This window comes from Haliotis rufescens, unplaced genomic scaffold (assembly GCF_023055435.1).
Source record: "Haliotis rufescens isolate VD_foot unplaced genomic scaffold, xgHalRufe1.0.p SCAF_18, whole genome shotgun sequence".
NCBI classification, from domain to species: Eukaryota; Metazoa; Mollusca; class Gastropoda; order Lepetellida; family Haliotidae; genus Haliotis; species Haliotis rufescens.
The window spans coordinates 10010111-10076104 of NW_025963868.1; the positions used below are offsets into that span (position 1 = coordinate 10010111).

A 65994-nucleotide genomic window follows, 5' to 3' on the forward strand; every position below is an offset into this window, starting at 1 on the left:
GAAATTTTGATCTAAGGTGTCCTTTCAGAACATAAAATGTCAATGTGTTAAACTCCAGCGGGCACACATTTCCTTTGGGAAAGTCAGCGATTGGACAAAAGTAAGTTTCCAACATCAATCGATATTCGATTATTTATGCATATGCGCGCGTGTATAGCCTGCTTACAGCGATCTACTATCATTTGATCTTACGGTGTGGGGTGCTTACACAAGAACTGATGATGACAGGAGCGTTCCTGATTCTGCTTTTTGCAACCCTTGCCGCTTCTGAAACATGTGTTTCTCTCCATGCAAAGAAAGTTGATGCGTATGATGACAAGAGAGTTACCCAGTCAGTAATGTGGACGTTTAACAATGTGACCAAGGCTGAATGTACGAAGGAGTGTCAAAGGGAAAAGTATTGCGTCAGTTTCCACTTCAGTCCATCGGAACCAGTTTGTGTGGCATTACGGGAACGGTTTGAAGGATCCAGCGTTCCCTCCGTCGAGGCCCTTGGCTATGAACTCTTTCAAACCAATAAACGTAAGTTCACACAACGCGAACGTTTTAAGAACATGGAATATAAGGTGACTTAATTGCAGTTTAAGAGCAGATTGGGAAAAGAATAATGCCGTGACAACTAGGGCTTCCACGAGTCCAATTTTTTGGACTCGAGTACCCGAGGGGTGAAACTCGACTCGTACTCGAGTACCCGAAAATAGGACGTCCTTTAAGAATATTGGTTCATTAGATCAAAATTGCCATCTAAAAGTATTAAAACATGTTATAAGTATAATTGAACTGCACTGAAATGTAAATAGAAAGCGTCCACTGAAATAGCACATATATACCAGCTAATCAGTTGTTAATCTGTGTAAGGGAATACACTTGGCATTTGAGTCGGAGCAAAGAAGCAATAATCTCCTTGATACATTCAATTTCTTAAAGTCGGGAAGGAAAAACATTAATTACATCTATATTATGTGACATTCTCAATTGTTCTAATGTACATCTACTTTCTACAAAGAATACATTATTCAAACAATATTTTTTTGAAGCTTTAATCAATATATTGATGAACAATTGAACATTGAAACAGAGTGATCTCCCTTTATCGAGTACTCGAGTCCTTGATAACGGACTCGAGTCCCACTAAAACCGACCCGGCCTCGAGCACTCGAATAATCGTTGAAGCCCTCATGACAACACGGAGACACATTTGTCGTACAGTTCTAGTCAACCAACACCACTTTGCTGTGTTGTTGTTTCGTTGATCATGATATGTAACATGAAGGGAAATGATATACAGTAAACTACGGTTATAACGAACTCATAGGGACTACTAATTTTCGTTCATTATAACCGTAGTTCGTTATAAGCATATATACAGCATAACTACAGCAAATAGTGGGGACCAAAAAATAAGTTCGTTATATCCGTTAGTTCGTTATAAGCGTGTTCGTTATAACCGTAGTTTACTGTACCGAATGAGGCAGTTCGGATGTGGAACTCTGCTTGTTATCCGTTGTCTGCGTTGGACACACTCTAGGATGCTATATTCTCAGGGCGGTCGGGTAGCCTAGGGGTTAAAGCGTTCGCTCGTCACGCTGAAGACCCGGGTTCGATTCCCGACATGGGTACAATGTGTGAAGCCCATTTCTGGTGTCCCCCGCCGTGATATTGCTGGAATATTGCTAAAAGCGGCGTAAAACCATACTCACTCACTCACTATATTCTCACTTCAACAGAAATACTGGTTAAATCATTGAATTGCTGTTATCCTTTTTAATTTCTTTGTGGTATGAGAGTTAAGATATCCCTATGCTCTTGGCCTTAAATGTCTCGTTATTAAATGTATATTCCTCACCGTCGCGATATGGTAGAAATATTGCCGATGTGACGTCAAACATTAACTCTCTCACTCACTATAGTCCTCTGGTATGTTACAAAATAAACCGATTTAGCATGGACAATTTTCTGAGATTATCCTTCAACTATGAATCTTAGGTTTAACTGTAACCCTTGAATGATTGTGTCCTTATGGCCTGTCGCTTTGAACGTCGATTTTTATAAGCAGCATATTTAATGTTTTAACAATGAGTCAAACACAATATGCCAGATACATTATGTATATGAATGTGTATTGCTTACAATCTCATTTAAATCAGATCTTAGTTCTCGCTTCTGCTAAACATAGATCTGAGGACATCCCATTACGGGTCATGTCAGAACAACCGTTCATCTGACCAATCAGAGCATCGCTTATCAAGTCATGAAAGTGACAGTTTGAATGTGATGTTTTATCCTGCAACCTCGAAAAAAAACAACCCAGGGTATTCCGAACGACAGTTATGGGCTCTATGACTGTATTCATACAATCTAGACCATCTATTAGCCATTCCAGAATGTTCTTTTGTTCAGTTTTTAATTTTTTAATCGAGTGTATGTCAAAATATGTTTCGAAGCGTAGTCGCCAGTTTGAAACTCGTGCCGTGAAGCTCGTTTAAGCTGCGTTCTGATTGGGTATTGTCGACTTCTTGTTAGTCATTCCATTGGTCGGTCAAAATTCGCGAAAGGTCGGTCTGACGTGACCCGTAATGGGATGTCCTCAGATCTTTGTTTAGCGGTAGCCCGAACTAAGATCTGATTTTAATGAGATTGTATTGCTTAAATTTTAGCATTGGCCATAGTAGGGTCAGAATGTGAGCTGGACGTGGACTGTGCCTCCCTCCCTAACTCCCACTGTAACGAGGGGGTCTGCAGGTGTGACGCGGGCTACGGGCCGTACGGAGACATCTGCCGCATCCTCACAGGTACGTGGAATGAAAGGGAGATCTGTTGTTTTATCGCTCCCCTGTACATGTGTATGTAACGTGAAACAGTGTGTGGATGGTTTAGTTAGTAACGTGAATCAGTGTGTGGATGGTTTATTTAGTAACGTGAATCACCGTGTGGATGGTTTAGTTAGTAACGTGAATCAGTGTGTGGATGGTTTAGTAAGTAACGTGAATCAGTGTGTGAATGGTTTAGTTAGTAACGTGAATCAGTGTGTGGATGGTTTAGTTAGTAACGTGAATCAGTGTGTGGATGGTTTAGTTAGTAACGTGAATCAGCGTGTGGATGGTTTAGTTAGTAACGTGAATCAGTGTGTGGATGGTTTAGTTAGTAACGTGAATCAGTGTGTGGATGGTTTAGTTAGTAACGTGAATCAGCTCGTGGATGGTTTAGTTAGTAACGTGAATCAGTGTATGGATGGTTTAGTTAGTAACGTGAATCAGTGTGTGGATGGTTTAGTTAGTAACATGAATCAGTGTGTGGATGGTTTAGTAAGTAACGTGAATCACTGTGTGAATGGTTTAGTTAGTAACGTGAATCAGTGTGTGGATGGTTTAGTTAGTAACGTGAATCAGCGTGTGGATGGTTTAGTTAGTAACGTGAATCAGTGTGTGGATGGTTTAGTTAGTAACGTGAATCAGTGTGTGGATGGTTTAGTTTGTAACGTGAATCAGTGTGTGGATGGTTTAGTAAGTAACGTGAATCAGTGTGTGGATGGTTTAGTAAGTAACGTGAATCAGTTTGTGAATGGTTTAGTTAGTAACGTGAATCAGCGTGTGGATGGTTTAGTTAGTAACGTGAATCAGTGTGTGTATGGTTTAGTTAGTAAAGTGAATCACTGTGTGGATGGTTTAGTTAGTAACGTGAATCAGTGTGTGGATGGTTTAGTTAGTAACGTTAATCATTGTGTGAATGGTTTAGTTAGTAACGTGAATCAATGTGTTGAGAATTTAGTGACGTGACGTGAATCAGTGTGTGGATGGTTTAGTTAGTAACGTGAATCAATGTGTTGAGAATTTAGTTAGTAACGTGAATCAGTGTGTGGATGGTTTAGTTAGTAACGTGAATCAGTGTGTAGATGGTTTAGTTAGTAACGTTAATCATTGTGTGAATGGTTTAGTTAGTAACGTGAATCCATGTGTTGAGAATTTAGTGACGTGACGTGAATCAGTGTGTGAATTGTTTAGTTAGTAACGTGAATCAATGTATTGAGGATTGAGTTACGTGACGTGAATCAGTGTGTGAATGGTTTAGTTAGTAACGTGAATCAGTGTGTGAATGGTTTAGTTAGTAACGTGAATCAGTGTGTGAATGGTTTAGTTAGTAACTTGAATCAGTGGGTTGAGGATTGAGTTTCGTGACGTGAATCAGTGTGTGGATGGTTTAGTTTGTAACGTGAATCAATGTGTTGAGGATTGAGTGACGTGACGTAAATCAGTGTGTGAATGGTTTAGTTAGTAACGTGAATCAGTGTGTGGATGGTTTAGTTAGTAACGTGAATCAGTGTGTGAATGGTTTAGTTAGTAACGTGAATCAATGTGTTGAGGATTGAGTGACGTGACGTGAATCAGTGTGTGGATGGTTTAGTTAGTAACGTGAATCAGTTTGTGGATGGTTTAGTTAGTAACGTGAATCAGCGTGTGGATGGTTTAGTTAGTAACGTGAATCACTGTGTGGATGGTTTAATTAGTAACGTGAATCAGCGTGTGGATGGTTTAGTTAGTAACGTGAATCAGTTTGTGGATGGTTTAGTTTGTAACGTGAATCAATGTGTTGAGGATTGAGTGACGTGACGTGAATCAGTGTGTGGATGGTTTAGTTAGTAACGTGAATCAGCGTGTGGATGGTTTAGTTAGTAACGTGAATCAGTGTGTGTAATGTTTAGTTAGTAAAGTGAATCACTGTGTGGATGGTTTAGTTAGTAACGTGAATCAGTGTGTGAATGGTTTAGTTAGTAACTTGAATCAATGGGTTGAGGATTGAGTTTCGTGACGTGAATCAGTGTGTGGATGGTTTAGTTTGTAACGTGAATCAGTGGGTTGAGGATTGAGTGACGTGACGTGAATCAGTGTGTGGATGGTTAAGTTAATAACGTGAATCAGTTTGTGGATGGTTTAGTTAGTAACGTGAATCAATGGGTTGAGGATTGAGTGACGTGACGTGAATCAGTGTGTTTTAAGGTTGAGTTAGTAACGTGAATCAGTGGGTTGAGGATTGAGTGACGTGACGTGAATCAGTGTGTGGATGGTTTAGTTAGTAACGTGAATCAGTTTGTGGATGGTTTAGTTAGTAACGTGAATCAGTGTGTGGATGGTTTAGTTAGTAACGTGAATCAGTGTGTGAATGGTTTAGTTAGTAACGTGAATCACTGTGTGGATGGTTTAATTAGTAACGTGAATCAATGGGTTGAGGATTGAGTGACGTGACGTAAATCAGTGTGTGGATGGTTTAGTTAGTAACGTGAATCAGTGTGTGAATGGTTTAGTTAGTAACGTGAATCAATGTGTTGAGGATTGAGTTACGTGACGTTAATCAGTGTGTGAATGGTTTAGTTAGTAACGTGAATCAGTGGCTTGAGGATTGAGTTTCGTGACGTGAATCAGTGTGTGGATTGTTTAGTTTGTAACGTGAATCAGTGGCTTGAGGATTGAGTGACGTGACGTGAATCAGTGTGTGGATGGTTTAGTTAGTAACGTGAATCAGTTTGTGGATGGTTTAGTTAGTAACGTGAATCAATGTGTTGGGGATTGAGTGACGTGACGTGAATCAGTGTGTGGATGGTTTAGTTAGTAACGTGAATCAGCGTGTGGATGGTTTAGTTAGTAACGTGAATCAGTGTGTGGATGGTTTGGTTAGTAACGTGAATCAGCGTGTGGATGGTTTAGTTAGTAACGTGAATCAGTGTATGGATGGTTTAGTTAGTAACGTGAATCAGTGTGTGGATGCTTTAGTTAGTAACATGAATCAGTGTGTGGATGGTTTAGTAAGTAACGTGAATCACTGTGTGAATGGTTTAGTTAGTAACGTGAATCAGTGTGTGGATGGTTTAGTTAGTAACGTGAATCAGCGTGTGGATGGTTTAGTTAGTAACGTGAATCAGTGTGTGGATGGTTTAGTTAGTAACGTGAATCAGTGTATGGATGGTTTAGTTAGTAACGTGAATCAGTGTGTTGATGGTTTAGTAAGTAACGTGAATCAGTGTGTGGATGGTTTAGTTAGTAACGTGAATCAGTGTGTGGATGGTTTAGTAAGTAAAGTGAATCACTGTGTGAATGGTTTAGTTAGTAACGTGAATCAGTGTGTGGATGGTTTAGTTAGTAACGTGAATCAGCGTGTGGATGGTTTAGTTAGTAACGTGAATCAGTGTGTGGATGGTTTAGTTAGTAACGTGAATCAGTGTGTGGATGGTTTAGAGAGTAACGTGAATCAGTGTGTTGATGGTTTAGTAAGTAACGTGAATCAGTGTGTGGATGGTTTAGTTAGTAACGTGAATCAGCGTGTGGATGGTTTAGTTAGTAACGTGAATCAGCGTGTGGATGGTTTAGTTAGTAACGTGAATCATTGTGTGAATGGTTTGGTTAGTAACGTGAATCAGCGTGTGGATGGTTTAGTTAGTAACGTGAATCAGTGTATGGATGGTTTAGTTAGTAACGTGAATCAGTGTGTGGATGGTTTAGTTAGTAACATGAATCAGTGTGTGGATGGTTTAGTAAGTAACATGAATCACTGTGTGAATGGTTTAGTTAGTAACGTGAATCAGTGTGTGGATGGTTTAGTTAGTAACGTGAATCAGCGTGTGGATGGTTTAGTTAGTAACGTGAATCAGTGTGTGGATGGTTTAGTTAGTAACGTGAATCAGTGTGTGGATGGTTTAGTTAGTAACGTGAATCAGTGTGTGGATGGTTTAGTAAGTAACGTGAATCAGTGTGTGGATGGTTTAGTAAGTAACGTGAATCAGTTTGTGAATGGTTTAGTTAGTAACGTGAATCAGCGTGTGGATGGTTTAGTTAGTAACGTGAATCAGTGTGTGTATGGTTTAGTTAGTAAAGTGAATCACTGTGTGGATGGTTTAGTTAGTAACGTGAATCAGTGTGTGGATGGTTTAGTTAGTAACGTTAATCATTGTGTGAATGGTTTAGTTAGTAACGTGAATCAATGTGTTGAGAATTTAGTGACGTGACGTGAATCAGTGTGTGGATGGTTTAGTTAGTAACGTGAATCAATGTGTTGAGAATTTAGTTAGTAACGTGAATCAGTGTGTGGATGGTTTAGTTAGTAACGTGAATCAGTGTGTAGATGGTTTAGTTAGTAACGTTAATCATTGTGTGAATGGTTTAGTTAGTAACGTGAATCCATGTGTTGAGAATTTAGTGACGTGACGTGAATCAGTGTGTGAATTGTTTAGTTAGTAACGTGAATCAATGTGTTGAGGATTGAGTTACGTGACGTGAATCAGTGTGTGAATGGTTTAGTTAGTAACGTGAATCAGTGTGTGAATGGTTTAGTTAGTAACGTGAATCAGTGTGTGAATGGTTTAGTTAGTAACTTGAATCAATGGGTTGAGGATTGAGTTTCGTGACGTGAATCAGTGTGTGGATGGTTTAGTTTGTAACGTGAATCAATGTGTTGAGGATTGAGTGACGTGACGTAAATCAGTGTGTGAATGGTTTAGTTAGTAACGTGAATCAGTGTGTGGATGGTTTAGTTAGTAACGTGAATCAGTGTGTGAATGGTTTAGTTAGTAACGTGAATCAATGTGTTGAGGATTGAGTGACGTGACGTGAATCAGTGTGTGGATGGTTTAGTTAGTAACGTGAATCAGTTTGTGGATGGTTTAGTTAGTAACGTGAATCAGCGTGTGGATGGTTTAGTTAGAAACGTGAATCAGTTTGTGGATGGTTTAGTTAGTAACGTGAATCAGCGTGTGGATGGTTTAGTTAGTAACGTGAATCAGTTTGTGGATGGTTTAGTTTGTAACGTGAATCAATGTGTTGAGGATTGAGTGACGTGACGTGAATCAGTGTGTGGATGGTTTAGTTAGTAACGTGAATCAGCGTGTGGATGGTTTAGTTAGTAACGTGAATCAGTGTGTGTATGGTTTAGTTAGTAAAGTGAATTACTGTGTGGATGGTTTAGTTAGTAACGTGAATCAATGTGTGAATGGTTTAGTTAGTAACTTGAATCAATGGGTTGAGGATTGAGTTTCGTGACGTGAATCAGTGTGTGGATGGTTTAGTTTGTAACGTGAATCAGTGGGTTGAGGATTGAGTGACGTGACGTGAATCAGTGTGTGGATGGTTAAGTTAATAACGTGAATCAGTTTGTGGATGGTTTAGTTAGTAACGTGAATCAATGGGTTGAGGATTGAGTGACGTGACGTGAATCAGTGTGTTTTAAGGTTTAGTTAGTAACGTGAATCAGTGGGTTGAGGATTGAGTAACGTGACGTGAATCAGTGTGTGGATGGTTTAGTTAGTAACGTGAATCAGTTTGTGGATGGTTTAGTTAGTAACGTGAATCAGTGTGTGGATGGTTTAGTTAGTAACGTGAATCAGTGTGTGAATGGTTTAGTTAGTAACGTGAATCACTGTGTGGATGGTTTAATTAGTAACGTGAATCAATGGGTTGAGGATTGAGTGACGTGACGTAAATCAGTGTGTGGATGGTTTAGTTAGTAACGTGAATCAGTGTGTGAATGGTTTAGTTAGTAACGTGAATCAGTGGCTTGAGGATTGAGTTTCGTGACGTGAATCAGTGTGTGGATTGTTTAGTTTGTAACGTGAATCAGTGGCTTGAGGATTGAGTGACGTGACGTGAATCAGTGTGTGGATGGTTTAGTTAGTAACGTGAATCAGTTTGTGGATGGTTTAGTTAGTAACGTGAATCAGTTTGTGGATGGTTTAGTTAGTAACGTGAATCAGTGTGTGAATGGTTTAGTTAGTAACGTGAATCAATGTGTTGGGGATTGAGTGACGTGACGTGAATCAGTGTGTGAATGGTTTAGTTAGTAACGTGAATCAGTGTGTGGATGGTTTAGTTAGTAACGTTAATCAGTGTATGGATGGTTTAGTTAGTAACGTGAATCAGTGGGTTGAGGATTGAGTGTCGTGACGTGCATCAGTGTGGTGATGAGAGACAACAATTTCAATGAACCTTAGTTATCAGAATTAAGCTATCTCTTGCTGGGGAACATGTACGATGAGTTGAATGTAGATTGTGTACTCATTCCACACGTCTAAAAATTGCATCACTTCGGGTTTCCCTCCTACATGAAGTGTCAACTCAGCTTTATCCTTACCGTGGATTAAGTGTATTGTGTTTCCTATTTCAGAATGCTCCACCTTCAGCGATAACTTTACCCTGTACAGGTCATTTGTCATCGTTGGCCACGACTTCCTCAGCCAAGGAGCATCTACCTACGAGTCCTGCCCCGCGTACTGTATCAGCGACAACAGGTGTCACTCGGCTGACTTGGACTTTGTTGGTAAAATCTGCTACCTGAATACGCACACGTGGCTGGGAGCGATTCCATCGACGCTTCTTAAGGGCAGCCCAATATTTGATTTCTTCCAGCGAGAGTGCCTTTGGTAACTCACCTGAAGTTCATTAATGAAATACTCCATAGCGGAGTGTTTGAATATGTTAAAAGATGGGATATTATCCCGAAAATAATGTAATTTCCTCAGTGTTTCCAAAAGGTATTGTTCGTTTAAAATACAGGAACTCTTGAAAACGATGTTTTGTGAAATGAAAACGATTGTTCAAAAATGAATTGTCCAAAATAGTCTGAAACAAAACTCCAAAGCAAATGGTCGGTGCTTTGTTCTTCTTCACATAAATATTAAAAATAGAGCTAATTATATTGTGTGAATATGAAAGACAAATACAGTCAAAACCTATTGTTGAAAATTACTCGGGATCAGACACATGGTTTGATTTATCGGGTGTTCGATACATCCGACTAAACTTTTATCGATCCAAGTAATGAAACAACAACTGCAAAACGCAAACTTTCTGAATCTTGCATGTTGGGTGAATGACTGTTGTATAATAAGTAATTAAGGAGAAGAAACTGGCATACCTACACCAATGTGTATACAGTAATCTACGGTTATAACGAACACGCTTATAACGAACTGACGGATATAACGAACTTACTTTTTGGTCCCGACTATTTGTTGTAGTTATGCTGTATATATGCTTATAACGAACTACGGTTATAACGAACTAAAATTAGTAGTCCCTTTGAGTTCGTTATAACCGTAGTTTACTGTATATGCATTTATTCAAATTACACAAATGCTAACTTATCTGAGTAGGTTATGAGAAACTTTTACTCTGGGAACTTTACTTCGATACTTGACACATCTGTGCGGGGAGTTTGTCTTGACGGTGAGGTTTGTTTGTCTAAACCGTTATCCAAAGCCATCGAAATTGGTTCTGGGTAAAGTCTTTTGACGTTGAGGAAGAGACTGAAGTCTAACGGATTTAGATCAGAAATAGAAGTAGTTCAAAGCAACACTCATGGATTGTAGCCATTGAAATGACTGGTTTGTGCACTGGGGCATTGTCCTGGCGGAAGAGCACAACCTTTCGCAGCTTCTTACGTCTATTAATCTTTATTTCATCCTGCAATTGTCTCAAAATTGAAGCATGACATGATTCTTCGAAATACCAGAACACGAAGGCCATACTGTTTCCAGCTGGTGGGACAATCTTTGCCATCTCTGGTAGTGGAGATGTCAAATGCTTCCACTGTGTTGATTTTTCTGTCGTCATCCATTATCCCAAATCGTTGCAATAACCTTTCTGGGTCAGCTTCAAACAGAACTGAATTATCTGCATTGATACATATCTGTTACACTCCTATACATTGATGTATAATCGTTACAACCCAACTACACTGATACGTTGTCTTTACATCCTACTAAAGTGATACTTAAAAGTAATACATATTATTAACAATGGGAAATTGGATAACATTTTACCAACATTTTATCACGTTACATGCTACAAAATACATATTGGAACATGTGAACTAAGGCAATATTACACAACAGTGTACCATTTTCCAGTATCTTAAACTAGCCAATGGTCAAACTGATAACACACATCGGACATAATCCATGACCAGTATCTCTTATTGTGCTGGTCAGATTAAGACAAAACACTTAAGGACTAGACACCATTATCTGTTTGTAAAGCTTTCTTTATCATCCACCCTTATTAAATCAAAGGTATCAGGTACTCAAAGAGTACCATACTAGCTGGGCAGCTATTCTTCTTCATACTAAACTTCATTCATAAACACAGTTATCATTAATGACTTCCTCAAACTAAATTATGTCTTTCCCTCGAGAAAGCATCACCAAAGTTCGCAATAGCAACACTATCGCCATTTTACTCAGAAAATAACATTATCTGTAGCAGCTAAAACAGGTATAAATTACGGACGACAGTCGGTCACACATCACTCTGTGGCTGTCACTGTTTAAAATAAATATTAACTGGTTTTTTTTACTCAAGGAAGAAACGTTGCTAGCTTGTACTATGTTAAATCGTAACTATATTCTATTACCCTTGGCAGTACCTGTAGGTTTGTGGTAATTGGAACATGTCCCACTTTGTATAGTTTAGACAATCTCGTTGCTGTTGCTGTGAGTAGAGTATGTCAATTCTGTTTAACCCTCTTGTGTTGTGTACCTTTGAATATGTATGGAAACATATGTATTGTCTTGTGTGAATGCCCACTCGGGTAATGTGTTAGTTCGAGTGTGTAGGATATATGTTATTCCACCATATGCACATTGTTGTAAATTGAATAATAATGATGCTACTATTTATCAATCATTGTCCATCCTTCAACATCATATTCATCTTGTGTGTAAGTACATGCTTAGTACACTCTTCAAAAAAAGAAACGCACAGGTAAATTTTTAGTAAAGTTAATGTACCTAATAAAGTCGATATATTTAATGTAATATAATAGATAGGAAAAATGAAATTTTGGAGCTCGACAGTCACATGTTGTCGTTGTTCAAAGGCATTTAAAACTGTTCAGGCCATAAGGTAACGCTGAACTAAGTATCTCATGTGACCGCCCCAGGCAGCAATCACGGCCCTGCATCTCCTAGGCACATACTGGATAAGTGTACGAATTCTGTCCTGCGGAATTCTGCGCCATTCTGCCTGCAACGCGTTGGCCAGTTGTGGGAGTGTCTACGGTGTGTTCTGACGTACACGTAGACGTCGATCGAGTTCATTCCACGAGCTGTGTGGAATGGAGCGTTGTCCTGTTGAAACAGCTCCCTCTGGCGGTCAATGATTGGAAGAAGGTGAGGTTGAAGAATTTGATTCATGTAGCGATTTACTGTCAAATTTCCCTAAACCACAACCAAGTCAGATCTCGTGGTGTAGGATATGGCCCCCCAACACCATGATGCTACCGCCACTGAAACTGTCGAATTCATGTACACAATGTGGGGCAAAACGCTCATTTCGACGACGGTATACTCGTTGTCTTCCATCTCTCTGGTGAAGAAGAAATCGTGATTCATCCCTAAACCACACTCGTCTCCAGTTTCCCCTATTCCTAGGCTGTAAGGTATGGCATCAACGTAAGCGTCGCTGTCGATGGATCTGTTGCAAAACAGGGACGATAACTGGTCTTATGGGTCGGATTCCAGCCTCATGAAGATGGTTCCTGACAGTCTGGTCCAATATCCTCATCGAACCAGGGATGCGTTCTGCAGTCTCCGTACCTGTGACATTACGATGACGTAGGTAGAACAGTCGAATGTACCGATTCTGTGCAGGGGTGGTAACTCTTGGTCGGTCGGTTCTCGGACGGTCTGTAGTGGAATTGAACTATGTGTATCGGTCACAAAGACGGCAAACAGTGCTGTGATGGACGTTGAAGTGGCGTGCATCAGAAGAATGTGATTGCCCTCTTTGGATACGTCCTATGGCGATGTTCCTATCGGCAGCGCTGAGTCTATGGTGGACGCTGAAGTTGGGCGATGAGTATGACATTTTCGAACTTGGCTTATGCTTGGATTTTTATAGCCAATATCAGTCCACCAATATCATCCAATAACATATATCCAATTTATCCAAACTACATTCTACCCGTGCCTTTCTTTTTTTGAAGAAACCAGTCATTGATTATATCTTATCTAATCATTTATATGACTCTGTGTCTGACTAATAAACTCACTGTTTAGTCACTCAGGTTTCATGATCATGTGTGGGTTGGTCGTGTGCAGCGGTACTGTAAGGCGGCTTAATCCCCGACTGGCGTGTGAGTAATGTTACGAGTGACCGTCCCCACTCTATATGATCCATGGCTGCCAAAAAGTTGCTCGTGGTGAGCATTCCTATTTACAAAATATACGAACCCAGAGAACAATCCCGACCTGCAATTGTGTTCAACATGGTCCCGATGATGTACTCGTGGACATGAGTCTACTAGAACGACCATTGCCAACGGAAACACCCTAAAGTATGGCGATCAACATTGCAAACACTGTTCATTTTTGTGACCGATGGTTATGTGGCCTGACACAGTGGTTAGAGTGAGTGAATTTGGTTTAACGCCGCCTTTAACAGTATTCCAGTTATATCACGGCGTGTCAGCTTAATGTGGGAGGATAGCCCGAAGTGATGCAGGTCTCAGACGTTTACCACTTCGGTGAAACCCACGAGCACGGGTATGGTGCTGACAAACCTAGAAACATAATCGGGGCGAACCGGGATTCGAACCCACAATCAAAGGTTGCTGGCGTGCCCAAGGGACGCAACTCTGCACAGCGAATCGCGGCGCCTTAGACGACTGGGCCACCCGTGCCCCCCACAATGGTTAGAAGGGTTTTACTTGTGTGTGTTCTGCAATGTTTGATCAGCTGTTGTTTTGGTGTCTACCGTACACAATTTTTCAGTGGATAATAGGCAGCCATTGTTAAAAAGATCGATGTTTTCATACCCACGGCTTAATTTAAAAAAAGGTATCATTAAGTAAAAAGGATACCTCTTTTTAACCAGTCATAATCAAGCAATCTTCAATGTCATGGTAGAATAATTCTTAATCTTACCACTAGTTATAATAGGGTGTCTGTAAAGTTTTAAAACATACAAAATATTATGTTCCGAATGTTTGACGACGTAAAGCGTGCCGAAAGCATTCTTGATTAATGCTATTTTGCGCGATATATACGTTACACACCATCACTTGCTACTTACGGTGGCCCGTAAGGGACATGGAGTCTGTTTTTCAATATTTTGATGTTTCACTTACTTTTATCGTAACCTTTTGCAAATTAACACAATTTGTCATGATACAAATATGTGATAAATCATGTATAAAAACAACCGAAAACATGGAAATTGTACTTTCAAGTAGCTATTGCGTCGCTGAAATGTGAAGCGAAATTGTCAAAAACTAAAATGGAAATGTCAAAAACTAAAATGGAAATGTCAAAAACCAAAACGAAAATTTAAAAAACCAAAAGAAAATGTCAGAAAACTAAAATGAAACCACAGAAAACTATTTCCACCGCGGTGATAATATTTCCACCATGATGTAAATAGTTTTTTTTCCGCGGTGGAAATGGTTTTCTGCATTTTAATTTTAGTTTTTAACATTTTCGCTTTTGACACTTCCATTTTAGTTTTCAGCGATTCAATATCTTCTTTACACATGATTTATCACACATTTATAAGACAAATCGTGTTCATTTGCAAAAGGTTACGATAAAAGTAAGTGAAATATCAAAATATGGATAAACAGACTCCATGTCCCTTATGGGCCACCGTAGCTACTGTCTTATTATAACCCGTGTCCCTGGGGGTGGGGTGTTTTCGTTGGCTATTGTCAGTACTAAGTTACCATGCAGAATGTAAACATATACAACCGCCTCTGAACGAACTCACCACAAATGAATAGGTCATTATACATCTTTATTAAGAGTTTATTGATTCTGCCTGGCCTAAATTGTTAATGGTATAGCTATTGTATATTGTTGTATTGATACAGTCTCAACTCAGCGGTGGGGGTTCCCGGATAAAACACGCCCCAAGTGACCTCAGCTTGTGATCAGAGGCGATTATGTGGTTCAAGTGGTCAGGCTATTTGACCTGGTTTGTGTGTCATCGAACATGACTGGGTGGGGTTGTGGTTTAGGGAGTCGGGGTGGGGTTCCAGGGTGGGGAGCCGGGTGTGGGGTACCGGGCGTGGGTGGTGTGCATATTATTAGTCACTAGTTTGTCTGGGCCTGTTTGTCATATAGTGAGTGAGTGAATATGGTTTTACGCCGCTTTTAGCAATATTCCAGCAATATCACGGCGGGGGACACAAGAAATGGGCTTCACACATTGTACCCATGTCGGGAATCGAACCCGGGTCTTAGGCGTGACGAGCGAACGCTTTAACCACTAGGCTACCCGACCGCCCCTATTTGTCATATAGCTGGAATACTGCTGCACCAGCCAACCAACATGCACACAAACATTGTTGACTGCCGTTGCGTTATTCCCGTAGTTATGAGGAATGTCGCTGGGAAGGGCAAGGCAATAAACAAAAGAGTGCCGATCTTCTTTAACCAGTGGCCAACGAAAAGAATGTAGTTTATTATTAATATTGTTTGTAATCATCAAAATAAAAAGTCACAATATCTTCACAGGCGGCTTACTCCCAATCATTATTTAGGCGATAAACATAATGTGTTTTCAATCTAGAGATAGGTTACCTTTAGATTTAACCGCGCTAAATTGAATTTGCGCAACTTTCAACTGGGAAAATTGGCATGTTACATTGCCTGAATAGGGCATTTCATGGTGAGAAGTTGTCCAGATAAAAGTGTCTCAATGTCTCTGTAGTGTATTTAAAATATAAGTTTAGTTTGGTTAAAATATTTAGAATATTATTTTTAAGTTTAACTTAAGGATTAATATTTTCATGTATTTTTTTTGCTCAGATCAATATCAATAATAAAAAAATATAATAAAAAAATTCTTCTTCAATCATAGCTTTTTCACTGTTCTCCCATTTTACTTTAAACATGAGCCTGTAAACACACTGGCTGTTTATCAACTGAGATCACGACGCCTTAAACACGTACCCCTTTAGTCTAGCCACTTTGTTTTCACATCCATCAGAAAGCATGTTTCATCAGAACTATCCCATGAAATATACTCAGCGATTACGAAATCTGCATTTATAGGGTTTTTTTAATAACAATTCTAGTGGAATTCGATTGAAACAACGATTTGAAATACCTAGGGTATGTATCCTTGTCATGACTGTCAATTAATATGAAAGACTGAACGCGATTTCATCTCCGGATAAACTTTTGAAAAATAATATAGGATTCGCGGAATCAATAACACGTTTACCACTTTAATGAACACACAATACATGAGGGGGCACAGGTGGCCCAGTCGTCTAAGGCGCCGCGATTCGCTGTGCAGAGTTGCGTCCCGTGGACCTATGATTGTGGGTTCGAATCCCGGTTCGCCCCGATTATGTTTCTAGGTTTGTCAGCACCATACCCGTGCTCGTGGGTTTCACCGAAGTGGTAAACGTCTGAGACCTGCATCACTTCGGGCTTTCCTCCCACATTAAGCTGACACGCCGTGATATAACTGGAATGCTGTTAAAAGCGGCGTTAAACCCAACTCACTCATTCACTCCTATTTCGTTAAGTAAGCGGTAGTATGTGTTAGAATGCCTTGCCATTACTGATTTTTACATGTAGAACCTAAGGAATGCGGACATACACCTCAACTCCAACATTGAAATGACCCGTGAAGATTCCGGGGTAGAATAGGTCTTCAGCAACCCACGCTTGCCGCAAAAGGGGACTATGCTTTTCGTAAAAGGCGACTAACGGGATCGGGTGGTCAGGCTCGCTGACTTGGTTGATGCATGTCATCGATCCCAATTGCGTGGATCGACGATCATGATTTCAATCACTGGATTGTCTGGTCCAGACTCGATTATTTCCAGACCGCCGTCATATAGCTGGAATATTGCTGAGTGCGGCGTTAAACGACAAACCAAAACCAATATTGAAATAACCAGCTTTTATGGATTTGGGCATTGTACACCACGCAAACGTGAACAAGTACGTGGTGCTTGGTCCAATTCTACCATCCTGTTTCTTGACAGATGTAACATTTTGATTTAACTTCATCAACTATCTCCTCAGACAGGTCAGCCAGACAGTTGGCTCAACAATGACTCGACTGGAGTTGAGCGTTTTTTTCGCTGAGACAGCACCATTCATAATTGCAAACTGACGTACAGTAAACTACAGTTATAACGAACTCAAAGGGACCACTAATTTTAGTTCGTTATAACCGTAGTTCGTTATAGGCAGATATATAGCATATATACAACAAAAGGCCGGGACTAAATAATAAGTTCGTTATATCAGTCAGTTCGTTATAAGCGTGTTCGTTATAACCGTAGTTTACTGTAGTAATAAATTGATTGATTGCTTGACGGAACTCTGCACAGCGAATCGCGGCGCCCTAGACGACTGGGCCACCCGTGCCCCCTGATAGAATGTGAAATGTCACTTGTTTAAATAAGGTTCTGTGTTCAACATAGACGTGAACTGAACATCGTCATTATCATTCACACGTCCCACCTTGTGTTCGATCTGATCTCCATGTTTGCCCAAAGCTGTAAAGAAGGGGGCACGGGTGGCCCGGTCGTCTAATAATAATAATACTCTTTGATGATTCTCAGCTACCTGGGGAGTATACAACCCAAGACCACGTTGCCATCCGACCGTGTACCTATTCACTGCTGGGTGAACAGAGGCACATTTCCGACAAAGTCACCTGGTCAAGGAGACGCCACATGTGCTGCATGTGCTTCTGTGTGGGGACAGGACCGAAGCCCCAGAAACTCCCAGAAGCCAAGCTGCCGAAACGCGGTCACCCATCCAACCGACGTTGCTTAACTTCACCTGATTTGTTGGTTTGTTGGTTGGTTTGTTGTTTAACGCCGCACTCAGCAATATTCCAGCTATATGACGGCGGTCTGTAAATAATCGAGTCTGGACCAGACAATCCAGTGATTGATATCATGAGCATCGATCCACCCAATTGGGATCGATGACATGCATCAACCAAGTCAGCGAGCCTGACAACCCGATCCCGTTAGTCGCCTTTTACGACAAGCATAGTCACCTTTTACGGCAAGCATGGGTTGCTGAAGACCTATTCTACCCCGGAATCTTCACGGGTCTACCTGATTCGTGACCTGCGCGCTGTGCACAGGACCACGTGACACCACCATCAAAGACCTATTGATGGTATAAATGCCAGTCTTTTTTTTTGTTTTTATTGCTGCTCTAAGGCCAAACTGCACACACATACAGGTAATAGCTGTTGAATGCTTAATTATATTAAAAAATAAAAATAACGTTACTATAGAAGTCTATGGGAAACATTTGGTTGTGTGTAACCTTAAATGCGAATGCAGTTCAAACAAGAAAACCGTGACATGAGTTCTCAAACACTGCGAAAAAAATCAATGTTTAAAAGACAATCCATGTGATCCAAATACAGATGTATTGTGCTCTGACATGTAACTATTTTAATAACAGCGACAAAACCCTTTCAATATTCACAAGATAAAAATTTATGTTTTGAAAGCAGTGTCCATTATACGAGTTCGACGATATCATGAGCATGTATTTATGTCACCGGGTGTGAAAAAATCAGCGTATCCTGCTCCAGCGTTGGCACCCGTCACAAACACAACCCGAGGCAAAGTCAACTTCTTCCCTGAAAAAAAACCCAATTGGAATACATGGTACATGTCAAAATAGGAAATTGCATCGGACGTGATTTTTTGTGACATGCGTTAAATTTGGAAATGTCCACATGTGAACATTAAAGGTTTGTAAGGCTTTGCTGAGGCCTTGACTGTTGTAACTCCAATTTGATATCGTGTGAGCAAGAGTCGCACGCCGGGTTATGTGTGGAATAACAGGATTACGTCTCATACGCCGATCTAAACACGACCGCCTCCGTGGTCTTGTGGTAGAGCGTCCGCCCGGAGAGCGGAAGGTCCAGGGTTCGATCCCGGGCCGCGTCATACAAAAAGACGTTAAAAGATTGTACTTGTTGTTACCCTGTCTGGCGCTCGGCATTAAGGGGCTAAAACAAGGACTGGTCGGCTCGGAGTCAGTATACTGTGTCTGAGTGGGGTATTCATGTTAAACTGCGGCATGGTATCTCAGTGAGCTAGCACTATAAATCGGCATCAGTCCTGACTAGTACAAGCAGCCACACACACATATACACGTGCATGCACGTCGCTATATAAGTGCAATAATCTTGGAAGCGACGTTAAACCCAATTTCACCTCACCTCACCGATCTAAACACCGGAGTTAATTATTGATAGTCGATTAGATTTGATTGAAAAATGTTTAGTTGTCTCATGAATTAATCCAAAATTTCGTGGAACGTGAGCCATGGATCATTATTTGAAACACATAACCAACCACCCAGCCAACCACCCAGCATCCCTTACAGGGGGCTGCTTAATAATATCATACATTTAAGGGTGATGTGAAATGGGGTTTAACGTCGCGTTCAAGATTATTGCACTTATATAGCGACGTGCATGCATGTGTACTTTCAAATCCCAACTTGACGATTTCGATCAGTTCGCTATGAATTCGCTACCAGAACTCGTTGTTAGCCGAGACAGGACACGCGCTGCTATCGTACTACTTGTCGCGGACCACCCGTTACCTCTTTCTTCCCAATGGTACGCGCCAGTGGGTGGATCTCATATATAAATATGGGGTTAATTGTCAGGTCACAACTTAGCTTATCCTGGCTTGACAGTAGTTGCTCCTTCATCTCAATGTTTACAATGTTCAGACCAAATAAAGTTTCCCAAGAATAATATTATAGTCGAGAGTAGATGACTCACCTAGACCATACGGACACGTAGATAATCATCTGTAACTGCTTGCTCAAGGGAGGTCATCAGACCGAGGCTCCGCCTTAGAGATCACCTCTGTACGGGGAGACAACATATCCATGTACAGCAGACATATCTAATTCAGAACTCAATATCAGTCAGGATATTTTAGATTCTCCATTAATCGTATTTTTGAGAAGGTTTGAGTGAGTGAGTGAGTGAGTATGGTTTTACGCCGCTTTTAGCAATATTCCAGCAATATCACGGCGGGGGACACCAGAAATGGGCTTCACACATTGTACCCATGTCGGGAATCGAACCCGGGTCTTCGGCGTGACGAGCGAACGCTTTAACCACTAGGCTACCCGACCGCCCCTTGAGGAGGTTTGAGAAAGTTTGTTTAATTTTGACCCTTTTGCAGTCGTAGGGTCTGTCTTTTAGCTTTTATTGCGTTAATGTTTTTGAAGTGCTCAGCAATAGGCGTGTCAGAAAGTATTATTAGTCGAAAAAAAAGCAGCAGGTGTAATAGTTGCATGGTATGCATAAATAAATAACGGTGTTTGTTTGTTTGCTTATTTGTTTTGTTTGTTGTTTAACGCCCTACTCAGCAATATTCAAGCTATATGATGGCGGACTGTATGTAATCGAGTCTGGACAAGACAATCCATTTATTGACAGCATCAGAATCGATCCACGCAGTTGGGATTGTAAATGAGCAGTTCACCCAATATAGTACAGTAAACTACGGTTATAACGAACTCGAGAGACCACTCATATTAGTTCGTTGTAACCGTTGTTCGTTATAAACATACATACAGCCTATATACAGCAAATGGACTGGACCCCAAAACAGTTCGTTATATCCCTCAGTTCGGTATAAGCGTGTTCGTTATAAACGTTGTTTACAGTACGCCAAACCAAACAAACTACATGTCTGGCCTAACTTCGAATTAAGCTGACTTGGCGAGATACACCTGCTGTGCTGGTTGGTGTAAATTGATCCGCGTTTCATTAATTCAGCTGATAAACTAGGGAATTGTTCATTACATACATAATTGGCACGGCAACTTACGGCCCGTGTTCAAATGGTCGGGACTAAAAAATAAGTTCGTTATATCGGTCAGTTCGTTATAAGCGTGTTCGTTATAAACGTAGTTTACTGTATATTGAAAACTCACCCCCAACACATTGGACATTCTTTGTTCTAGTGAGAACTACTTTTGAATTCTTCGGACAGGAAGATTTATCCGTCTGCAATAGCAATTAGGAAAAGGTCAATGGCGGAAACACGAATTTGTAATATCGTTTCGCGTTCCTTTTCTAAAGTAATGGGTGGGGCGGTCGGGTAGCCTAGTGGTTTAAGCATTCGCTCGTCACGCCTAAGACCCGGGTTCGATTCCCGACATGGGTACAATGTGTGAAGCCCATTTCTGGTGTCCCCCGCAGTGATATTGCTGGAATATTGCTAAAAGCGGCGTAAAACCATACTCACTCACTCACTAAAGTAATGGGTACCATTACATGATGGGCAAAATACATAATCTCCAGACAAGGCTTTGAAAAGGCTCACGCGTTCGAACATTTAGCTCCTTTTTCAGATTATCTGAATAAGTTATAAGTTATAAGTTATATGTTTGGCTTGTTCCATAGACACCAATACAGCAGAAACAGTGAGAGAGTGAGGGAGTTGGGTTTAACGCCGTTTTTAACTGTATTCCGTTTATAAAATAGCGTGATAGCTTCAGTGGGAGGAAAGCCTGAAGTGATGCAGGCCTCAGACGTTTACCACTTTTGGTGAAACCCACGAGCACGGGTGTTGTGCTGACAAACCTAGAAACATAAGCGGGGTGAAGCGGGATTCGAACCCACAATCACTCTGATGTCACACCCTTACGATGGATGGAACACCATACATGTCATACTCACCATTACGATTTCAGCTGACATTAATGGTGACACGTTATATTTCATGTAGATCTAGAGATGTTAGTAGTAAATGTGATTACGGGTAAGAATGAGATTAACCAACTCGAAATTGGGAATGTTAATCGTGAAAAACACGTGCACCACGGACAACTGCAAAAGCACGTGCGGGTAAGGGTATAAAACGATTGCAACGGCAAGTCAGACATCCACAGTGATAAAAACACACACAAAGGAAATGCCACGACTCACAGTCGAACAACGTGAACGAGCCTTGGGTATGGTACAGATGGGAGCCACCCACGCCAATATTGCACGAACCTTCGGTTGCTCCCGTGTTGCCGTTACCAACTTGATGCAACGTTACAGACAGACAGGGCGGACCGCTAACAGATCAAGAACAGGCAGACCCAGGGTGACCACGCCCCATGATGACCGGTACTTGCGTACCTTGCACCTCCGAAATCGCTTCCTGACAGTGACGTCATCGGCGACAAATGCCTTAGGTCAGAGGGTTAGTCGACAGATAGTGGCCAGGAGACTCAGGGCTCATGGAATCAGGGCTTTTAGACCATACAGAGGACAGGTATTGACAGCGCAACATCGTCGTCTGCGATTAAGGTGGGCCCGGACTATACGACGTTGGCAACGACGTGACTGGCAGAGGGTTGTCTTCACTGACGAAAGTCGATTCTGTATGTTTAGGGCTGATTGAAGACAACGTGTTTACCGCCGAAGGGGTGAACGAACGGCGGCGTGTTGCGTGCAGGAGATCGTACCATATGGTGGAGGGAGTGTCATGGTGTGGGGAGGGATCTGTGGGCAGGAGAGGACTACGCTGGTCATAATTGACGGAAACTTGACAGCTCAGCGTTACATGGATAACATTCTTCGTCCATTTGTCCTACCATTTCTCCAACAGCAGCCACGTGGTGTCATTTATCAGCATGACAACGCTAGAGCCCATACAGCCAGAATTGTCACTAACTTCCTCGCAGCCAACAACGTAAACGTCCTGCCGTGGCCTGCACGCTCACCCGACATGTCCCCCATAGAACACCTCTGGGACTTGATGGATCATCGTGTTCGACAACGACCACACTCTCCCGCCAACCGGCAAGAACTGATCTTGGCCCTCCAAGAAGAATGGCGTCAAATCCCACGTGACCTCATCAGACGACTGACTTTTTCTGTGCGTCGAAAAGTTTTTGCGTGTATTGAGGCATTTGGTGGTCACACACGCTACTAATTACTTGTTTTTGAAAGTGAGCGATTGTTTATGTACTCTGCCTATTGTCCATGATTCTGAAAGCTCGAATGTTTGTACAACACTCAACTTTGGGGGGCTCTGACGTCATTCTCGGTCGCGGTATGATTGTCGTTTTCAGTGTTGATTATGTTGGTATATTGATCTTCTCAATACACTTTACTTCATGCATGTATGTGCTGTTGTTTTTTAGCAAGAGTGATTTCAAACTCTGGTAAAGTTTCCTTTGGACGTCAGTTTATTTATTTCATAAGAATGTAGTTTTTCTTTTCTTTTTTTTATAAACTTTCTATTCTCATTTCCATGGGGAGTGAGTGCGCATGGTTGTACGCCACTTTTAGCGATATTCCAGCAATATCATGGCGGGGTACACCAGAAATGGGCTTCACACACTGTACCCATGTCGGGAATCGAACCCGGGTCTTCGGCGTGATGACGAACGCTTTAACCACTAGGCTACCCGACAGCCCCTCATTTCTATGGACGATTTACAGTTCAATGTATTTGAATTATGATTGATACAATGGAACTGCAGATCTTGTAACTAAATATGATATGAATAAATGTTTAATGCCTGAATAGTGCATAGGTGCTGGAAAATATTCGCCGTAAAGATTTATCAAGGCCTCAAACATTTTAACTTTCCTGGTTGTTTGTTTGTTAGTTTGTTGTTTAAACGCCGCAGCATTATTCCAGCTATATGTCGGCGGTCTGTAAATAATCGGGTCTGGACCAGACAATCCAGTGATTGACATCATGAGCATCGATCCACTCAATTGGGATACGATGACATGCATCAACCAAGTCAGCGAGCCTGACCACCCGATCCTGTTTGTCGCCTCTTACGACAAGCATAGTCGCTTTTTACGGCAAGCATGGGTTGCTGAAGACCTATTCTACCCCGGATCTTGGTGGGTCTCCAGGTAGTAATAATCAACTCACTTCTTGGTAGTTCAGGGTGAAGGTCCTCGCCACATCAGACCTCCCAATGGTGCCAGTCCTTGGGTAACAGGTGAGCTCAGAATCAGAGAACGTGTAAGACGAGCAATGACCGATATGTCGACACAGTTCCTCACACATCCTGGGACCAAATGGAGCCCTTGCAAACTTAATCGCTATCAGAATTTGAATAGTGTTGAGAAGAACTGCAGTCTGGAGTATTTTATGAGCATGCATGATGTACATTGTTCTTAACACCCGAAAGTAACCTGTACTATTAAATAGTTGAATAAGATCTGAACACAGTTGTGCTGATGGTGGGACAAGTCACATCATCATCAACGCTCGTCTATACAGGGTGTCGAGTTGTCTCTATGACAATCCAGATTAAACTTGTCCATTCAAATATAATTGAGACAAACGTAAAACAAACATCCTATTTGAGAAGGGGTGGATCTAATAGAAAACTTGGGATTTTATTGAGACCAAAATTGTCACAGAAAATGCTGGAAAAAAAACAAAAGTTCAGAATGTTCAAAAAAAGAAATTGTCTGCAGCAATGAAACACATTTTTGCCAGATGTTTTTGAAGGGTATTTAGAGTAATAGTTCTAACAGCTACACGATAAATCGCTAAGCACAATGAAGAACGAGGCGTGTTTTATACCAGGCTAAAACATGTCTGTTCTTTCATGACGTTATTTCTTGAGCTCCAAGCATACTCTTGCAACTTGATTACGTCGAAAATTGGACAACGCTACTTTGAGAGGGTAGTGAATTGTACCTCTAAGATGTAGCAGGGCATCGCAGATAAACGCAATGGCCGAACGATCGCATCAAAAGTTGGCGAGATATGGCAATCTGTAATTGAAGAAGAGGTACAGATAATGGCCGTCAATTATCCAACTGGTTCATTTTTCTTTATACAGTAAACTACGGTTATAACGAACACGCTTATAACGAACTGACGGATATAACGAACTTACTTTTTTGGTCCCGACTATTTGCTGTAGTTATGCTGTATATATGCTTATAACGAACTACGGTTATAACGAACTAAAATTAGCAGTCCCTTTAAGTTCGTTATAACCGTAGTTTACTGTAGTGTAAAATGTCTTAACTCGCAGAAAAACAATAGATGTCATATTCAGGAAAAATCAAACTTATAGTATTGTCCGACATTGCCGAGATCGTATGATAGTCGGAGAGCCATTATTATATAAATACGGGTTTAAAGTTTGTAAATTTTATTATTATCCTTATAGAGGATGTAAATAATGTTAATATCTCATATAAGAAATACACGACTCATTGTCGCTGTTTGTGATACAACAAACAAACGTGCAGCTCTGAGTGGTTAATTATCCCTGCAGTGTTTTATTGTACGATCACCAACTCACCCTCTTCGTTTATTTCTTAAATAAAGTCTGGTCTTTTTGTATGATCATATAAAGGCTGGTCTATCAAGGTGACCATAAAAAGACTGCTTTATCAATATTACCATATACAGGCTCATTTATCAATATTACCATATAAAGGCTGGTCTATCAATATTACCATATACAGGCTTCTTTATCAATATTACCATATAAAGGCTGGTCTATCAATATTACCATATACAGGCTTCTTAATCAATATTACCATATAATGACTGGTCTATCAATATAACCATATACAGTCTGGTCTATAAATATTACCATATAAAGACTGGTCTATCAAGGTAAACATAAAAAGGCTGGTCTATCAATATTAACATTAAAAGGCTGGTCTATCAATATTACCACATAACGACTGGTATATCAATATTACCATATACAGGCTGGTCTATCAATATTACCATAAAAAGGCTGGTCTATCAATATTACCATAGTAAGGCTGCTTCATCAATGTTACCATATAAAGGCTGGCCTATCAAGATTACCATAAAAAAGCTGGTCTATCAATATTACTACAAAAGGCTGTTTTATCAATATTACCATATACTGGCTTCTTTATCAACATTACCATATAAAGGCTGGTCTATCAATATAACCATATAAAGGCTGGTGTATCAATACTAACATATAAAGGCTGCTTTATCAATAGTACCACTTAAAGGCTGGTCTATCAATATTACCATATAACGGCTGGTCTATAAAAATAAGCATATAAAGGCTGGTCTATCAAAATTACCATATAAAGGCTGGTATATCAATATTGCCGTATAAAGGCTGGTCTATCAATATTACCATATAAAGGCTGGTCTATCAATATTAGCATATAAAGGCTAGTCTATCAGTTTTAGCATATAAAGGCTGGTCTATCAATATTAGCATATAAAGGCTGGTCTATCAATATATGCATATAAAGGCTGTTCTATCAATATTAGCATATAAAGGCTGGTCTATCAATATTACCATATAAAGGCTGGTCTATCAATATTGCCATATAAAGTTGGGTCTATCAATATTACCATATAACAGGCTGCTTTATCCGTATTACCGTTTAAAGGCTGTTCTATCAATATTACCATGTAAAGGCTGTTTTATTGAAATTACCATTTAAAGTCTGGCCTATCAATATTACCATTCAAAGACTGGTCTAACAATATTACCATATAAAGGCTGGTCTATCAATATTACCATATAAAGGCTGGTCTAAAAATAATACCATATAAAGGCTGGTCTATTAATATTACCATATAAAGGCTGCTTTATCAATAATACCATATACAATCTTGTCTATCAATATTACCATATAAAGGCTGGTCTATCAATATTACCATATAATGGCTGGTCTATTAATATTACCATATAAAGGCTGGTCTATCAATATTACCATATAAAGGCTGGTCTAAAAATAATACCATATAAAGGCTGGTCTATTAATATTACCATATAAAGGCTGCTTTATCAATAGTACCATATAAAATCTTGTCTATCAATATTACCATATAAAGGCTGGTCTATCAATATTACCATATAATGGCTGGTCTATCAATATTACCATATAAAGGCTGGTCTATCAATATTACCATATAAAGGCTGGTCTATTAATATTACCATATAAAGGCTGGTCTATCAATATTACCATATAAAGGCTGGTCTATTAATATTACCATATAAAGGCTGGTCTAACAATAATACCATATAAAGGCTGGTCTATTAATACTACCATATAAAGGCTGGTTTATCAATATTACCATATAAAGGCTGGTCTATTAATATTAGCATATAAAGTCAGGTCTATGAATATTAGCATATTAAGTCTGGTCTATTAATATTACCATGTAAAGGCTGTTTTATTCAAATTACCATTTAAAGTCTGGCCTATCAATATTACCATTCAAAGGCTGGTCTATCAATATTAGCATATAAAGGCTGGTCTATCAATATTAGCATATAAAGGCTGGTCTATCAATATTACCATATAAAGGCTGGTTTGTCAATATTGCCATATAAAGTCTGGTCTATCAATGTTAGCATATAAAGGCTGGTCTATCAATATTAGCATATAAAGTCTGGTCTATCAATATTACCATATAAAGGCTGGTCTATCAATATTACCATATAAAGTTGGGTCTATCAATATTACCATATAACAGGCTGCTTTATCCGTATTACCGTTTAAAGGCTGTTCTATCAATATTACCATGTAAAGGCTGTTTTATTGAAATTACCATTTAAAGTCTGGCCTATCAATATTACCATTCAAAGACTGGTCTAACAATATTACCATATAAAGGCTGGTCTATCAATATTACCATATAAAGGCTGGTCTATTAATAATACCATATAAAGGCTGGTCTATCAATATTACCATATAAAGGCTGGTCTAAAAATAATACCATATAAAGGCTGCTTTATCAATAGTTCCATATAAAATATTGTCTATCAATATTACCATATAAAGGCTGGTCTATTAATATTACCATATAAAGGCTGGTCTATCAATATTACCATATAAAGGCTGGTCTAAAAATAATACCATATAAAGGCTGGTCTATTAATATTACCATATAAAGGCTGCTTTATCAATAGTACCATATAAAATCTTGTCTATCAATATTACCATATAAAGGCTGGTCTATCAATATTACCATATACTGGCTGGTCTATTAATATTACCATATAAAGGCTGGTCTATCAATATTACCATATTAAGGCTGGTCTAAAAATAAAACCATATAAAGGCTGGTCTATTAATATTACCATATAAAGGCTGCTTTATCAATAGTACCATATAAAATCTTGTCTATCAATATTACCATATAAAGGCTGGTCTATCAATATTACCATATAATGGCTGGTCTATCAATATTACCATATAAAGGCTGGTCTATTAATATTAGCATATAAAGGCTGGTCTATTAATATTACCATATAAAGGCTGGTCTAACAATAATACCATATAAAGGCTGGTCTATTAATACTACCATACAAAGGCTGCTTTACTAATATTACCGTGTAAAGGCTGGTCTAACAATAATACCATATAAAGGCTGGTCTATCAATATTACCATACAAAGGCTGCTTTACTAATATTACCGTGTAAAGGCTGGTCTAACAATAATACCATATAAAGGCTGGTCTATTAATATTACCATACAAAGGCTGCTTTACTAATATTACCGTGTAAAGGCTGGTCTAACAATAATACCATATAAAGGCTGGTCTATTAATATTACCATACAAAGGCTGCTTTACTAATATTACCGTGTAAAGGCTGGTCTAACAATAATACCATATAAAGGCTGGTCTATTAATATTACCATACAAAGGCTGCTTTACTAATATTACCGTGTAAAGGCTGGTCTAACAATAATACCATATAAAGGCTGGTCTATTAATATTACCATACAAAGGCTGCTTTACTAATATTACCGTGTAAAGGCTGGTCTAACAATAATACCATATAAAGGCTGGTCTATTAATATTACCATACAAAGGCTGCTTTACTAATATTACCGTGTAAAGGCTGGTCTAAAACCTATTAAAAGTGGGAGTGTGAACATATAAGGGAAGTCGCGATATTGTCAGAATATTGATGACTGACACCTCAATCAAAAACTAAAAACGTTGACGTACAACCATTTGTTTCCCAAGTATATTTTTTGTGTTGGTGGCGTTAGTGTATTTTGGGACTTTGTTAAATCCATTCTTTTCAAACAACATTTTCAAAGATTCCGGAAGTATTACTTTATATAAAGGCTTAAATTATCAATGATAACCAATAAAAAAGCGTATTGCAGTCACATTGAAACTTTTTAAAGATTACATTAAACATTTACCTTGATAAATCTCCACACTTTCTCTGTACGCAACGTTTTCTCTCTTGGGTCGCGTCACATCCTCGTCTAATCTTTAGTCAGGAGTCCGGGTAAGTCTAGAAATCCCAACAACCTATGCTTGTCGTAAGAGGCTACTGAAGGGATCGTGTATTCAGGCTCTGTGAGTTGGTAGACTGAATGTTTTCGGATCCCATTTGCGTAGGACGATGTTCATTATGTTAATTACAGAAGGTTTACAGTGTAGGCGTCATATAGCTGGCATGTATATGACCTTCAAATGGCAGAATCGTGATATCAAAGTATCTGTTTTGATGTATATCCATGTATCATGTGTATCGCAGCTCGAAGATTAGGGTTTGAAAGATTGATTAGAAGTAAATGCACTGGCGCCTCCATTTATTTTCGCTTGTATAAAATAACTTTCAAAACTTCCAAAGAAGAAGGAAAAAAACCTAACACTGGTAATTTATTTATTCACTCGAACAGAAATAGTCAGTAACTTGATATAAGCATGAACACGATAGAATCATATAAAATTTGAGTGAGTGAGTGAGTGAGTTGGGTGTAACGCCGCTTTTGACAGTATTCCAGTTATATCACGGCGTGTCAGCTTAATGTGGGAGGAAAGCCCCAAGTGATGCGGGTCTCAGACGTTTACTACTTCGGTGAAACCCACGAGCATGGGCATAGTGCTGACAAACCTAGAAACATAATCGGGGCGAATCGGGATTCGAACCCATAATCATAGGTTTCTGGTGTGCCCAAGGGACGCAACTCTGCACAGCGAATCGCCGCGCCTTAGACGACTGGACCACCCGTGCCCTCAGGTAGCAAACAGTGACCTTGGCAGTAACTTAACGAAATGTGATGGCAACATTTCTATTCAAATGTTTTCCCACAAATATACTCAGGGCAAACGTATTAATAATAATGAAAGAGGTAACAAATTAAAAAAATATAATGTTCGTTTGCAGAATGTTCTTGTAATACACAACAGTGTCCCGAGGCAGTGGAGTTTTTGTAAATGTATTTGTAGTGATTATCATGGCAGATATGACTGAAGCGCACGTAAAAGTGCGCGTGCTGTTGTGGCCAGATTGCAAAAGGAAGTGTTATTTAGAGTTACCTCCCTTGGTTGTTGACAAACACAGGACAGACGTCATCATTCGAGACGTTTCGGGATGGAACAGTTTCTAGAAGGCTAACTGTACATATATAAGCGATACGAGGGCAAATCGAGGCCATTAACGACCTGACCTGCGTCTTATCTAAATACGGATGGGATATTTTTTCCGAAAAATATGAAATTTCTGCCATCTTCTAAGACATTCGACAGTGAAACATTCTGGACAATCTAGATTACACGGACATATATTGTAGGGCCTGTTCTTTATTGCTCCCGTCACTTATTTGATCAATTAGGAACCGGATAGAGCGTCAGCCCGGAGTGCGGAATGTCGTTGGTGCGATACCCGGCCGAGTCATACCAAAAGACGTTAAAAGATGGTACTTGTTGCTACCCTGCCTGGCGCCCGGCATTAAGGGGCCAAAAGAAAGACTGGTCGGCTCGGAGTCAGTATACTGTCTAAGTGGGGTATTCATTTTCAACTGCGACGTGGTATCCCAGTGAGCTAGCACTATTAATCGGCAATAGTCCGAACTAGTACAAGCAGCCACACACACACACACACACGTGCATGCGTGTCGCTATATAAATGCAACAATCTTGAAGGCAACGCTAAACCCCCTTTCACCTCACCTCACCTCACCTCATCTCACTTCATCTCACCTATTTGATCAATTGTATTGAATTTAGGATTGTAAACCTAGAGCTGCGTGTTTCAATATAATTTGTTAATTTCTCATTTGATTTCACGTTTCTTTGTGTATGAACCGATTTCTTAATTAACCATGGCGTTTCCATTTGGAAATCACCTCTTAACAACAATTAAATTTACTTCACAACTCTGAGCCTTATAACCTTCTCTTGACATACAAGTTTTAAATAATACCCAACTGTTTCACAAACACAAAACAACAAAATCATAATTATTTGAACAAAATATGATCATCAGGAGAAACATACACGCAAAACTTCATTTCTCCAGTCTGGCAATTTCAGAAGTAAAGATCACTACAGAGCCAAAACTCTTTGAGAGAACTAATATCATGTTTACAGTATGAGTTTAAAGGATCTTCTTTCAAGAGTCGTCATTTCAAACACGTAAAATTTAGTATGAGCTGTACATAGCTAAATTATTATTTAACATCACTCTTGGAAAAATCATCGGATTCGTCCAAGTAATGTTTAGCTTTATTGAGCTTTAATAAAATGTTGATTAACAAAGTTTGTTTAACTTTTATTTGTATGAAAACATAAGGTGAGTTAATACATTCTAATGTGATATTTATGAACATATAAAGTAAAGTGGCCTATCTACGAATTCAATGAAAGCGGATTCCAGTCCACGAAAGGTTAACATGTCTATAGACAATGCTTATCAGACCAACATCCATTCCAAATTATTTATTCATTCCATTTTAATGGTACCGTGTCATGTGATTGTATTTCTGGAATATGATAAAACCTTTTTGTGTAAACAAGAAACAAAAGAGTCACTTAATCATTAATGTCTACCGATCTTGGAGTCCATGGTACGAGAATTTCGTTTTGAACTTTTTTTATCCAAGATACATTTCCTGTTTTCTAAAATGTGTAAACATTGAACTTATACTATTTGTTTGTTTGTTTGTTTGTTTGTTTAACGCCGCACTCAGCAATATCCAGCTATATGACGACGCTCTGTAAATAATCGAGTCTGGACCAGACAATCCAGTGATTGATATCATTAGCAGCGATCCACTCAATTGGGATCGATGACATGCATCAACCAAGTCAGCGAGCCTGACCACCTGATCCCGTTAGTCGCCTCTTACGACAAGCATAGTCACCTTTTACGGCAAGCATGGGTTGCTAAAGACCTATTCTACCCCGGAAACCCAAGTAATACAGTTCCATGCCTAAACTTTGCAGAAACATCAATCAACTTTGTGATACAAAACCAAAATGATCAAATTTATTTGAATGAATGATGATTTATTGGGAATATTTGATGGTACCTAATATACAAATGCTTTTCTTATATGAAGCTAAGGTAAGACTTGAGAAATAAAATACAGTCAGTTCTCTAATCAAGGCTGGAAATATATATGACAATGTCAGTTTGAAAAGCAGTTTAGATGTAAGAATTTAGTGTTACAGTCAAAATAACAGTCCTATCCTGAGTTGCTAGAACACTGCAGCCAGAGTTTGAGAACCAATTGTCTTCTACTTCACAGCCGACACACATGGACAAATTACATAATACATGATCATTATGTACAGGAACATCTACCATCACTATATACAAAAGAACAATAATGTGCATAGAAATAACAGTGACTATGTTCTTCATGGTGGAAATTCTTGCAAGTTATACTTGATATGGTCAGTATGTACAAGATTGTAATATCTACTGCAAGTTAAATAATTAACTTCATAATAATGCAGTTTCCACACTAACATTTATATATAGGATTAGATGAAAAATGAAAGTTGATTCAAACTGAACAGTCGCAGTTTGGTGCTTTGATTTATACAATTTTTACAGAAGAAAAAAAACAGCATGCATTTAAATCTACAATAATCATTTCTGTTAAATTTAGGATCCATCTTAAGCCTTGTCAGGCATTAAGCAAGTTTGTTGTTTAACTCGGCACTCAGTAATATTCCAGCTCTAGGAGGGCAGTCTACAAATAATCAAGTCTGTTCCAGCCAATCCAGTGACTGACATAGTCGCCTCTTATGACAAGCATGGGTTGCCGAAGACCAATTCTAACCAAAGTACATGTGTGGCCTTATGTTTGTCATAAATTGGGATTTCCATGTAGGAGCTGAAACTTATTGTTTCTTACAACAGAAATGTCAGATAAACACTATCTTCATGCATCAATTGAATAAGTTTCAATCATTCCAACATTTGTTATCTTTGGAGTTTAATGTGACATGCAGTTGATAACACTTGCGTTGATTCACTATCTCCTATGCCTATGGGACCCAAAAGGGTTGATAAAACACTGTAATGTACAGTGGAAGCTGGTCTGCCATGGTTCTAATGATCAGTAAAAATAATAACCAACTCGTCAAACCAAAATAACATATATACCCTAAATGCATTTGTAATGTAATTGTTTTACACTTTTAGATTACAGGTCTGAGAATTTTATGTTTGTTGTTTTAAAAACTTTGAAAGTTAGAAAGGTGTCTAATGGACTGTATGATTTATGTGTATATTGTTATGGCATGTATCACAGAATTGGCGGAATTCCGCTGATCCATGGAAAATTCTCATCCCTGTTTATAGAACTGAAGGCTTAAGTTTACATCTCTATCGTTTTTTTCTTTCTTTTCAAGAAACAAGTATTTGTAAGTACACATGAGTATAACAATGTGAAAAATGTTATTTCACTATCAATTACTCAATATAGAGTGTGCCGAGTTCAAAACACCACTTTGAACAGTATTTCAATAATGTGTCAGCTTAAAGTGGGAGGAAAGGCTAGATTTTTACCACTTTAGTGAATCCCACAATGGTAATGGTAATGACAAAGGATCACTAAAGTAAAGGGGCATATCTGTTATCGGATCCTGACACAATCAAGGGACACAACTCTGCACAGCCAATTGTGGCATCTTAGACCACTGTGCCATTCCATAGGAATGAGTGTGGTTTTATACCACTTTGAATTGTATGTTCAGTTTCATCTGGCATTGACATCAGAAGTTCCGAAGTGATGCACTATGGCAACCCATGCCCCTTCGTCTACAGGAACAAGTAGTGTAACACAAATATAATCATAACACTTGGAAATACTTACAGTAACAGTGTCAATCACACTATACATTGGTGACAAATACACTCAACACTTGACAAAATCATCCTCATATCTGTCAGAGCTCCAGATAAGCTGCGTATCTGCGCAAAATACGCATCAGAAATGCAGAAATATGCAGTAAAATACGAACATTACAGATACGCTACAAAAATAAAACTTGTGTGTATCATCAAAATATTGTGAAGTAACCCTGCGTATTTGATTAGAAAATCAGCAACTTATTTTGAAATTATAAACGGGCATTCCGTCAACCTTGCCAAACTCCACGATGACAGTTACATCATGATCATTTGCCATCACACTTTCTTCTGGAAGTATCGTGGTATTTTGGAGTCCTATAAAGCTCTCGAACCCACATGACACCAGTTTGCAGGGACTAGATGAATAGTTTTTAAATATTTAACTTAAATACCCACATGTGTAAAACTAGTGGGTAACAGAAATTTGAATACCCAGATAGAATTACTGATACCCAATGATTTAAAAATGCATGGGTAAAATACCCACATCAAAAGCTTATCTGGAGCTCTGATCTATCACAAAAACATGAACCTTAGGAAGATTGGAATGGATTAGGTCGGACAGTACTGAAAAAGACTTTCTGAATCTGTTGCCAATGGTGTTGGCAAGTGTTGGGTTTGTCCAATGGCTTATCATACTGCACCAATGAAATAATAGAAACTCAGGATATATGAGAAGCATGAGTGTCAGGTACAGCCTGTTACTTGAGCCACAAACTCGAGTTCAGGAATACTTATTTCTGTGATAGAAAGCTTAGCCAATGACAGTTTATCAAGACCAAAATCTATTGAAATTGATGCCAATAGACACATAGGATCAGTCATCTCAAAATGGCTTGGCAGACTGCAGTTATCCCACCCTCTTAATGCTTCAAAACTGGAGCCTCAGTCCAGTTTGCTAACCCGACACTACTAAATTGTGATGAGGACAAGTTTGTTTGTTTGTTTGTTGTTTAACGCTGCACTCAGCAATATTCCAGCTATATGATGGCGGTCTGTAAAATAATCGAGTCTGGACCAGAAAATCCAGTGATTGACATCATGAGCATCCATCCACGCAATTGGGATCGATGACATGTATCAACCAAGTCAGCGAGTCTGACCACCGGATCCCGTCAGTCGCCTTTCACGACAAGCATAGTCACCTTTTACGGCAAGCATGGGTTGCTGAAGACCTATTCTATCCCGGATCTTCACGAGTCTGAGGACAAGTGAACACATTCAGTGAGGGTAGTCCTCACTGACTAGTAGCATTGCAGGGCTATAATTTTAAACAAGTTCTCAAGGCTCCAATTTTAGAACTGTCATTTCTTAACCCCCCTCAATATATAAGTTTTGGCGACTCCCCAAAATAAATGACCAGTTCCCAAAAAGTTGAGGCATAGTCTGATGTTGAATAATATGTACATGAGTATTAACACATGTTGCACATGGGATGAAATGGTTATGAACGAAATAACTGTAAACTACATCTTCTGCAATGTTCATTGAGAATACTCTTGGTCAATACAAAATAAGGCAGGCCCCTTAGTCACTATACTAAACAACAGCCAATGTTGACTTGGTCAATCAGTCTAAATGTTTTCCAAATTCTGGCAAACAACAGACAATGAAATTATTTTTGACATGTTGCTTCAGCTAACAAGAAAATACTCAGGATACAAGTCTTGATTTACTTTTCTTGATCTTGCAAATACATCGTAGGTATCACAATAAATGCAACCATATTTGGGTTAATATACAAAAGAAAAAAAAAAGGTACTCCCGTCTTATACAGTCTCTATCAATAATCATTGAACATTTGCGATTTGTCTGAATTTGGCTAAAACTGCTTTCACGAAAAGTATTACAATTGCTGATTTAGAAATTTTGCTTCATGCTTTCATCAAGAGTATTTGTACAAGTAGTGAAACACTTAATTACCCTAAGCACAGTTGCTAGCTAGGCTGTGTGAAGCAAATGGCAAATACCCTGGATCTGTGTCAAATGTATCCGGTTCTTTTTCTTTCTAGCTACGTTCTTCCTTTCCAGCACTGGTGTCCCTGGCCACACAATATTTCAGGTGTCTTTTCAGCAGTTATTGATCAAAACTTTAAAGGTAGAAAAATAATCAAAAACAATTTATTTTCGATTTGGAAGAAATTTTAGTTTTCGTTAAATATTTCAGGTTCTCAAATAAATGATGTGTCGTCAATGTATTATTGGAAACATGAAAATGTTTTTGACTAGAATAAGTAATAACCTAAATGCCTCTTGACAGCATTGTCTTGTAAAATAGGTGGTGTTTGTCTACAGGAAGTGAACACCTTCACCCATGACGGCAGATCCCCACACCATGCAAGCTAGTGCAGCAAAAACATTTTCTTTGCTGTTGTCATAAGCATTTCTAAGTGGCATGAAATTGAAATTGAATCAAGTCTTTCAAATGAAATCCTACACCAATAAATAACCTATTAGTAGAACACTATTTTACCCAAGACTTACTTTTTCAATATTTTAACCAAACACTACTTTCAAAGGATCAACAAAGCACCAATACAATGCCTCCAAAGTACCCATCCTGTTCATATCTATATGTCTGTGCACCAGTATATAAAATATTTGGTCTCAAACAATGACTTGAGAAAAACCGGTTCCTCTAGTAATCCCATGTCATATATGCAGAATGAAATTTCAGCAAATTTGTGTTCAAATTTGTTTTCTTAAATTCTGAAATGGGCGTTGATGATATGATAATGATGATTGCGTTTAACATTGTTTCTGCATGTGTTAAGTAAAAATATTAATTTAATAAACTAAACTAACCCCACCTCATTAAATGCATGCAGCACAATGGTAAATTCCAGCCCATATGAAATCATTCATCCCATGCAAAGCAGTGTAGAAACAGGGTTCCTTATCAGAATTAAGTAGGTATTTCATACAGTAAAACAGGTTTCTTAGCACTGATAAGGAACTGAGTCAGGAAATGTTTAAATAATATTTACAAATGTTCAAAACATGAGGGACATGATAATGGAAGCAACAACAGAATATAAAGGATGAAAACAATGCATATCTTGAGATTGGGTTCTCCGCTATCTTGCCGACTTACTGAGGAATGCTGTTGCTGTTTAATGAATGACAAAGGGGTTCTTCTGGGCTGTGGAAATACAGAAATTGTGAACTCGTCCCTGGACAAACACATAGTAAATATTCACATGTCTGGAGACAAAGTCTACTTGTCCTGAATTATAAACTGAGCAGTTGGTGTGACCTACCAAGACTTCTTACCATACCCATTTCAATTGGTTTCCTTGGTAGTCTGATCAACCATTCAGAAACAGTGTCTTAAAGCAAGAATAAAAACAGAACAAGGAAGTAAATAAACACTGTCGTCAGTTGGAGTGATCATACTTGCGATGTTCACACTTTTTCAAAGCAATATTTTGTACACAAATATTTTATCAAAATTGACTCAAGATATGCTAAAATGTATTGTGGAAACAGCAACAACAGCTGTACCGTCCTTTATAAGCCACTTTCCCGACAGGGGATGAAACGTAGGATGCATCAATGCATCAGACATGTTACGAACATAACCATCACGGTTTCATTTGGATCAATCAACCAAGTCATGGAGGCTTTGTCAGGGAGTTCTCCAGTAAGTCTTGGCAATAAGTTGCCAAAATGTTTGAATTAATTGAATTGACAAAACATTACCTAATTGTAACTTCAAATCACAGATCAAACCCTCAAATTCCATAAACTATAATAAAAAATACTGCTGTCAAGGAACTACTACGAATTTAAGGGGAACAAAACATGTTTTCTTCATCATCCTATCTTTAGGTACCAAATATTGGCTTATCCTTTTACCTTAAATCATGCTCCCCTAACAGCATGTTGTATAAGTTAACTGAAATGATTGAAGATTCAGGTGTTAACTAATTCTTCTCGCACACTCTCACACAAACACACACAGAGCCCAGGACAGATTGGCAGCACATAGCTGACCGCCCAGCTGAGATCTCACAATGGAATTCAGTTTATCTGTACAAAGCACTGTAGCTGCCCACTGGTCATCAAGTAAATCGGGGCGCCCAGTCATGGCACCGGTTGGTCATTGTTTTCGTGTCCACACGTTCTGTGTGAACGAGAATAGTTCTGGTGCCACTGGACAGCACACTATGCTACTGGTTTACACAGGTAAGGCTTGTCACAGTCTAGCACATGGTCTGTGTCTTCTGATCCACACGTTTGACACCCAGGGGGCGTAGGTTCTCCCGCACTCGTTGTAGCTTCTTCTCGGCCGACTCCCCGACCAGTCGGTTCAGCTCCCCTGCATTGTAGCCTAGCAACATCTTCAGGTCACACACAAACTTGTACACAAACCTCTTCCCATGCACCTGGCAAACATACAGAAAACCATGTTATACACCAAGGTAATTCTTTTAATGTAAGTGTGAGTGAGATGGGTTTTATGCCGCTTTAAGCAATATTCTAGCAATATCACGGCTTGGGACACCAGAAATGGGCTTCACACATTGTACCCATGTCGGGAAAGGAACCCGAGCCTTCAGCGTGACAACCAAACGCTTAAACCACTAGGCTAGCCAACACCAGAAATGGGCTTCTCACATTGTACCCAAGTGGGGAATCCAACTCAGGTCTTCAGAGTGACGAGTGAACTCTTCAACCACTAGTCTACCCCACGCCCTCTTTGTGTGCAACAAATAGGGGTGTTTCAAGTGTATCACAATATTTTACGATGCACAAGACCATATTGTGATATGTATCACAATGTATTGTATAATTCTAAATTTTTGAACTAAGAAGCAATTTGAAACATCAATGTATGAATTGAAGTTTATAAATTGAATAAAACAAGATGCCGGTACAACAATAATATTTACTCATTCAATACATACGCAAGGATGAAAACTCTGGGACAGTGACGACTTGATGTTACACCACTGCCACAGACGAACTCCAGAATGCGAAACCAACATTTTGGAATTACGGAACATTTCGAAGGTACATGTATTTGGCAAGTATTACACTTACAGTGTATCACATTAAACACATGATAAAAGTCGCTATTTGAAATCATCCAAAATACCAAGCATTCAAAATCATATTGTGGTAAGTATCGTGGAAAGAATGAACCTCAATTTACCAATATACCGTTAATACTGCGCACCCTTAGCAACAAATATGTTTGAGGAAATCTATTGCATAACATATCTTTCTTTGTTGTGTAACATGGCCCTTAACAATATTCCAATCTGCCTGTCAAAAGATCTGGACCAGTAAGCAACCATCCAATGAGTCTGGGAAGGATTGTATCCTCTCAATGAGTCTGACTATAAAAGTCCAGTTTCCACCCTTGCCGAACTAGGCTGGTATTATGGAGTTACATTTTGGCTGGACTAACGAGTCTAGGCATAGTCCAATCAAAATCGTGTTCCGAAATCGAAATCCGGTTCGTAAACTGTCAAGCAGATTTTGGTTGATTGCAGGATTTGCAAAGCATGTGCACTGTTAACTTGTTGTCAACAGATATTTTCTAAATCTTTTTATGTTTTTAATCCAGGTGCTCACATGATTTGATGCATTTCTCGATGTAAGACTCGTTTTATCACAATATACAGATCTTGATTATCGATCAGATTGTCGTGACTGGGCGCCCCTGTTTTGTTTGAAGCAAATGCAAGTGATACGAAAGGTGGAATCTGATTGGTCCATAGGAGAGGCATAGAAGGGACATAACTCGTAAGCCAGTGGTTGCGCTACGACCGAGCCCAGGAATTCCAGCCTAGTTCGTCAAGGGTGGAAACTGGACTCTTAAAGTCAGTTAACTCTCTTGCCTCGGGAAGATGAGGTTTCTGGGGGATCTATTCCAACCTGGAATCTCTACAAGGGGTACTAGTAACGCTGTTTGGTTAACACTCACCTTAGCAATCATATCTCCATCGTAGTAGTAACGTAAGGCACGGCTGAGCTTCTCGTAGTTCATGGTGGGCTTGTTCTTCCTCTGCCCCCACAACTGGGCCACCATCTCGGGGTTGTTGAGCTTGAACTCCCCCTCGTCCCCGACCCACTGGATAATCTCCCGGCAGTCCTTGTCCGTCAGTAGCTCCAGGAGGAACTGCCACAACTGGATCTGACCGTTGTTCCCTGAAACACACATCAAGTCAGTCTCAAACCTGTTCTTTCTAAAACATCTGCTTGTCTTCACAGATTCTTTCAAAATACCATAGTGCTTCAGATTGTCGGACTTTGTTCATAGGAAGTCAGTTTCAAAGTGGTCCTTTCTGACATTTCTTCTCCTTGTCTTCCCTTATTCTTTCAAAATCTTGATACCGTAGTCCTTGAGATTGTCCGACTTTGTTCAGAGGAAGTCAGTTTCAAAGTGGTCTTTTCTAACATTTCTTCTTGTCTTCCCTTATTCTTTCAAAATCTTGATATCATAGTGCTTCAGATTTGCTATGTTGAATTTGCTCATAAATTACAATTAGACCACCTTTTTTCATGATTTGGTTTTCAAATTCAATCAACCAGAGCCAGAATCAGCAAAATACTAAATCAAAGTAGTTCACACAGAATAAGCATTTATTTTTTCCAACTGAAATAAACCAATTGATCAAACAATTTTTATGGCAAAAATAATGCAATTTGGGAAAATATTGAGCCATGCAAATAATTTGACCAAGTGGACTGTCTTTAGAAATGTCATCCTCATTATTATGTCAACTGGTGCTCCGACATTGTTTACCGGGAATTCCAACCATTCCCTTGAATACACTGTACCGAGTTTGCTAATGAACTCCACCTTCACGCCTACCAAAGAAACCAACAGAAGGCTCGTAAACTATGGAATATGTTGGTTAGTTGGGTGGTTTGTTGTTTAACGCCACACTCAGCAATATTCCAGCTATATGAAGGTGGTCTGTAGTGATTGAGATGGGTTTGACGCCGCTTTTAACATTATTCCAGTTATATCACGGCATGTCAGCTTAATGTGGGAGGAAAGCCTGAAGTGATGCTAGGTGATGGTGCATGGGTTGTTGAAGACCTATTCTAACCCTATTGGAAACCTATTCTAACCCTACTGGAAACCATGTGCCCAACTGGCAATAGGTTATAATTCTTACATCATTACTGAAAAAAGATGTGGCAATGCCTAGCTCTAGAATGAACACTGAAGCACCCACCAGTTCTGTTTCCTGGAGATAAACGTTCTTCTCCTGTGATTCTTGGAGACCTTGGACGGGAAGATTTGGATAATGATCTCACACGATCTGCAAAAACAACATCCACACAGTTAACCTGAGGTCAGCCTTATCATTTGTGAATGCTCATGTGTATTGAATGATTTGGTTTGGTTGCTTTGTTGTTTAATGCCGCACTCAGCAATATTCCAGCTTTATTACGGACGTCTGTAAATAATCGAGTCTTGACAAGACAATCCAGTGATTGATATCATGAACATCAATCCACGCAATTGGGATCGATGACACTGAAGGGCATGCCCAGGAATCACACTGAGTTTCAGTGAACAGTTTGTACATGGATCCCCAAAGATCCCATGTTGGAAGAGCCAGCTTTGTTTGTTCACACAGCAATGTTCCAGACAGGGTAAACTGACATGTAATCAACAAAGCCAACAAATCTGCCCAAGCAATCCACTGATTTGCCTTGTACAACTAGCGCGGGTTGCTGGGGATCAATCTAAGCCATGTCCACGGGTGTAAGAGCCAAATCAGGATCTATCGGTCACTGTGTGAACTAGCTAAGCATGTATCACGGTACCTCAACTGTATGGATTGTTGCGGCGCACGAAGGCGCACGCAGGCACACTCAGATCTTAGCCCATGATGTATACTAACTGTCTGTCCAAACTCTTTTTTACAGACTGCTATAATATAGCTGGAATATTGATGGATTGGTTTGGTTGGTTTGTTGTATTCAGCAATATTCCAGCTATATGACGGCACGGTCTGTAAAATTAATCGAGTCTGGACCAGACAATCCAGTGATTGACATCATGAGCATCAATCCACGCAATATGAATACGATGACATGCATCAACCAAGTCAGCGAGCCTGATCACCTGATCCCATTAGTCACCGCTTACGACAAGCATAGTCGTATTTTACGGCACGCCTGCGTTGCTGAAGACCTGTTCTACCCCGGATCTTCATGGCCGGAATATTAATGAATGCATCCACAACACGACATCCACCTATGTACCAATAGTTCCATTATCAGTGAGAACACTTCACACGTCATTTGTCAACAGTGTCTGATACTGTGTAGTTAAATAGCATTGTGTTTCTTTTTGTTTAACACCACCCTCCTCAATATTCCAGCTCTATGACGGTGTTCTACAAACATGGTCAATCATCAAGCCTGGATCAGAAAATCCAGACACAATTTGGATACAAAGACATGCATAAACCAAGTCAGTGAGCCCGACAACCTGATAGATCTTCATATAAGTCTTAAAATTAGAAAACACTGCACAATGTATTCGCCACAACCTACTTTCTGTGTCCGACGTGGAAACTGTGATGGTTGTGATGGCGTGAGGTGTCGGCTGCTGCATCACGGCTGAAACACACCAACAACATATTTAAAAGGCGGGGACTTACAGGCCTCAAAGTTGCGACTAAAATGGTCGCCAATGTGACCTAATTTTCAATTTGTCTACTTTCTAAAATTCAGAGATAGCCAAATGACTACCTTGAAAAATATCTTGAGGCGACTAAATTCTATTGCTACACATATTTAGACACAAAAATAAATGTCTGCTACTAATTGTACTCACAAATAATTCCTTCTTAAAAAGGTCAACAATGAACCGAAATACATGAATATTATTGTAATTAGTATTTTATTTTAGTTGATAGTTTATTGGATAACCAAGGATATACCTATATAATCTACTAACATAAACTGCATCATTGTTTAAGTGCATGAGAGAAGCAATGGCAGAGACAGCCGAACTCTAATTTGAGGAAACACATTAGGCTGTCTGCAGCCCATGGGGACATTATGCCCAGTAGAAGAGAGCCGTAAAGGTCTTACTTACCAACAAATTTACACTTTCGGAGCAGCTCAAGATGGGTCCAGAAAATGTCGCCCGGGTCATGAGGGATGAAGTTGATGAACTCTGGGTGTGTGAGCTCGGTCAGCTGCTTGCCGTCCAACCGGAAGCTGTCGATGTCCACAGCCTGCAGCGCGAACTCCTTCACTGCCCACTGTATCCAGTGCCGAACATGCACCTCGCTCCACTGGACTGGGTCTGTACAACAGTGAGTTGAGATTGACACTTCTCTGAACAGTAGATCAGTTTCATCACTAGTGAGTGATTATTGCTGAATGAGGCATCATCAATCTTGCAGCTGAGTAAGTCTAAAGCAATGCGATCCTAGACGATGACCATCGGGAATCTGGATAAACTACAGGGATAATTGCTATAATTATCAAAAGAACAGTCTAATATACTGAAAATCAGTGTCTTACTGTGACGTAGCTAAGGTGTTTTATAAGTTTTGGCAACTTTGGAGATATATTTTCCGAAACCATTTTGCGAGGGCACGAAGCCTACCTTAGCGGGATCAGCAGCCATATCTGTGCTTGTAGACCTCTGCGGCTTGAAACCTTCTCCACAAATCAAAATAGTTGGATTTGGCCGAAATATGTTTGAATTGTTACCTTGTTTTGTTTTGACGTTGTGTGTACAAATGACTGCACTTCTTAACGTTATGACAGGACAGACCGACTGTCAACGTCAGAATGTGGCCGTGACGTCTCATAGACTAGGGTTAGAGTAACCCTTTGAGAAAGGACAGTTACTCTAGCAGACAGACCGATGGATTGCCGCAAAAGGCAAGTAAAAACAGTTGTTGTTTTGCGTATATGTTGCTTCGCCACTGTATAAGAAACAGATTTCAGTTGGAACTTTATTGGCTACTGTCACTGTCTGACCGACACATTACCTACCCTGTGACGTAATAAATATTGATGCGCACATTCCAGGAAAACACACAATGTTTCGGTAATGTTTGTGAGAGAGGGAAAGCGATTTTCAAGCACAGAATTAAAGAATGACATTATATGACAAAGAGGTTATCACGCTTGTGTGTTTGGGGATGGTATATATCCTGTATTAGGAATAAACACTGTATTTAGCTCGCCAATTTACAGTTTTTACATTTTTCATTGGATAATGCATGCTTTTCTGTATGCAAGTTAATTGAAAGTAATTTGGTTTTGAATATTTTAGAGGGTATTTTACGCAAATATGCGGCTTATCTGTAGCTCTGCATGTATCAGCAGAACCCACACATTACTTCAGTAACCCTATTACAAAGTAATCACCCACTGTGTCACTGTTGCCCACAATAATCTGAGTGACCACGGTTTTACGCCACATTTAGCCATAATCCAGCAATATGATGACTAAGGTACACCAGAAATGTGCTTTACACATTCTACCCATGTAGAAAATAGAACCTGGGCCTTTGGTAAGACGGGGAAGACCTTCACCACTGTGCTATCCCAACCTCTCCACAAAAAACTGATGCACGAGCTACTCACCAAAGGGTATCTTCAGCCTCTCCTGTTCCCGGCGGAAGTTCTGGTCCACGATCCACCGTGTGACATTCTCCGACTCCTCTGGTAGCGGGATAACTACCTTTGTGTTAGCCTGTTGAATCTGCTGAGTTGCTGCCGGGACTGAGGATAGAAACTTAACATAAGGAAACTGAAAGCAAAACTGTGATAGCGAGTCATCCACTTGGAACATGTGAAAGTACATGTCATATCTATGTACTGTCGATAGGGTGATCAATAACGCCAGGGAGTTATCTAGACCAGCTCAGAGGCCGATATTCAGACACAATCAAGCAAATGTCAAATTGGGAATTAATAAGTTCCTGTTTCATGTAAATATTGTTTGTGGTGGCTTGGTGACCTGTATTCCACTGATTACACATGCGAACTAAGAGGAACAGTCTCAATTTCACATCATTACACTGAATGCAGTGTGAGTGAGTGAGTGAGTATGATTTTACGCCGCTTTTAGCAATATTCCAGCAATATCACGGCAGGGGACACCAGAAATGGGCTTCACACATTGTACCCATGTCGGGATTCGAACACGGGTCTTCGGCGTGACGAGCGAACGCTTTAACCACTAGGCTACCCGACCGCCCACTGAATGCAGTGTAACAGTGCAGTATCAAATTTTACAAATTTTAACATTTTCCCCCCAATTTACCTGCCAAGGGCACTTAGTTTGGAATCTTACATAAATCCCTGTGTGCAATATCTATGGGTTCATCTTTATCTTCTTTCACAGCTATTGTGTTTACAAGCCTGTGACTACCAGGTAATTGGAGTGAGTGAGTGAGTATGCCGCTTTTAGCAATGTTCCAGCAATATCACGGTGGGGGGACACCAGAAATGGGCTTCACACATTGTACCCATGTCGGGAATCGAACCCGGGTCTTCGGCGTGACGAGCGAACGCTTTAACCACTAGGCTACCCGACCGCCCCTCCAGGTAAATGGAAATTCTACAAAAGGATTAGGGCCAGTTACTCATACAGGCGCATACTTTCAAGAGTGAGTGAATGGTTCATGACATGACACAGCAATATTTCTGCCAGTCAATACTCAGGTTCCGACTATGTAAATCAGTGGTGGATATTATGAGCAACACCACACACACCATATTGAAAATCAGATTCAAACCTCGTGAACAAATTCGGGTATCATCATTGATGCGAACAAGCATGTGAAATTTCAGTTTGATCCAGTGGTTTCAGAGAAGATGCTTACAGGCCACCCTTCGAAATTCATGCTTGTCCGCTAGCCAGAGACAACAAAATTGTGCTGAGGACAAGCAAAAACTCAAAGATGGCAGTTCTCGGTGAATAGCCACATTTGAGGGCTATAATTCTGAACCGGTTTTCAATGCTTCAAATTAGCTTCAACATGTTCTAAGTGAAACTGAATAAACCTGACAGAAAATGAAAATAGAGTAAACATTTCAACCTTATTAAAGCACGACTAGCACCAAACTCTGAGGACTTCTGAGGCTGCAACTCTCTTCCGACACCCGAAAGACATGATGAACAGCTGCCTACCTGGCTCTACTGGCTGCGTCTCCACCTCGTCTGCTGTCTTCAGTATGTCCAGGATGTTAATTTTAGGCTTGACACCTGCTGAGGGAGATAGTTATACACAACATCAACACGGCCTTACTACATGGCAGTAGTCTTGACAACTACACTACATCACAGGACATATTTCAGCAGTAGAATCTTACATTTTTAGTCCACTAGTCCTTATAATGATAACATATAGCAAAACCCTTAAAGATTGCAAATTTCTACTGGTCCTTATGATACCTTAACTATTGGGCAATTTGGCAAGGACTACAGGACTAGTGCCAATTTCCAACGCTGTATTTACATACTTTCAGCGATAGAAACTAACAATTTTAGCCCACTAGTCCTTATAATGATGAGCTTATAACATATAGCAAAACCCTTTACAAAGGCACAGTTCTACTAGTCCAAAGTTCAACTAGGATACCTCGACTATTGGACATTTTGGCAAGGACGATATGATTGCTAATTTCTAAAACTGTACTTCTAATAGTTCTATCACAATACAAATGTTTCTGTCTTTTGAATCTGTTAATATCTCTATCAGTGGGGCATTTACACCATTTCCTCTCTAAACTATTTTTAGTCCACTCAGCAATTATCTACCTACATGATGGCAGCTTCTAAATAAATGGAGACTGCATCAGACAAACCAGTGATCGATATTATGAGCAACGTCCAAAGGAATTTATGACACAAAATACGCATGATCAACCGTTTTATTTACTGGCTTCGTGCAAGGGTTGCTGTTACCTGTTTAACCCAGCATCCCACTAAGCATGAGAGACTATGAATTACCGTATTCGACGTAATAAGCGTCCAGGGCTCTCTCAAAATTAGAAATAGGGGGCTCTTATTAGAAAATTATTTTGGTGAAAAAAACGGAGTTGAGAAATTGTAAATTTCGTGGTTTATACTGACAGCTTGAAATGTTTACATACGACAGATATATTTTTTCCAGAATTTAATTGCCCATAATTAAGGGTGCATATAACACACGAGTGCGCATTATACACAAATAAATAAGTCTTGTGTACATTGATCAAACGGAAGGGGTTCTAACTGGGACCGTGCACTAGCAAATATCGCCGTGGGCGCTTATTAGAGTGGGGTGCTTATTACGTCGAATACGGTACAGTCGAGAAGCATGTGGTCGTACGAGCTTGCAGCGACCGTGAGCGCACCTGGCTGTGACTTGACTTCCAGGTTGATCTGCACCATGCCGTCTCCCTGCACACACTGATCTACAAGGCTTTTGTTGGCATCCAGCTGGCAACACAATACCACAGAGTTCCATCATAATCACAACCCTCACACACGCTCTTCTTTTGTTTTTAAATCCAGGCCTCTGAACAGGTCTAAATAAACAGCTGTACTTGCCTGAATGTGTCTCTTGTCATTACTGTTAGTAGATTTGTGTGCTATGAATTATTATATGGACTATAACATGAGCCAATTTGTGTGCTATGAATTATTATATGGACTATAACATGAGCCAATTTGTGTGCTATGAATTATTATATGGACTATAACATGAGCCAATTTGTGTGCTATGAATTATTATATGGACTATAACATGAGCCAATTTGTGTGCTATGAATTATTATATGGACTATAACATGAGCCAATTTGTGTGCTATGAATTATTATATGGACTATAACATGAGCCAATTTGTGTGCTATGAATTATTATATGGACTATAACATGAGCCAATTTGTGTGCTAGGAATTATTATATGGACTATAACATGAGCCAATTTGTGTGCTATGAATTATTATATGGACTATAGCATGAGCTTACTGGACAGAAACTTTTTGGAAACTGAGGCTTTGGACTACTTTTCTCATTGGCTTCAAATAATTCAAACAATGACAAGGTGCCCTTCAGCCTGGCCAATGGCACTTTAATACGAGGAAGTTCGAACCCTGTAATTACTACTAGACTGGGAAGTAATGACGATGGGAAAAAGCCTGATCTTACCTGTATGCTGTCTTGCAAATAGAACTGGTGCTCTGCAAGGGAGCACTGTAGCCGCACTTCCAGGAGGCGCTTGAGTGTGAGCAGAGGCTCTGCAATGTCCATGTGTTGTATGATGAGGTTCTGATACTGAGGAGGAGGCTGCTGAGGCTGAATCATCTCCTCTTCGTATATAACACTGAAATACAGCCAAGATTAGGTCTCCACAGACATATCTGGGCCCATCTATTGGGTTCTGTTTCTTTGATTGTTGTTCAACGCCATTCCCAGGAGTATTCTAACTACATGACGACAGTCTTGGATATTTTCCAAATAAAAACATTTGTAAGGCTTCCCGCAATCTCATTGAAATCAGATCTTAGTTCTCGCTACCGCTAAACAAAGATCTGAGGACATCCCATGACGGGTCACGCCAGACCGACCTTTAGCGAACTTTGACCGACCAATGGAATGACTGACATGAAGTCGACATTAGAAGGCAGCTTTCTCGTGCTTTACAGCACTAATTACAAATTGGCGACTACCTTCGAAACATTTTGACAAATACTCGATTAAAAATTTGAAACCTGAACAAATAAACATTTTGGAATGGCTGTCTATATTGTACAGATTCAGTTGTTAAGCCCATAACTATCGTCCGGAATACCCTGTGTTAAAGTTTTTGACGTTGCATGATTAGAAATCACATTCCAACTGTCACTTTCATGATCTGGTAAGCGATGCTCTGATTGGTCGGATGAAAGGTCATTCTGACGTGACCCCTAATGGGATGTCATCAGATCTTGTTTTTGCAGTAGCGAGAACTAAGATCTGATTTTAATGAGATTGGGCTTCCCGCGGACTTGCGAAAATGTTATACCGTGTTATCCTGACAAATATAGTCAAACTACAACAATTATGACTTTTGATGAGTCAAAGCGTGGCATTTTAGATATATGTATCCATTCTGTGTCAAGTACAGTTCATTTCAAGGCGTCAATATCCTAAATGTGACCGTGGTTGTTGTAAATAATGGTAAGTCATTTCACATATGATTCCATCGAAATTAATGTTTACAAACAACACTGAATGAAATTTTCCATACATACAATGAACACTTTTCATTGCCAGAGAGTGTAATAACAGGATCAAACTGGTTAAGTGAGTGCTGATTTGTTGACATGGTATTTCCAGTGTTCCATGTGAATGTTTTTAAATAATTTGCATTGGGGAAAAAACATCAAAACTCATTGTGGTGTGTTTAATGGAAAATGTGTGCACTATACTCAAGAAAGCATAAGCATGATAAGTTGACTTTTTACATTTTATTTTATTCAAACGTTAAAGTCCAACAGTAACCATGGTAACTCTCAAATATGAGGTGGACCAAAATACAAATGGCAAAAAGATTATTCCGGATTCCTGCTTTTATCCAAGTTTGGAATGAAAATATAAACGAAATGTGCTGTGGACTTTGTGATGACGCAGCGGTGCCTGAGAAACGAGACTATTTTATTTTTAGCCTTATTTATGGTAAAATTGATATATATATATATGTATGTATTAAAAATTGTTTGGGATTGCGGATTGTGAATTTCAATTTTTTTTAATCAAAAGTATTTTCAATGCTTTGTTCAACTTTAGCTTAGAGGGGCTACAGGTTCTAAAATCTGTTGGTCCTGATTGTGGCTGGGCATTTTTCAGATGTCAAACACTGAGCATCGGTATAGTAATACAGTCAACACATGGAACCTACCCCTCGTCAATACAGACTTCCTCCTCTGTACGAGCCCGCTTCTCCTCCAGCACTTGAATCTCCACAGTGCCATCTTCATTGACGACCACCGGGGGGGACGCAGCCCGCTTCATTATCTACCAGCTGCAACAACAGTTCATTTCTAATAATATTTTGAGCCATACTCAAATGTTATCATTCTACATGTTCTAATTGCTTTTCTTTGGTTTCTTTAAAGTTAATCAATGGTTCCAGTCTATATAGAGTTGGGATCTCATTGTATATTCTAACATCGATGTATTGGTAATTTTTTTTATGATACTGTATTGATTCAAATTTATGATTCTCAATACTAAATTAATAATTCACTATAACAGGAACATGGACAGTGAGGACATAGGACATGTAATGGATCACTTCACTTCCGGTGAGACTGCAAGATACTCAGCTGTCTAGACAGAACAGAACTTTACTAGCCTGAACGGAAATTTACCTGACACAGGCTTCAAACTAGTGGCAAAAGTCTGTCTGTGTACTCTAATCATGTAAAATCAACATCTTAAATTTGTCATGAAGCTAAAGTAAAGAGTATAAATGACAGAAGCAAAAAAAAATTTCTTTCATGAGTTAGTTGTTGTATGCAAAATGGTGCTAAACATGACATAGTAACAACACTTAGCTAGGTTTTTGAAAGGCATTTAGAAGTGATACATTTAAGGAAGAGAATTTTTGGATGTCAACTTCATTATTATGAGGAACACAACGTTTCGGAGTATATGTTTACTCCTTCATCAGGTGAATGAATGACATGAGGCAGAGAGCATATATATGTATGCCATCCATGACCTCAGATGCAACTTCCACAAAATATCTGAACTGTAGTTTGCCACTCCTCAAAAATAATCACTTGTATTAAAAAGAAATGTGCTGAAAATGGTTATAGGTTCATAGAATCTACTCTACATCAACATCTCAAAATGAAAAATTTGCACTTTGGAAATTTGAAAATTTCAGTGGAACCAAAAATTATATGTCCCATCATTTTGTCCTTTCGATAAAAATGTCTACACATGACGTCAAAACCTTTCGTCATTGACAATAAGAACATACATGACAATCAAAGTTCAACATTACGCGATGATATTTACATACGTGACAGCACTGACACTAACAGACGACAATTTACGGCCTGTTCAACTTGCAGGAAGAAGTGAAAATACCAATCTGTGTCCGGGTTGAACACAATCTCTACAGCGACACTGTTGTAGTTTGGCAACCGGAAAAAATGGCGGATAGAAAAACGACATTTCTGCCAAAATTCCGAGTGGTAAATACATGTTGTTGCGACTTCTTAATTATCACCACTGCGTTGCTTCATTAAATATCCGAAGCATGGGAGGAAATAGATGTCTGCTTACTGTTTATATCGAAAACTTCCGGCCAAGCCAAACACGCTCAACATCCTGTTTGCGATAGACTGTGCATCGGCCTGTGGCATGCTAAGAAAACTCAATTTTCAGATAAGAATAATGTCGGTTTCAACTTATACTAACTTCTTCTAAAGTATTAGATACTTACGTTTACTAAAATCGTGCTGGCAACTGAAATATTCGTTGTTTTTGTAGTATATCGAACCGGAAACTTGCGATAAACGGAAATTGAACACAAAAGCGCAAAATTCACCACCTAAGATCACGTGACATCCGCACAAATGTACTTCCCATAAAACTAGCTTCAATGCTTGTTTTGACAGAAATTAGCCTGTTACAAATCGTTAATTTCGTGTGAGTCATCTCTTTACTATGGCAATTTCATAATAAATATATGAGTAATTTCTAAAATATTACGCCATAGCAAATATTATTCACAACTAAGTTACCTCCCTTTGACTTCATTTCTCAAATGTAATTTTCAATACAAGATATCCTAATTAGGTTGCACTGGAAAGAAGACACCAAGATGTATATACTTTGAATCTCATCTCATTGCTTTGAAATAAAACCCCGAAGAACAATCAACGTATTTGTCTCATATTTCTGTGGAGACGTAACACGTGTCCTTCTAAAGAGACAAGGTTTATATGAGGATGCCAAGTCCTTATGGTATTCCGGATGCCGCAGTGCCGTTCGCGGATGCCAACAAGTCAAAGGTTGAATTTCATTTTCGTCTCCCTTTTTTTACAAAGAGTGACACATCAAAAACATATTTAGCCCTCAGCTTAATTATTAACACGCATTGAAATGCATTCAGCTTAATTATTAGTGAGTGAGTATGGTTTTACGCCGCTTTTAGCAATATTTCAGCAATATCATGGCGGGGGACACCAGAAATGGGCTTCACACATTGTACCCATGTCGGGAATCGAACCCGGGTCTCCGGCGTGACGAGCCAACGCTTTAACCACTAGGCTACCCGACCGCCCCGCTTAATTATTAACACGCATGGTAATGCATTCTCTCTGTGTGTGTGTGTGTGTGTGTGTGTGTGTGTGTGTGTGTGTGTGTGTGTCGGGGCTGGGGGGGGGGGGGGGGGGGGGGCGGTGTTGTTGCGTATGATATCCAAGTCACAAAGTGATTTGGCCGAGGAAGCATGCAGTAAACAGGTAAGCGTTAGGAGAAATATAACGGACGACAGAAATATTACTGATGATAGAATATTTCAATGATAGACATATTACACATATGACAGAAATATCACTGATGACAGAAATATTACGGACGGCAGAAATATTACGGACGACGGTAATATTACAGATGATAGAAATATTACAGATGACAGAAATATTACTGATGATAGACATATTACACAAATGACAGAAATATTACAAATGACAGAAACATCACTGATGACAGAAATATTACGGACGACAGCAATATTACAGATGATAGAAATATTACTGATGATAGACATATTACCTATGATAGAAATACTTCAATAATAGACATATTACACAAATGACAGAAATATTACAGATGACAGTAATATTACTGATGACAGAAATATTACTGATGATAGACATATTACCTATGATAGAAATACTTCAATAATAGACATATTACACAAATGACAGAAATATTACTGATGACAGAAATATTACTGATGACAGAAATATTACAAATGCCAGAAATATCACTGATGACAGAAATATTACGGACGACAGCAATATTACAGATGACAGAAATAGTACCTATGATAGAAATACTTCAATGATAGACATATTACACAAATGACAGAAATATTACAAAAGACACAAATATTACAGATGACAGAAAAATGACAAATGACGAAAATATTACAGATAACAGAAATACCACTGATAACAGATATATCACAGATGAGAGAAATGTTAAAGATGACAAATGCCACAGATGACAGCAATATTACATGTGACAGAAATGTTTCAGGCGACAGAAATATTACACAGATGACAGAATTTGTACAATTGACATAGAAACAAGCTTATGGTGACATAGATACACATCCGGGTTATCAGGTGACGTGTTTCTTCCCTCATATCAAACATTAATTTCCAACTGACGGGATACTTACTTAGTTGATGCATGTCATCTAATTGCTTAGATCGATGATCACGAGGTCAATCACTGGATTGTCTGATCCAGATTCGATGCTCACGTGGTCAATCACTGGATTGTCTGATCCAGATTCGATGCTTACGAGGTCAATCACTGGATTGTCTGATCCGGACACGATTAGCAATATCACTGATGACAGAAATGTTTCAGGCTACAGAAATATTACACAGATGACAGAAATATTACGATCGACAAAGAAACAATCGGATGAGGATGTAGTTGTGATACCCCGGACTTCCTCCAGCTACACATCCGGGTTGTCACGTGTCGTGTTTCTTTCCTCATGTCAAACATTATTTTCTAACTGACGGATGGTCAATCACTTGATTGTCTGATCCAGACTCGATTATTTAAAGACCTCTATCATACTATAGCTGGCATATTGGTGGGTGCGGTGGTAAACAAACAAACAAACAAACAAACAAACAAAGAGTAGTTTCCAAAACACCCAGCATGTGTGTTATTGTGTTAAACATGGGGACAACTTATCTTTTTGCAGCATTATTATTTAAAAAGAAACATTTTTACTAATAATTATTGTATCATTATTATTTACTAGCTAAAACGTCCACGGTATTTATTCATAACAGAACGCAAATTTAACGCACTAGATACTCGAGGATGGGTGTTTGGGTATGTTCAGTCATCAGGAGGGCTCGATTGGGTATAGTGTCGTGTATTTGGCTCCCCGTGACGATCAGAGGTAGAACTGGTCTTCAAAAACCCGTGCTTGTCGTATTTTAATTGCGTATGGAATTCCAGTGCTATTATCATTATGTTTAAGCATCACCAAAGACACTTAATTGGCTTCATTCACACGGCAAATGATTATTCGCGGCATGCACGCATACACACAGCATGCATACACACACGCGCACACATATCTTATATTACCTAGATTTAATTTATTTGTTTCGAGTTTAATTTCCACAGTGCCACACAACGTAACTATCGTCTAATACCCTAAAGAAAATACACCACTGTATATGGAATTCAAATAGGTTGTTTGGAAGATAGTTTTTAACTTGCAATCACGGGCACCGGTCTCGTTCTTTCGCGTTGTAGTATCGTCCTCGTTGAGTTGTCCTCTATTCCGAATTGCAGGTTACCGACTCAAAGAGTATGTGATCTTCTAAGTTATTTTGTTGATGTGTCGCATTAGAGCTTGTTTTAAGTTAAATATTACTATTTAGGCGTAAAGCTGTATTGTGTATTGTGTTCGACAGTTTCTCAATGACCATGGCAAGCTGCATCGACTCACTGCTCCAAGATCAAACCAATGTTTGTCTTGGCTGTATGGTATGGTGATGTCAGAAAATCATATCACATTGTGAATCAGTGTCAATCCCACTGATATTGCATTCGTTTAAAAAAAAATGTATCTCAATCAAGTAGCGACGCTGTAATAATTCAGAATCATGAAATTTCTAGCCTAGTTTCTACATGTGTATCAGTGATCTATGACAATATGAGAGAATGAAGTTCAATTGTCAAGACTCCTAGATCTTCACCTAGCCTAACACCAGTCCTAGACGAGTTCTGCAATCACCTAATGATTTGCAAAAAATGTAACTTACCATAGATTTACAGAAAAATTGCGGAATTTTCCCTTTTTAATCAATCATGATCTAACCATAAATAAATAACAGTGACACTATGGATATGAGTTCGTATTAATTTTTGAGTGATCTATGGTTGTTTTTACTGCAGAATCGATATATAGTTTTTACTGCAGAATTTGGAAATGTTTCTGCAGAATTTTGATAATTATTACACAGAATTCATCTAGGACTGTAACATGAGATTCTAATCATATAGGCATTAAATGTGAGGCATGTGAATCTGACAATAATCAAGATGACACTTATAATTGCCATGTGTAGGATGGGGGCAGGGGTGGCCCAGTCGTCTAAGGCACTGCAATTCGCTGTGGAGAGTTGCATCCCTTGCACACGCTTGAAACCCATGATTGTGGGTTCGAATCCCGGTTCGCCCCGATTATGTTTCTAGGTTTGTCAGCACCATACCCATGATCCTGGGTTTCACTGAAGTGGTAAACGTCTTAGATGTGCATCACTTCTCTTTATATCTGAGTGGGATATTCATGTTGAACTGCGTTATGGTATCTCAATGGGTGGAGCAACATTTGCTTCGAGGTTATAAGTATATTTGTAGTGACTTCGGCTTGAAATATAAATAAAAAAGAGAAAATTGTGACTGAACTTTGTGCGAATGATGTGTAGATCTAACTAAGTATACTTCAGAGATGACGTCATTGCATTGAACATGATGTTGAAAGAATTATAGCAAATTAATTTTCATAAATTTTTTAATTGTTGAAGTTGTGACTGACAAAATTTAGGAGGGGATTGGTGTTTTTTAGAGTTGCCAGTCCACCAGGACTAGCAGTTTGAAAAGCCAGGGGAACACTGGTCAAACCTACCATAGCCTGATTCAGTGATTGATGCAGTGTGCAGAGCTTGAGAAATATTGCTGTTTGTGCAATGGAATCTGAGCGCTCTGGTTTCTCTAGACTGTGTCTTGTTTTGTGGTTAAAAATAGTGATTACATCACATAGCAGCTTATGTATTCTCGGGTGATGGAGGAACATAGTGTAGTATTGACAAAGGGGCCTGTGAAGATTCAGGGTAGAATAGGTCTTTAGCAACCCAAGCTTAAACCCTGATCCTGGTTCAGTGTTCAAAAAGCTTCCTGCCCACTAGCCAAATGCCAGTGACTTATAAACTGGGCCAGTAAACTTTCCTTGAAGTGGCCCGACTGTCTCGTTGATATTCTAATCAATATATTTATTTCTATGAATCATCATGTCAGTTAAGACGTCATGAGACCCATAAAGATCCGGGGTAGAATAGGTCTTCAGCAACCCATGCTTGCCGTAAAAGGTGACTATGCTTGTCGTAAGAGGCGACTAACAGGATCGGGTGGTCAGACTCGCTGACTTGGTTGATGCATGTCATCGATCCCAATTGCGTGGATCGATGCTCATGATGTCAATCACTTGATTGTCTTGTCCAGACTCGATTTCTTACAAACCGCCGTCATAGAGCTGGAATATTGCTGAATGCGGCATTAAACAACAACAAATTGACAAAGAATGACGGTGGACTATAAGTGATTTGTTTGTTGCCAGGATGTTGACGCGGATAGTATCCCGGCTCGGCGCTGTCCGCCAAACTGTCATCCAGCAGGCTCAGAGGAATATTGGAGTTACTGCTGCAGCAGCGCAGAAGACAGACCCCATTCAGCAGCTTTTCGTAGATAAAGTTCGGGAATACTCACAAAAGAGCAAGTAAGAACATTTGCAAAATGTTATGGCACGAGGACATTCTACATTTGTTGTTGTGATTCCTCAATCTCTTGATCTGTTGATGTTTTGCCATCTTCCTGAGGCAAGAGAGTTAACTGACTATAAAAGTCCAGTTTCCACCCTTGCTGAAGTTGGCTGGTATTATGGAGTTACATTTTGGCTGGACTAACGAGTCAATGCATAGTCCAATCAAATTCGCGCACCTAAATCGAAATCCGGTTCGTAAACTGCCATGCAGATTTCGGTTGATTGCAGGATTTGCAAAGCATGTGCACCGCCAACTCGTCAGCAGATATTTTCCAAATCTTTTCATGTTTTTAATCAAGGTGCTCACGTGATTTGATGCATTTCACGATGTAAGACCCGTTTTATCACAATATAGATCTTGATTATCGATCAGATCATCTTGACTGGGCGCCACCATTTTGTGTGAAGCAAACGCAAGTGATACGAGAGGTGAAATCTGATTGGTCAATAGGAGAGGCTTAGAAGGGACATAACTGGTAGCGGCCACTGGTGGCGCTACGATCAAGCCCAGTAATTCCAGCCTAGTTCGGCAAGGGTGGAAACTGGACTTTTATAGTCAGTTAACTCTCTTGCCTTGGGAAGATGATGTTTTGCTTGCTGTATGATTTGTTATTTGTTTGTTGTTTAACGCTGCACTCAGCAATATTCCAGCTATATGACAGTGGTCTGTTAATAATCAAGCTCTTTTATTCTTCTTTGTATTGTTTTGCGTATTCTTGTTCAAAAGTATTTGTTTCCCAATGTTCACTCTGTAGTACACATTGGAAACATCTCTTCTTAACATACATACTTCTAAATATGTTTCTATGGTTTGTGTTTCTTTTGGGGGCATGGGTGGCCCAGTCGTCTAAGGCGACGTGATTCGCTGTGCAGAGTTTTGTCCCTTGGGCATGCCAGAAAACTATGATTGTGGGTTCGAATCCTGGTTCGCCCTGATTATGTTTCTAGGTTTGTCAGCACCATACCCGTGCTCGTGGGTTTCACCGAAGTGGTAAACTTCTGAGACCTGCATCACATTTCGGGCTTTCCTCCCACATTAAGCTGACACGCCGTGATATAACTGTAATACTGTTACGAGCAGTGTTAAACCAAACTCACTCACTCACTCACTGTGTATGAAGCACAGAGAATTTGAGATTATTTACATACCAGCATCATATGCTGGTATATTGCTGTGTGCAGCGTTAAACAACATACATACAAACAAGCAATGCTCAGTGTTGACACAACTGTTGTGCAGGTCTGCAGGAGGCAAGCTGGTGGATGCTACACCCAAGGTGGAGCTGAGTCTCAAGGAGGAGCTGGAAAAGATTGATAGAATATTCGGAGCAACTGGCAAAGATATGACCCAGTTCCCCAGCTTCACCTTCTCAGGTTTGTAAGATGGAGACGGAGATTGAGATGACACCGTGTTGTGCCGCTAACTTGGGCTGATGCAATGATGGTCGTCCTCATTGAACAGTAGTAGGGGCGGTCGGGGAGCCTAGTGGTTAAAGCTTTCACTCGTCATGCCGAAGACCCGGGTTCGATTCCTGTTATGGGTGCAATGTCACTTATGTGTGAAGCCCATTTCTGGTGTTCACCGCCGTGATATTGCTGGAATATTGCTAAAAGCGGCGTGAAACCTCACTCACTCACTCACTCACTCACTCACTCACTCACTCACTCACTCACTCACTCACTCACTCACTCACTCACTCACTCACTCACTCACTCACTCACTCACTCACTCACTCACTCACTCACTCACTCACTCACTCACTCACTCACTCACTCACTCACTCACTCACTCACTCACTCACTCACTCACTCACTCACTCACTCACTCACTCACTCACTCACTCACTCACTCACTCACTCACTCACTCACTCACTCACTCACTCACTCACTCACTCACTCACTCACTCACTCACTCACTCACTCACTCACTCACTCACTCACTCACTCACTCACTCACTCACTCACTCACTCACTCACTCACTCACTCACTCACTCACTCACTCACTCACTCACTCACTCACTCCAGTAGCAGTTGGGCTATAATTCTGAACCAGTTCTCTCAATGCTACAATTTTGCTACAAGTTGCGACTGAATATACTGATAGAAAATATCCTCACCACCAAAAGAAATGTTAATACCATACATGTTAGTTAATATATGAAGACTTACTCATATTCAAGAGAAATTGGATTGGTTTGATGCCCAAATGAAAATAACTGGTATGTTGTGTGAACCGATGCTCATGAACGCATCACATGTGATGTGATGTCACAGATCCATGATTGGGTTCGAATCCCGGTTCGCCCAGATTATGTTTCTAGGTTTGTCAGCATCATACCAATCCTCTTGGGTTTCACCGAACTGGTAAACGTCAGAGACCTGCATCACTTCGGGCTTTTCCCACATTAAGCTGACACGCCGTGATATAAGTGGAATACTGTTAAAAGCGGCGTTAAACCCAACTGACTAACTCACTCACTCATTCGTGTTTCTTTTGGTGGTGAGTATATTAACATACAAAACATTTGGTCTCATTCAAACAGTACTAGCTACAAATTCTGATGACTTGTCAAATTTTATTAGGTTTATACTTGTTCTTTTCTTAAAAATATGGAATTTCCAATGCTCTATAGCATTTGCATCTAGGGAACTCGTTAATCCTTGATTGTTATTGATAAGAAGTTCTTAGCTTTCATGTCGAATTTCAACACTGCTCAAGGCTTCACCAAACTGTTCACAATCAACGACCTGCACCATTTGGGCTTTTGTCCTACAGATGCTGCTTGACTGTGATAGAGCTGACTTGTTTCTCAAACCAGTCCCAAATGCATCTTACACTGACTGCCAATAATTTACTGTTTCAGATCCTGATTTGGGTGCACTAGGATTGGGAGAAGTTAAGGAAATACAGCAAGCTGTTAAACAATCAGCTGTGGCTGAAGCGCAGGAAGAAGATAATACACCATACTTTGATTATTAGAGAAATATTGACTTTAGAGCATTTCGTTATTAACAGCTGCAGTGCAGAGCCTTCATCCCTGCACGTTGTCATCGTGATAAGAGCTGGTTGCTAGGCAATTCTGTCATAGAAGCCAAATTTGGATGCGGGGCAGTGTTGCATTTACCTTGATTTGGTTGTTATGCAGTGTTGTCATGGTAACCAAATTTAGTTGCTAGGTAGTGTTGCGTTGGCAACATGGCACACGTGGAATTAGTGTGTATTTATGTTAATGTTGTGGGAGATTCATTTGACCAACAACTCTCGTGAGAATGTGTAAATAGAATGGAAATTAAACTTTTCACAAATATATGTGGTTTTGTGTGATTTCATTCATTGTGAGGCGTTTGTCAGGGAGTATATATCTGTGATATTACATTTATGGTCACCTACTGCTATAAGAAATCGCGAAGATTCGGGGTAGAATAGGTCTTCAGCCACCCATGCTTGCCGTAAAAGGCGACCATGCTTGTCGTAAGAGGCCACTAAACGGGATCGGGTGGTCAGGCTCTCTGCTTGGTTGATGCATGTCATCAATCCCAATTGCGTGGATCGATGCTCATGATGTCAATCACTGGATTGTCTGGTCCAGACTCAAATCTTTACAGACCACTGTCATATAGCTGGAATATTGCTGAGTGCGGCGTCAAATAACAAAAAAACAAACAAACTAACACACTATCAGACATTCACTTGTGTTCTAGTTATGATTCCTTTTGGGGACAAGGGTGGCCCAGTTATCTTAGGTGCTGTAACGTACCAAACCTATGATTGTGGGTTAGAATCCTGGTTTGCCCTGGTTTTTTCTAGGTTTGTGACGTACATACTTCAGACTTTTCTCCCACAATAAGCTAACATGATATAACTGCAATACTGTTAAAAGCATCTTCCCGAGGCAAGTGAGTTAACTGACTATAAAAGTCCAGTTTCCACCCTTGCCGAACAAGGCTGGTATTATGGAGTTACATTTTGGCTGGACTAACGAGTCTATGCATAGTCCAATCGAAATCGCGCACTGAAATCGAAATCCGGTTCGTAAAGTGTCATGCAGATTTCGGTCGACTGCAGGATTTGCAAAGCATGTGCACCGCTAACTCGTTGTCAACAGATATTTTCTAAATCTTTTCATGCTTTTAATCAAGGTACTAACGTGATTTGATGCATTTCGCGATGTAAGACTCGTTTTATCCCAATATAGATCTTGATTATCAATCAGATCATCTTGACTTGGCACCACCTGTTTTGTTTGAAGCAAATGCAAGTGATACGAGAGGTTGAATCTGATTGGTCAATATGAGAGGCATAGAAAGGACATAACTCGTAACAGTTACTTGTGGCGCTACGATCGAGCCCAGGAATTCCAGCCTAGTTCGGCAAGGGTGGAAACTGGACCTTTAAAGTCAGTTAACTCTCTTGATGCGTTAAAAGGGGCATTAAACGCAACTGTTTCACTCTGATTCATTTCAAAATAAAGGAGCACTTCAGTAAAAAATGTATGGAAGACGTTTAGGTCCATTTTTAAAAAAAAAATTTTCGATACTATCTTGAAATTTTAAGATACTAAGTTGAAATTTCGAGATACTAATTTGAAATTTCAAGATAGTATTGAAAAAAACAAATGGTCCTAAAAGGCTTCCGTAAAAATGTGCTGTGATGAATATTTTCAAAAGTCACTCCTTGGTGTTTTCAGATTTGATTTAATCAACAAACAAACAAAACTGTGGCATCATAATTCACAATGTCTCGTCTAGGTTTCCTGATAACTATTGATCCCTGATCTAAATCTGCATTGCACATTGATTTCAACAAAGTGCATGCGTTGTGATCTAATGACAAATACCACAAGATTCACTTTATGAGACACTTGCCTTCAAAAAAGTGTGCTTGTATTTTAGGTCGTGCAACAATATATTTACATTTCAAGTTGGTAAATGTATCGGTAAGATATTTTATCCACCATTGCTCTGATTGATCGTAGCCAAAAATCCCTATCCTCATGATATTCAATATAAGCAGTCAAAAGGTTTTTTATTCAACGTTTCATCCCATAACAATTTAAAAAAATGTTTCTCTCCAAATAGAACACAACTGTTGGTAGAAAACTGACATGTTTTGTTGAATGGCTGATTTAAATTCTGATTTACGCCGCTTTTAGAAATATACCATATTCGACGTAATAAGCGCCCCGCTCTAATAAGCGCCCACGGCGATATTTGCTTATATACTGGCAAGTGAACAATCCCAATTAGCACCCTTTCCATTTTTCAATGTACACAAGACTTATTTATTCGTGTATAATACACACTCGTGTGTTATATGCACCCTTAATTATGGGCAATTAAATTCTGTAAAAATGTATCTGTCGTAAATAAACAGTTCAGACTGTCAGCATAAACCACGAGATTTATCTTTCAACTCTGTTTTTTCCACAAAAGTAATGTTCTAATAAGAGCCCCCTGTTTCTAATTCTGAAAGCGCCCTGGGCGCTTATTACGTCGAATACGGTACCCCAATATCATGGCAGGGAAAACCCCGAAATAAGTATCACACACAACACCCAAGTGGAGAATCAAACTTAGGTCTTCATTGTGACAAGCCCCTTCAACCCCTGGGCTTCCCATTCGCACCAGTGTATCATGTATGGGTGTTTGTTTGTTCGTTTGTTGTTTTACAACTATAAGACAGCGGTCAATGAGTAATAAAGTCTGGACAAGACAATCCAGTGATTGATATTGTGAGCATTGATCTAAGCTGTTGGGGTATGAGTGAGTGAGTGAGTTGGGTTTAACGCCACTTTTAACAGTATTCCAGTTATATCACGGCGTGTCAGCTTAATGTGGGAGGAAAGCCCGAAGTGATGCAGATCTCAGACGTTTACCACTTTGGTGAAACCCACGAGCATGGGTATGGTGCTGACAAACCTAGAAACATAATCGGGGCGAACCAGGATTCAAACCCACAATCATAGTTTTCCGGCGTGCCCAAGGGACGCAACTCTGCATAACGAATTGCGACGACTGGGCCACCAGTGCCCCCGTTATGAGGGCACGCTATCAACCAAATCCTTGGGCCTGACCATCATTCTATTTGGTCGCCTCTTTTTACGACCAGCATAGTTTTCTGTGGACCGATTCTAACCCAGAATCTCTATGGGGTTCCAGTGTGTGATAATTAGACTTGTACACTGGCACGGTTTGGACTTACAACACCACAGAATGTCTTGGTAAGGCCAAAAACATACTACCCAACACAACATCAAGAACACCTGATTTATTCATGACTATAAAGTTCATCTGTTTTGTTACCTGGGGGGCACAGGAGATCCAGTCTTCTGAGGCGCCGCGATTTGCTGTGTGGAGTTGCGTCCCTTGGGCACGCCAGAAACCTATGATTGTGGGTTTCACCGAAGTGGTAAATGTCTGAGACCTGCATCACTTCGGGCTTTCCTCCCACATTAAGCTGACACACCGTGATATAACTGGAATAATGTTAAAAGCGGCGTTAAACCCAACTCACTCACTCCCTCCCTATTACCTACAAGGGCAAACGTGTCGGGGTTCATAAAAATCGTATATGTCCTAGGGTCATATCACGTCACAAGACATTTGTTTCCGTCAACAAATTGTGATTCCACTGCTGCTGCGACTTGCTGTCCTTAAAGGTAAACACTAAAATTCGTCTCTGTATGTAGACATCTTCTTTGGAAATAACTAGAACATTATATTCATGTTTATGTCATACCATGTTTATGACACTCGTGCCTAAATTCCCGTATTTTCTAGCTCTCACCCATTGTTGTGGAGAAAAAATAATAAAAACAAAACAAACATTGTTTCGGTTCATGTAACATGAACATTTAGCACAAATGCCACATGCTTGGCGGAAATCAGATCGAAATACCAGAATTTAGACACTCATGTCGTAAACATAGTTTGACATAAACACGCCTAAAAATATCCTCTATATATGAAACATCAGGTGTCCTTTAATTTTTTTCAGTAGTATGCATGTGAAGACTGATAACAGAGGTTTTCGAAACCGTTTTTTCAGTATTATGAGCAAGTCTTTGACCCAAGATGATTTTCTAAGGAGATGTAGATAAAGGTTGGAGAAACGTATGGTAAGGAATTTATCTGGGTAAGATTATCTCTTGAAGAAGGAAAAACTAGCCTTTTTTTTAAAAAAACCCCTCATTTTAGCCATTCATAAGTATGTGATCATCTCAGGTCTACAAGGTTAGTGTAAAAAATAAAGAAAGTCTAGCCATTTAACGTGTCTGATAATTTTTAAAAAGTTGTTCATATTAAACCTTAAAACGTTTTCAGTTGGCAGTTACCCTACCTCTTTCATCCATGTATGGTTGTATCTTAATCCTGGTCATAAAAACTTCTTGTGGTCCAATCAATATTTATTTATTCCTGATCTGTGAACACTCTTACAGAGATCATAAAACATGTCATAATTTATTCAATAACAATAAATGATATCTTTTCACATTCAAAATAACAACTGGACGGTATTTTGATAATAAAACATTGTGAGACTGGTCATTTATTACAGGAATGGCGGGTGAGAGGGCTGAGATTGATCTTAGGGCTGTATTATTTTTTTATGTTTTGTCCCCCGCTCCCACTACCAATTTTATGTGCCATTTTTTTTATCCCCCCCCCCCCATAATAAATGACCAGTCCCTAAATAAGGGAGCGTACTCAATCTTTATGCAGAGAGCAAAAGATTTTAACTAAAGATGTTTGCATTTACTTGCAAAAAGACAAGCAGCCCCATCAACACAATTTCTTCAAAACCTAAAGCTCCAAAGAATAATATTTGGCATAAATAATCTTTGTGTAGTTGTCATTGGAGGTTTTTGGTGCACTCATGTACAGAATATAATGGCCCTCCCCTAATGCTGGTCATAGAGTGAGTGAGTGAGTGAGTGGGTGGGTGTTTGAGTGAGTGAGTGAGTGAGTCCAGGACCCATCTACTTGAAAATGATTGGTCATGCTTTTCCTTCTCTTCTACAATACGCTTTGCTACTTATGACTGCTCAGCCTCATTCTTACCTTCAATGCAAATACAGTAAACTACGGTTATAAGGAACTCAAAGGGACAACGATTGTAACTACAATCAATCTTAGAGACTTACGTTGATTTTAAAATTGTCTTAGCTAAAGTTTACGCCTGTTCCACAAAGTGATCTTAGGGTGATTGTAACTTTACAAGTTCTTAAGTAGCCGATCTTAACAAAGATCGGAATCTTCAGCCATGAAGATATGAAAGTTTCGCTTAGAGTGGCCTCCCTTGGTCATGTTTAGCAGACGACGCATTGTCGAAATATGGCTGAATCACAGACCTCTGTCAGTGTCAAACGCGTTCGTCACAGCAATTTTACAGCAAGCGAGATCGCTGTCCTTGTTGATGGGGTGGCTATTCACCACACAACACTGAATTCTTGTAATAACCGTAGTCTTTTATAACCATGTATGCAGCATATACACAAGAAATGGCTGTGACTAAGAAATACGTTCATTATATCGATCAGTTCGTCATAAGCGTGACTTTAACGTAGTTGATTGAATTTGGATTTTGACATTCAGATTACTGACACAACTTCATTTTGCAGAAAATGCTGAATGACGTCCACATGGTATATGGAGGCCACCATTTGCAATATGTATCAAAATAGTCTTGAGACCATTTTGCTAAACAACGGTGAAGCTGATTGGTACTATACGTTTGTCTGACGTCAAACGCATGTATGTATATCAGTCATGATCAGTGAACAACAACAGTTTACTACTTTGCATGGGTTTCTGATAAAAGAAAAAAAAAGAAAAGACTTCGACGTTACATAACGCCTTAGTTGGTTGGTTTGTTGTTTAACGCCACACTCAGCAATATTCCAGCTATATGAGGGCGGTCTGTAAATAATCGAGTCTGGACCAGTGATTATTATCATGAGCATCGATCCATGTTATTGGGATACGATGACATGCATCAACCAAGTCAGCGAGCCTGACCACCCGATCTCGTTAATTGCCTCTTACGACAAGCATGACATGATGATTCATAGAAATAA

General features: G+C 39.6%; 3 protein-coding genes across 8 annotated transcripts; 2 read left to right on the top strand and 1 right to left on the bottom strand.

Annotated features, from left to right (window-relative positions):
* Positions 1 to 209: 209 nt before the first annotated feature.
* On the top strand, positions 210 to 9428 carry LOC124120193. Its single transcript, XM_048398042.1, has 3 exons — positions 210 to 522; positions 2658 to 2792; positions 9145 to 9428. Exons 1-3 carry the CDS (start codon positions 219 to 221, stop codon positions 9402 to 9404), a joined length of 699 nt encoding a protein of 232 aa, XP_048253999.1. The 5' UTR covers positions 210 to 218; the 3' UTR covers positions 9405 to 9428.
* A 25073-nt stretch (positions 9429 to 34501) lies between these two features.
* LOC124120191 (GA-binding protein alpha chain-like) lies at positions 34502 to 53535 on the bottom strand. Of its 6 annotated transcripts, none has more exons than XM_046482947.2 (11): positions 53517 to 53535; positions 49989 to 50111; positions 48257 to 48431; positions 47460 to 47544; positions 46252 to 46329; positions 44700 to 44837; positions 43189 to 43401; positions 42642 to 42707; positions 41309 to 41395; positions 40048 to 40271; positions 34502 to 38500 (listed from the first exon to the last, which is right to left on the bottom strand). In XM_046482947.2, exons 2-11 carry the CDS (start codon positions 50099 to 50101, stop codon positions 38318 to 38320), a joined length of 1362 nt encoding a protein of 453 aa, XP_046338903.1. In that variant the 5' UTR covers positions 50102 to 50111; positions 53517 to 53535; the 3' UTR covers positions 34502 to 38317. The 6 variants fall into 6 exon arrangements, with proteins under 6 accessions (XP_046338903.1, XP_046338906.1, XP_046338901.1 ...); XM_046482950.2 differs by lacking the exon at positions 53517 to 53535 and adding an exon at positions 51546 to 51782 and having other exon boundaries at positions 46252 to 46326; XM_046482945.2 differs by lacking the exon at positions 53517 to 53535 and adding an exon at positions 51546 to 51782.
* Positions 53536 to 54574: 1039 nt separating this feature from the next.
* Positions 54575 to 60225, top strand: LOC124120187 (ATP synthase-coupling factor 6, mitochondrial-like). Its single transcript, XM_046482943.2, has 4 exons — positions 54575 to 54680; positions 56712 to 56870; positions 58156 to 58289; positions 59782 to 60225. Exons 2-4 carry the CDS (start codon positions 56713 to 56715, stop codon positions 59895 to 59897), a joined length of 408 nt encoding a protein of 135 aa, XP_046338899.2. The 5' UTR covers positions 54575 to 54680; position 56712; the 3' UTR covers positions 59898 to 60225.
* The last annotated feature ends 5769 nt before the right edge of the window (positions 60226 to 65994 follow it).

Coding starts and splice junctions, on each gene's coding strand:
- LOC124120187 (XM_046482943.2), top strand. CDS start 56,713: ATGTTGACGCGGATAGTATCCCGGCTCGGCGCTGTCCGCCAAACTGTC. Junction 56,871..58,155: donor GAATACTCACAAAAGAGCAA/GTAAGAACATTT, acceptor ACTGTTGTGCAG/GTCTGCAGGAGGCAAGCTGG. Junction 58,290..59,781: donor CCCCAGCTTCACCTTCTCAG/GTTTGTAAGATG, acceptor TTACTGTTTCAG/ATCCTGATTTGGGTGCACTA.
- LOC124120193 (XM_048398042.1), top strand. CDS start 219: ATGATGACAGGAGCGTTCCTGATTCTGCTTTTTGCAACCCTTGCCGCT. Junction 523..2,657: donor ACTCTTTCAAACCAATAAAC/GTAAGTTCACAC, acceptor CTTAAATTTTAG/CATTGGCCATAGTAGGGTCA. Junction 2,793..9,144: donor CATCTGCCGCATCCTCACAG/GTACGTGGAATG, acceptor TTCCTATTTCAG/AATGCTCCACCTTCAGCGAT.
- LOC124120191 (XM_046482947.2), bottom strand. CDS start 50,101: ATGAAGCGGGCTGCGTCCCCCCCGGTGGTCGTCAATGAAGATGGCACT. Junction 47,545..48,256: donor ATTTGCAAGACAGCATACAG/GTAAGATCAGGC, acceptor TTGTGTTGCCAG/CTGGATGCCAACAAAAGCCT. Junction 46,330..47,459: donor GGAAGTCAAGTCACAGCCAG/GTGCGCTCACGG, acceptor TATCTCCCTCAG/CAGGTGTCAAGCCTAAAATT.